Genomic DNA, 72,089 nt, shown 5'->3' with positions numbered 1-72,089 from the left:
AAAAGAAATCTTAAAAACTACTGGTAATTTATTACAGCCCATTATACTAATATTGCTGTTTGCTGCAAGCCTGCTTGACGGGGGGTCCCTTTTGATTCCACACATCACAACAGCACCGTTCTAACCCTCCTCTCTGCTCCTCCCACATGAAGCCCTTTTTCTCTGCCATTTGCTGTGTGCAGCAGAGATGACCTATGGTAATTGCTGAAGACATTTTCACCCATATTTTTTAGCAAATGTAATTTCCTTTTGATGCTGCCACGTTGTCCCCCCACCCTGCTGTGACAGCAAACTCCAATAATCATGCCACTAACATTCAGATAGAGATCAAGCAATGCAGCCAGCTGTATCACAACTTTTGACTTTCAACTTTGTACTTACTTGGGTGCACATATTACCATTTGAGGAAATGAAAAACATTTTTTTCTCTAATGAAAATAGCTTTTGGCCTTAGGTGAAGCTGGTGGAATTGTCCTGAGTTTAAAAAAAAAAAAAAAAAAAAAAAACTCTTATATAATTTGGCTCTAACAAAAGTCCTTTTTTTAAAAAAAAAAAGTGAATGCTTTTCTCTAACGCATTTTCAAAGGACCCCATGATTAAAATACTAATTAGTATGGTTTTGAAGAAATGGTCCTATTTTTAAGACTGCCCTCCAAATATTCCAAGTCTTTAAAATAATTTTTTTGAAGAAGAGGAGGCAGACAAAAGAGGGGGAAAAGGTTGAATAACAAATTATTTCAAAATTTAGGGGCATAAAACAACCATTCGTTATGTTCATGGATTCTGTGGCTCAGAAATCTGAACAGGGCACAGCAGGAATGGCTTGTCCCTGCTCCCTGCTGTCTGGAACCTCTGCTGGAAGACTTGAGAGCTGAAATCTGGAAGCATCAGAAGGCTCACTCATTCAGATGTCTGGCAGTCAATGCTGGCTTTGTACCAGACACCTTAGCTGAGGCTAGTGTCAGCTGGAATACATAGGCATGGACTCTCTGCTGGGCCTGGGTCTTCTCACACCCTGGCAGCTTGGGACCAATATAAAATCCCCCAAAAGATCAGGTGCAACATGCCATATCTTAGTATCACTTGCCAAGAACACCCAGTGAATTGATAAACTAACATTTCATTGGAGCCAGCCAGGAAATAGTAGGTAATTTGAACCAAGGTCACTCTCCGCATGATGTCATCACAGAAGAAAGAAGGAAAGCTGCCCAAGAAGAGAAAAATAAGCCTGACAAGTTGCCAAACTTTGAACTGAATATTTATCCAAAGAAGATTGTTTTTATACCTGAAGAGTTTGAATTAACTTTAAACATAAAGTTTAAATACTTTCTGTTGCCTGCTTAAATGAGAATCCAAGAACAAGATGAAGTCAGTTATAAAAAATCATAAAGATAGCTACTTGACTTTTATTTCTGAGTTGTAGAAAATACATCTTTGGTCACAGTAAACGAGGAATCTGTGCAAGTTTTCAATATGTTAAGAACAAGCTTTTCTTTGGAACATAAGCTCCTTGAGGTGATGAACTCTTGACATCTACTTAATTTTTGCTGAATGTCTACCATGAGCAAGGCATTTCTAGTAGGCACTAAAAATACAGAAACGAATGACATAGTACCTGCCCTCAAGGAGCTCTGCAGCTGTACTATAGGAAGAAAGCAAAAATCATTTTAACATGGGCACTCCAAACATTCATTTAAAAGGTAGAGACCCCTGTGCATGGTCTTAAGACCTCAGGAGAGAAGACAGGAATCTCCAAAGATGTCAAAAACTAGAAGAATGTGCCATATCCACAGATGTTTCATTATTTATTTAGTTTAGTTGGTTAGTGAATCAGGGTAGTATGTACATTTCCTTTGTGGCCCAGTTAGCTCTGCACATAAGCACATTATGTTCTGTGTAGGAAAAAAAATCTCAAACCACATTTTTCCCCTACTCTCACACCACCACAGCAACAATCATCAACACAGAAGACTCTGATCAAATGTGGGAGCCTCTTTCTCCCACATACCAAGCAGCAGACATCAGCTGGATGTCCTCCAATTTAATTCCGACACCATCTACCTGGAGAGAGTGTCAGATTCCACAGACTGGGGGCTTCGTGGGGAGACTGCCTCTCACACCCCCAGACACCAGTCACAAGTCCAGGCCTCCAGAACTTCTGACCAACTGTTTCAAGTTGAGGTTACCACAACTCCCTCTTCGGGTTGGGTTAATTTGCTGGAGTGGCTCATAGAACTCAGAGAAACACTTACGTTTACTGATTTAAGGATATTACAAAGGATACAGATGAAGAGATGTGTAGGGTGAAGTATGGGGAAAGGGCTGGAAGCTTCCATGTCTTCCCTGGGTACACCACCCTCCAGGAACCTCCACATGTTCAGCTACCCAGAAGCTCCCCAAACCTGGTCCTCTTGAGTTTTTACGGAGACTTCGTGATGTCAGCATTCCTTCCTCCTTCCCAGAGGTGGGACCCTCTCTGGGAAGAGTGTTAAAACCTGCAATCAGATAGGTACGGGGAAGATGGGAGTTCTGCCTTGGGGCAGGTGAAAGGAGGACAAGAGTGAGACTTTGTTCCCTGAGACCTAAACCACATAACATCTAAACAAGGACTATGGAAGTTTAATGGAGCCATGGACAAAAACATACATAAGCCAGGCGCAGTGGCTTACGCCTGTAATCCCAACACTTTGGGAAGCCGAGGCAGGCAGATCACGAGGTCAGGAGATCAAGACCGTCCTGGCCAACATGGTGAAACCCCATCTCCACTAAAAATACAAAAATCAGCCGGGCATGATGGCGTGCTCCTGTAGTCCCAGCTACTCAGGAGGCTGAGGCAAAATTGCTTGAACCCGGGAGGTAGAGGCTGCAGTGAGCTAAGATCACACTACTACACTCCAGTCTGGTCAACAGAGAGAAAGAAGAAAAGAAATGATATATATATAACATCACAGTCCCAGAGCTGTCATTACATTTCTGTTTCTCATCAGTATTATCTTGAAAATTCATAATTAGAAGCATGACTGATACCTGAGTCTAAATGATTGGGAGACATTGTAAGAAACTTCAGTGTTTACCAGTGTGGTTCTGTTCTACAAGGTCACCATGTAGCCAGAGAGATGTGAAAGATGTCAGTTGTGAACCATTTTGGAGTCCTGGACATACCATATTTCACCCAAATTAAGACATCATCAGTTATAAGATGCCCCATTATTTTCTTTACCACTAAGAAAGACAAGTGAGGTCAAACTATGGCACTATGCCAAGGCATTCTCAGCTGCAGCTCATATCCCAAATTTAGAGACATAAAAATGAAAAAAATATTTCATCTTTTATCATTTTATCTCAGAATCAGTGAGATATGGCATCATATGAGAAACCCTGATGGATCTCCAGGGAGAAAAGATGATGAGACAAATTCTGCTGACAACTTTGGAATAGAAATTCTTAAATAAGTGAGAATGTTCCTTAACAGATTTAAGATACAAACTGTTGGCCATGGCCTACAGAGTCCTGTACAGTCTGTTTGTGGCTAACACTCCAGACTCTTCTGGGCCACCATGACCTCCTCTCACTCAATTCAGCGTCCCTGGCCTCCAAGGCCGTGGTGTGAATACAGTAGGCTCATTTCTGGCTTAGTCTTATTCTTTGTTTCCTTCCTGAAACTCTCTTTACCTAGGGCTTTCATATGGAGTGATCCTTATTTCATACAAGTTCATGGTCAAATATCACCTCCTCTGATCATCCTATCTATTTCTCCTACTATTTTAAGCACCTCATTAGGGCTGGAAAGTTTTTTTTTTTTTTTCTCAATATGAAAAGAATGCTTGGCATATAATAGACATGAAATAAATATATGTGAATAAATCACAGTCATCCAAAAGTAGAAAAGGACTGAATATATTTAATTTAATTTAATCCTATCTCAAAACTGATTAGGTTAAATGGAAAAGGAATTTTAAAGATGAAATTGGATGATGCTATTTGAGGTACTCTCCAACACAGCCCCAAGAAGAATCATTCTTGACTTTTTCAAGGTTAGGGATAATTAAAAAATTAGAAAAGAAAATAAAAAGTTGCAACATAAAGGGTGCCCATTGAGGAGGCTAATTAAAAATTATTAATGCTTGTGAACAGAACACTCCTCTTATCCCCATTTCAGGGGACTCAACATCATTGGCTTTAGGAATAACCAAGTCACCACAGATAAAGACAGGAGAGATGACAACAAAGGGATAACTTTAGTTTCAGAGGAACGACAAGAATCATTTGAGGTTTAGGAAAAGAAACGAATAAGGCAACAAGCAGCCCCTGAAAGGTGCCAGGACCATCCAGCATGAAGAAAGCAATCATTTCCCAAATGCTTACAGGTACCAGGCGCTGCAGGTGTTGCACAATGGGTCAGGTGGGCTCACCGCAATCATTTCTCACTTCCATTAACTTTCCCTAGGTCACCCACACGACTTAAGCAAATTAAGCCGCTTCTAAGCTGGACACAAAAGAGAGGAGATCTCATTTATTTGGTGCATTAAAACAAAAAAGAAAACATAGTAATATCACCAATCTGCAGGTCTCCTTCACCTTCATATTCTTCCATTATCAGTTTCAATAATTGGGTATGTCATGCTTTGGGATGGATGTAGTTTGCCTTTGGCCTGATGTTATGATTTTTCTAGAAACATCTTCCCCATCCGGGGAGGAGCTAAGGACTTGAATAGGGTCTTGGAGTTTTGTCTTGATGTAGTGGATGTGACTGGAAAAAGGGTCTGGCTGCTGGCTGCTTGTAGAAAGAAGTTAAAATCACAGTGAGTTGTGATTTTAAAAAGAGCGAGATTTCTTTATCATTGGTGCTAGCAAAGGGAAGAGTAGAAAGCAGTTCCACTCTTCAGTTTGTGGAGGGAGTGTAGGGGTTTTTAAAGAAAGGGTTTGGAATGCAGAAGAGGTAAGGGGGAATAGGAGGTACCAGGTGGCATGACTTGCTCCAATGGCTCATATTCAACTATTGTTCCATTTGGTGAGGGGAGGATGTCATCATGGATCCCACCAGGTTATGAATTAATTGCAGTCAATCTTATAGCCACTGTTTAGCTGGGAGCGGGTTCCAGCCTTGAAGTAATCTTTTGTTGGAAAGAACTGTCTGGTCCTATCAGGATCCGACCTCTGAAGCTTCTAAGGAAATATATGACGGGAAAAGTGAGCATGGTGTGTGCTTAACAAGCATCTAGGTAAATAAATGTGCATAAGGCATAGGAGTACAGAATGGAAAAGGAAAGGGAGTGGAGGTTCACAGCACATTCTGAGGCTGCATTTCAAGATGAAAGATAACACATATGCAGTTTATCTCAAAGTTATATCTAGAGACTGGGCAGTGAGGAGGAGAAGGGGGAAAAGAAAAAAGGAGTTTTAAAATGTAGTTCAAGGCTAAGCCACTAAGCTGCTCAGTTATAGATTTAATAAAACTTTTACATCTCCAGATTCCAAACTAGAGCTCAGAGTTTAAAGGGTTTCTCCCAACTTCTGTCCACCTGAGCAGAACCAGCTTCTCCTTGGCGCCTCTCCTCTAAGGTTAACATGCCAGAAGGAAGGGTAGGAAAGATTTTTCAAGGGATTATTTTATCCTAAGACCCAAGAAAAAAAATAGAAGCTGATATAATTGGCTCAACTACTTTATCTTATTTAGAGAATCAGCAAACAAAGTTAATATGTGACAGTATTACTCTGGCAGTGTTCAGTAGGATGGCACAAAAACCTTTTTTAATTCATCGGCATACCTGCCAAGTCATCATCAAAAGTACTGGACCTCTAAGATTAGGAACAAGACAAGGATGCCTACACATACCATTTGTGTTTAACATAGTACTGGAAGTCCTAGCCAGAGCAATTAGACAAAAGAAAGAGATTAAAGACATCCAAATTGGAAAGAAAGATATTAAATTGTCCCTGTTTGCAGACAACATGATCTTCTATATAGAAAACCCTAAATACTCTACCAAAGCACCTGTAAGAACTAATAAAATAAGTCAACAAAGTTTCAGGATATAAAATCAGTATACAAAAATCAAAGGCATTTCTATACACTAGTAATAAGCAATCCAAAAAAATAAATCAAGAAAATAACCTCATTTAAAATAGCCACACACACAAAAAAAAATTCTTATGGACAAATTTAACCAAGGAGGTGAAAGCCCTGTACACTGAAAACTTTACACTAAAACCTGGTGGAATAAATCAAAGGAGATACAGATAAATGGAAAGATTTTTCATGGTCATGGTTTGAAAGAATTATATTGTTAAAATGTCACTATTACCCAAAGTGATCTACAGATTCAAAGCAATCCCTATCAAAATTCCAATGACATTCTTCACAGAAATAGAAAAACAATTCTAAAATTTGTATGAAATACAAAAAAACCCAAATAGTCAAAGCAATCTTGAGCAAAAAGAACAAAACTATAGGTATCACACTACCCAAGTTCAAAATATACTACACATCTATAATGATCAAGACAGCATGATACTGGCATAAAAAAGATACACTGATCAATGGAACAGAGAGCTCAGAAACAAAACCACACATTTATGACTGGTTGGTTTTTGACAAAAGTGCCAAGGACACATACACTGGACCTTTGGGAAAGGACAACATCTTTAATAAACGGTCTTGGAACAACTGAAAACCCCCATGTAGAAAAATGAAATATACACTTATCTCACGCCATATACAAAAGTCAACTCAATGTGGATTAAAGACTTAAATGTAATAAAAGAAACTGTAAAACAACGGAAAAAAAAAAACATAGAAGAAAAGATCCATGACACTGATCTGGACAAATACTTTTTTGGATAGGAACCTCAAAGCACAAACAAACAAACAAAAATAAACAAACAGGGTTACATCAAACTAAAATGCCCCTACACAGCCAAGGAAACAAACAACAGAGTAAGGAGACAACCTAAAGGATGGGAGAAAATAATTGCAAACAAGATATCTGATAAAGCGTTAATACCGAAAATACATAAGAAACCCATACAACTCCATAATAAGAAAACAAATAATCCAGCTAAAAAATGAACAGAGGGTCTAAATAGATATTTCTAAAAATAAAAAAGGACATGTAAATGATTAAAACTACAATGAAATATCATGTAACACCTGGTAGAATGGCTATTATCAAAAAGACAAAAGACGACAAGCATTAGGATGTGGAGAAAAGGAGAACAGGATGCGCACTGTTGGTGGGAATGTAAATTAGTACAGCCATTATGGAAAACAGTATGGTGGTTCCTCAAAAAACTAAAAATAGAACCACTATATGATCCAGCTATCCCACTACTGGGTAGACATCCAAAGGAAATGAAATTAGTATTTTGAATTGATGTCTGCACTCCCCTGTTTATGGAAGCATTATTCACAATAGGCACTTACCATACAAGATATGGAATTAACTATATCTTGGCTGTCAGCGGATGAATGGATAAAGGAAATGTGCTGTATACACACAATGGAATACTACTCAGACTTTAAAAAGAAGAAAATCCTGTCATTTGCAACAATATAGATGTACCTACAGGACATTATGTTAAGTGAAATAATCCAGGCACAGAAACACAAATACCGTATGATCGATCTTACACATGGAATGTAAAAAAGTTAAACTAATAGAAGTGGAGAGTAGAAAGTGATTACCAAAGGCTGAGATGGGGGCTAGCGGATAGGTGGTGAAATATTAGTCAAATGAAAGAAAATTTTAGTAAGATGCCAGAAATAAACTCAACGGATCTATTGTACAACATTCTGACTATAGATAATAGCAATATATTTATTGTAAATCTGAAAATTGCTATGAGAGTAGATTCTGTGTTCCCATCACAAAAAAAAAGGGGATAATTATGTGAGGTAACACATATACTAATTAGTTTGGCTGCAATTAGCCATTCTGCAATGTTTACATATTTCAAAACATGTTGTATACAATAAATATATGCAACTTTTGTCAATTTAATAATAAACAAAAATGTTTAAAAATATTTAAAAGCCCTGGGCCTAAAGTATGACTAATCCATTTCCTTATATCAGGAGAAAAAAAAAATGAAACTCTAAAAGATTAAAGTTCTCATAGCACAGAACATGAGGCCAATGGGAACCAAAACAGTATGGCTCTGGGTGAGGCACAGTTTACATGGAGTTGGGTGGTGCACCTTTCAATTGCCTGGCTTACCTACACCTCAGCGCTCTATTTCTTCCTGAAGGAGAAAGGGAACTAGTGCTTTGCAGGTGGGTCTCTCGTAATCACTTAATTATGATTATTCAGACACGAAAGGAAACTCAGGAATTAGCAACCACAGTAATCAGCATTCTTCCTGTTTTGAAGATGAGGACATGTAGTATGTAGCTCAGGTAGCACATAGCAAAGCCCAAACTCAACAGCTCTCTGTGATCTTAGCCCTGAGCTATCATGTCAAGGGAAGTCACATCAAGAAGAACTAAGGCCAAGGGCAAGAAACAAAGAAGCTAGGATCAACAGCTTGTGACATCAGAGAACACATGTAAAGGTAGTGTGGACCCAAAGAGTGAGCAGCAGCAAGATTTATTGCAAAGAGAGAAAGAACAAAGCTTCCACAGCGTGTAACACCTCATGTAACATCTCAGAGCTCCACTGTGGCAATGGAAGTGAGAGGTGAAGCTGGCTAAGCTTCTGGATCAGGTGAGGACTTGGAGAACTTTTCTGTGTAGCTAGAGGATTGTAAACACACCAATCAGTGCTCTGTGTCTAGCTAAAGGTTTGTAAACACTCCAATCAGTACTCTGGGAAAACACACCAATCAGCACTCTGTGTCTAGCTAAAGGTTTGTAAACGCACCAATCAGCACTCTGCAAAAACACACCAATCAGCGCTCTGTGTCTAGCTGAAGGTTTGTAAATATGCCAATCAGCGCTCTGTAAAAACGCACCAATCAGCGCTCTGTGTCTAGCTAAAGGTTTGTAAATGCACCAATCAACACTCTGTAAAAATGGACCAATCAGCACTCTGCAAAATGGACCAATCAGCAGGATGTGGGTGGGACCAATCAGGGAATAAAAGCTAGCCACCTGAGCGGCAACCCGCTAGGGTCCCCTTCCACACTGTGGAAGCTTTGTTCTTCCACTCTTTGCAATAAATCTTGCTGCTGCTCACTCTTTGGGTCCACACTACCTTTATGAGCTGTAACACTCACCGTGAAGGTCTGCAGCTTCACTCTTGAAGTCCGCAACACCATGAACCCACTGGGAGGAACAAACAACTCTGGACATGCCACCTTTAAGAGCTATAACACTCACTGCAAAGGTCTGCAGCTTCCCTCCTGAAGTCAGCAAGACCCCAAACCCACCAGAAGGAAGAAACTCCAGACACATCTGAACATCTGAAGAAACAAACTCTGGACACACCATCCTTAAGAACTGTAAACTCACCACAAGGGTCCGCAGCTTCATTCTTAAAGTCAGCGAGACCAAGAACCCACCAGAAGGAACCAATTCTGAACACAGAAGGACCTTAGAAGGAGGGATTTCAGTGACTTGACCAAATCAGATTTTAACATTTCAACCAATTATAAATCTACAATTGTGAACTCGCATGTTTGCCTAAGAGCCTCTGGATATGTCTTAGAGAAGGAATAGGAATGAATTTTAACAACTACCTACCAAACTTATTTTTTAATTGTTGAAGAGTAATGTTACCATCAAAAATTGACATTATATACATAGAAAAATCAGAAGGACTACCCACCAAAAAATAAAGATTAGCTTTTTTGCAGGGGAAGGAGAAAGATTATTATTAAGGCTATCTTTCACTGTCCATATTACATACGTCTATGTTTGAAGTTTTCACATTGAGCATATCTTCTATATTTGGGGAAAAACAAGGTCGTTTTGTTTATCTTTGCAAGAAAAAGAAAGAGCAACAAAAATATTCAGAATATAAAATTATTTAAACATAAATGATTTAAAAGCTTAAAAACAGAAGTGAAGACATTAAAGCCAAGGAAAAAGAACGGGTATTTTAATTACCGGTATTCTCTTATCTTTTGCTTTCAAAAAAATACATAAGGTGCAATGTGAAGGACATAAGAGGAAAGTGGCCACTGTCTTATTACTTGGAGGAGGAGGATTCAGAAAGAACAAAGGAGCTCATTGACAGGTGTGACTGTAGTGATGTTATTAGAATGAAAAAAAAAGGGATTCAGAATCATAAGCATTTGTTTTATCTGTCGCCCTTCCTTCTTCATGGAGACACAGTGAATTTGCAAGCCAGCTACTAAAGAAGAGTGGCCAGGTAAAACAGAGACAGGGAACAGGAGCAGTTATTCCCCCTAGGAGCTCAGTCAATTAAATGCAGCCTGGAAGGGATCTAATCTAATATCAAAGATGCTGTCAGGGGATCAGTTCCCCAGAGTTTAGGGTTAATGATGTAGAGCATGGTAGTGTGGCCAAGAGCAAAGAAACAGAAACCTTACCAAGATCAGGTGTAACTGGAAAAGACCAGGATAAAATAAAGTAAGCATTTCCCAGAGTAATGTAGGACCTTGGGCAGAACCTTCTGCAGACGTGTCACAATATTCTCTCCTTACAGCAGTCTTCAAGTGGTCGGTTCCTCCAACATTTAGCAAGTTTTACTATAAATTAAAATTATAATCAGCACTGAAGACTAGCTTCCTCTGAAATAATTCATAAGATCTGGGGTTTTAATCTAGTAAACCCCAAAGTAAGTCCTCTCTCAACCAGGATGGAACTAGATGAATCCTATTAATCTTGAAGTTTTTGTACAAAAGAGCTCTGAGATGATTGTCATTGGTAAAGTTTTATCTAGAAATCTAGGTGTGAGTTAATTGCCCATCAGGCAATTGTCCACTTATGTGAAAAACAGTGACCAACACACATGAAGCCAAGATGAAATGCTAAATGCTAAGCTTTCAATAGCTGCAATCTACAGAGCCCTCTTTCTAAGGGGCTGTGGATTTGTAGAAATAATCTTTTACTATTTCACAGGCGAAGTAAGAGGAAGTGAGAAAGAAATAATGATCACTCATTCTAACAAACAGGCAAACATACTATAGCTCATATTTGGTACTGAATCTTCAAAAGTTACTAATTCATAAGCAACTTTCCTTTTTGATTTCATAAATGTCATTTCCAGCAATATGGCAGAATGGATACCCTAAAAATTTGTTTCAACTGAAGAACAGTCCTCTTCCCTTTCTTTTTTTTTCCTTCCCAATTACAACCTAGGAGTTACTGTGATAATCAGTCCTTTTCTTTAGCTGTATACACTGACAGAAAAATAAATAAATAAGTAAATAAATAGGACCACAATGCCCTTTAAGCCTTTGACAGATGCTATGCTTTTCATTTTATTTCAGACTTTTATTTAACTTTTATTAAACTTTTTGATTAACTTTTTTCATAATCAGTAAATATTGAGTCAGATAACAGAAAGGCAACATGAGACAGAGAGAGAGGCCCTTTTTTAACCTTTACTGGAATTACTCTCTTTAATGGAAACCAAAGAACAAACAACTCAATGATATAGCCATAATAGGCCCTTTGGAGAAGAATTAAAAAACTAGTGTACTGCTCAAGCTGTCATGGAAGCCTTACCATTACTTAGAGCTTAATGGGTCTGAAAATACTAGTGAGAAGGGATTAAACTACTTTTCCCTCTTGGAAAACTGTTAACTCTTCTAGGATATCATTCAGGGAGCTCAGTGAGCCAGTTTACTCAATGATGCATTAGTGGCCTCTAAAAATTAATGAACCTTTCAGAGATTGCTACTTATTACCTGATGCTGAGGTCCAGGACTAGGCATTGTTCAGGGGGAAAAAAATTTTAAGGCAGGGGAACACAAATGCTCACATTGGCAAATTAAAATGAGTGCGAGTTTTGCTATAGCATATTACCTAATTCTGAGAGTACTAATGGCTTTAGTGGATGGCATTTACTTAGCACTTACTAAATGCCACACATCAGGCTCACTATCTTACACAAACTAGCACATTTAATCTTAACAACAATTCTATGAGGTAGGTACCAGTATTTCCTCCAATTTTTAGAAGGAAACTAAACCTTAGGGATTAAAAAAAAGAATCCAACAAATTCCCACAGAGAAAAGTTTATGACCACAAATTTTAAAATTATGTTATAAGATCAGTGAACATTTTTGTTCCTGGACTACTGCCCAGAGGCCAAATGGCCACTATGTCTCTCAAGATGGTGGACTGTAACTCAAGAATGTGTATTAGTATACACTTCAGAAACACAGTGAATTCCAACCACAGAATTTAGAGCAAATGACAAAGAGCAGTGGATAATATAACACCAAGGGAAGCCACAATTAATATTAATTACCTCACATAGACATTATAAAACCATATTTAAGAAACAAACCTGCTGGATCATGACCTGAGAAGGTTTTGTGATGGCAATAAAGCAGAATTTGATTAATATGAAACTAAACTATCATATTAATGCCCTCTTATTTGACAACCCATCATGTAAATGCAACAGAACTAACAGGAAGATTTGTCAATTTTTTTGGTGTTTGCCTTAGAACTTCTCTACAGACCCAATACTCGCAAGATCTGTTTCAAGTTTCTCACCACTGCTAAACTCTCAAGTTCTTAGCCTAAGCAAAATTCTGAACAAAAAAAGGTAGTCATTAGCGATGAGCCATTAAATTTTAACATTCGCTTGAGGAGCATTTAAGATAGTCATGAACTATCTTTACTTTGTGTACAGTATCTACACAAGAGATGAAGTTACTTTTCAGCAAATAACTTAAAAATAGCAACACGTGAAAACTGGAACAAGACAAGGATGCCCACTCTCACCACTCCTATTCAATATAGTACTGGAAGTCCTTGCCAGAGCAATCAGACAAGAGAAAGAAATAAAAGACATCCAAATAGGAAAAGAAGTCAAACTATCTGTCTTCACTGGTTATACGATCCTATACATAGAAAACCCTAAACACTGCCAAAAGTCTACTGGAACTGATAAATGACTTCAGTAAAATTCCAAGATAGAAAATCAATGTGCAAAAATCACTAGCATTTCTACACATTAATAACATTCAAGGTAAGAGGCAAGTCAAGAATGCAATCCCATTTACAATAGCCATTTGAAAATGCCTAGGAATACATGTAACCAAGGAGATGAAAGATCTCTAGAAGGAGAACTACAAAACACTGAAGAAAAAAATCATAGATGATACAAACAAGTGAAAAAGCATTCCATGCTTATGAATTGGAAGAACAATATCATTAAAATAGCCATGCTGCCCAAAGCAATCTACAGATTCAACACTATTCCTATCAAACCACCAAAGTCATTTCTCACGGAATTAGAAAAAAACTATTCTAAAATTCATATAGAACCAAAAAAAATCCCAAATAGCTAAAGCAATCTTAAGCAAAAAAAGAACAAAGCTAGAGGTAGTCACATTACTTGACTCCAAACTATACTATAAGGCTAAAGTAACTAAAACAGCATGGGACTGGTACAGAAACAAACAAAGACCAGCGGAACAGAATAAAGAACCCAAAAATAAAACTACACACCTACAACCATCTGATCTTCAACAAAGTCAACAAAATTAAGCAATGGGGGTAGGACTCACTTTTCAATAAATGATGCTGGAATAGCTGGCTACCTACATGCAAAAGAATAAAACTGGACCCTTACTTTTCACTATATAGAAAAATTAACTCAAAATGGATTAAAGACTTAAATGTAAGACCTCAAATTATAAGAATCCGAGAAGACAACCTAGGAAACACCATTCTGGACATTGGTCCTTAGAAATAATTTATGACTCAGTCTTCGAAAGCAATTGCTACAAAAACAAAAATTGACAAACGGGACATAATTAAACTAAACTTCTGCACAGCAAAAGAAACTATCAACAGAGTAATCAGACAGCCTACAGAATGGAAGAAAATATTTGCAAACTATACATCTGACAAAAGTCTAGTATCTAGAATGTATAAAGAACTTAAACAACACAACAAACAAAAAATAACAACCCTATCAAAAAGCAGGGAAAGGACATGAACAGACACTTTACAAAAGAAAATGTACAAGTGGCCAACGATCATATGAAAAAATGCTCAATCAACATCACCAATCATCAGAGAAATGCAAATCAAAACCACAATGAGATACCCTCTTACACCAGTCACAATGGCTATTACTAAAAAGTGAAAAAAACAGGAAAAAACAGGCGAGGCATGGTGGCTTTTGCCTGTAATCCCAAAACTTTCGGAGCCAAAGACAGAGGGATCACTTGAGGCCAGGAATTCAAGACAAGCTTAGTCAACATGGCAAAACCCCATCTCTACTAAAAATACAAAAATTAGTGGGGTGTAGTAGCACACACCTGTAATCCCAGCAACTTGGGAGGCTGAGACATGAGAATCGCTTGCACTCTGGAGACAGAGGTTACAGTGAGCTGAGATCGCACCACTGCACTCAAACCTGGGTGAGAGAGTGAGACTCTGTCAAAAAAGAAAAAAATCAAAAAACATCAGAAGATGCTGACAAGGTTGCAGAGAAAAGGCCACACTTACACACTGTTGGTGGGAATGTAAATAGTTCAGCCATGGTGGAGGGCAGTTTGGTGATTTCTCTAAGAACTCAGAACTACTGCTGAACCCAACAATTCCATTACTGTGTATATATCCAAAGGAAAATAGACCACTATACCAAAAAAACACATGTACTCGTATGTTCATCACAGCACTATTCATAATAGCAAAAACATGCAATCAACCTAGGTGCCCATCAATGGTGGACTGGATAAAGAAAATGTGGTACATACACATCATGAAATATGCAACCATATAAAAGAACAAAATCATATCCTTTGCTGCAACATGGATGCAGCTGGAAGCCATTATCCTAAGTGAATTAACACAGAAACAGAAAACCAAATGCCACATGTGCTCACTCATAAGTAGGAGGTAAGCACTGCGTACTCACAGACACAAAGATGGCATCAATACACCGGGCATGGTGGTGAAAACCTGTAATCCCAGCACTTTGGGAAGCCAAGGTGGGAGAACTGCTTGATCCCAGAAGGTTGAGGCAGTAATGAGGTTGAGACAGTAATGAGCTGTGATCATGCCACTGAACTCCCACCTGGGTAACAAAGCAAGACCCTGCCTCAAGGCCAAAAAAAAAAAAGATGGCATCAATAGACTGGAGACTGATAGAAGTGGGTAGAAGGGAACTGGAGAGGAGTTGAAAACCTCATGAGGACTACGTTCACTACCCAGGTGACAGGATCATTTGGATCCCAAACCCTAGCATCACGCAATATACCCAGGTAACAAACTTGTACATGTACCCTCTGAATCAACAATAAAAGATAAAATTATAAAAAAATGAGTAACAGGAAGAAATACACACATACATGTGTACACATATGTGCATATATATGTATACTTACATGTGCATAAATATCTAAGAGAAAATGACAAACTTTTACACGATAATACTTCCATGTGTTTATATAAGCAACAACAGCCAAATCATACAGGCTATCCACTTGAAGTGCTATCAGTAGAAAACAATCTGATCCTCAGCTTAATTATCCATATCATGATCATCTAGGCAGATGAAGAGATTGTCATGAGAGGACAGCCTGCAAAACTTGACTTGCTTTGGAAGGCAGTTAAGGTTCATTAACAAAATTTAGAAAATCAATGACATGTGCAAGGTAACAAATTCATTTAAATTCCAAAATGCTAAAGCAAAAAACGCTTTTGAAATACAAATGGGTTAAATATACATGACAAATGAAGCATTATTTCACATAAGATATAATAAAGTCATACCTACTTCCCAGTCTCAGCCTACAGCAAAAAAGACACAAATGTCTTAAACAAAAATAGGTCAATAAGTCTCTAAGGAAAATTGGTATATGCCTATTATTTAAGGTTGTTATCAGTCAAGATAGCTAAGTAGGTCCAGCAATATTCTCTGTGCTTTACAGGCAATAGCATTCTAGCCTGGGAGGATTACGATCTCATACATTCCGGCAATATCTATCTATACCTTTTTGCCATTCCATCTATCAGGAGGTGTTTTCCTGATAAATATTAACTCATTAAATCTAAGTCACATAGATGTAAATATACAAGAAGAGATCATAATTTAGTCCACAACAAAATTGAAAAGTTTTGTTTCATCTATTTAATATTAGGAATTATGTTTTGTTAACCACACTAGGGTGGTTTTGGAGTCCTTCAGAATTGGATCCAAATCCTGCCTCCTTTTCTTTCCTCCCATATCCATTCTTCCTGCAAACATTCATAAGCACCTGCCTCTCCTGAACATGCTGGATACTGGGGATAGAACCAGCAACTGGTCTGATAAAGAAACTGACAGTTTAGTTGTGTGACCAACCTGGGAGCTCTTAGCCTCAGTTTCATGACTGATGAAATGGGAATAACACCATATATCATGGAGCAGTTGTGAGTCTGATGTGAGAATGCCGAACATAATGCCTGGCATGTGCTCAACAAACCCTAGTTCCCTTTTACTTCCCTACCTGAATGTAGAACTAAGAGGGTGATAGTTGCTTATCCTCTTTCACACGTATGAGAACGCTTCTCCCCAGTCGTTTGGTAGGCTAGTGAATTCATATAGGAAGAAACTGAGATTCAAAAAAGTTAAGAAATTTATCTGTGGTCACCCTATAAGTAATGATGTCATTTGGACAAAAAACCTAGTTCTTTCAACCTCCACCCTCCGACATAGTTATCTTTCATTAGATTATATTTCAGACAGTCTATAGTGTATGTACTGTGAATGTGTTCAGAATAATTGGAAGAGTGTTTCTCCATAAAGGGCTGATCCACAGAATGTGAGTGTCGAGATGAAAAAGGGATAGTGCAGTCATCTGAATCTAAAAGCAGTGGAGCAGTTACCATCACTAGGTCAAAGAATGAAGAGAGGAAGCAACTGCCAGAATCTACAAGAAGAGAGGTTCATGTAAAGGAATCTGCCTTGAGAGGAAGAGTGATTTTGTTGGAGAGATACTTAGCTATAGGTGACCTTGCAACAAGAAAATTGGAAGAACTACTCTTCACGCTTCAATTTTCATCAGCTCCCCAGTCTCTTAGAGGGACACAACATTAGGCTAATCCAGCTAAAAGCCAGAAGGCAAGGGGTCACCAACGATATCACTTCTACAGGCCAGCTTCCTGGGCACTGAGAGGAGAGAAAGGTAGAAAGTGGATTGGAAGGAAGAAAGAAAACAATTTTTAAAAAAAAGGAAATACATTGGGAGGGGCAGGTGTAAGATGTCCAGCACAAGCTCCAGTGCTGCTAACTTAAATGTTTACCACTGTTGTTTAGGACTCTGAACACAAATATTTAGTCATGACTAGTTTTCCAAACTAAGCTATAAAAGTCTGTTAAAGTCATAACACACATCAAGAATAGAAATGCAGAACCCCACTTCTCCAAAGCAGATAGGATAAATGATTTATCACAGAAAAATCAATCAAAGTGAGAGAGCTTTTTTGTTGTTGCCTTTTGTTTTTTAGAAACGAGATCTCTCTATGTTGCCCATACTAGAGTGCAGTGGCAATTCATAGACATGATCCTGGCACACTAGAGACTGGAATGCCTGGGCTCAAGTGATCCTCCTTCCTCAGCTTCAGGCAGGTGCCAGTGCCCAGTTCAAAGTGGGAAGTTTTTTAACATTAATTTTTTGTTTGTTTTTGAGACAGTCTCGCTCTGTCACCCAGGCTGGAGTGCAGTGGCGTGATCTCGGCTCACTGCAACCTCCACCTCCCGGGTTCAAGTGATTGTCCTGCTTCAGCCTCCCAAGTAGCTGGGAATACAGGCATCCACCACCACATTCAGCTAATTTTTTCATATTTTCAATAGAAGCAGGATTTCACCATGTTGACCAGGCTGGTCTCAAACTCCTAACCTCAAATGATCCACCCACCTTGACCTCCCAAAGTGCTGGGATTACAGGTGTGAGCCACCAGGCCTGGTTGTTAATTTTTTTTTTTTTTTTTAAAGACAGAGTCTCACTCTGTAGCCCAGGCTGGAGTGCAGTGGCACAATCTCGGCTTACTGCAACCTCAGTCTCCTGGGTTCAAGCAATTCTCCTGCCTCGGCCTCCTGAGGAGCTCAGATTACAGGCTCTCACCACCATGCCCAGCTATTTTTGTATTTGTAGTAGAGACAGGGTTTCGCCATGCTGGCCAAGCTGGTCTCAAACCCCTGACCTCAGGTGATCCACCTACCTCGGCCTCCCAAAGTGCTAGGATTACAGGCGTGAGCCACCATGCCTGGCCTGGCTGTTAATTTTTAAATTATTTTTAAATGTACATTTCAAAAAATTTTTAATTTTTTAAATGTACATTTAAAAACATTTGAATGTACATGAATTGTGAGTCTTCAGTAAAAGTCCAAGGCGTTTTCTTTGATTTGAGTCTACCACCAATAAAAGTTGCACATTCTCTCTCCTTCATAAATGGCTTCCTTAGCACATTACCATAATTTTCCTTCACTTGCTTTTTTAAAGTTCTATGAGAACTTAAATACACTTGAGAAGCATTATTGGCAAACAACCTTTCTGAGTTAAAAAAAAAAACAATTTCAATTTTTTACAACTATCTTTCCCACCCCAAATCAACAGCCATCTTTACTCTGTTTTGAAAGTTTCCAAAGTATTCAACAGAGTTCTGAATTTTTACTGGTTAGCTTCATTAGTTTGTGTAATATTTAATTAAATCACAGAACTAAAATAAAATGAAAAAAATGTCAAACAGGTTTAGAAATAAATACAACTATCTCTCATTTTGTGCAAATCTCATGTGGTAGGAACAGATGAACATGAACGTGATAGAGTAGCTGGCTCACCGAAAGGCTTCAATCTGCCGAAAGTAACCAACAGTGCATTTTGCAAGGGGAATAGAAAAAACGGGTTAATGCGGCATATTGGTTAATAGAATTTAGTTAAGAGAGCCTGCTATAATAAATAGTATGAGTTCATCCACCAAAATCTACCATTGATAACCCTGTTCTAAAAGTCAATGAGCTCACTTAGCTCTAAAAATGTATATTCACTGGATAAATGGAAAAAGGGATGGATAGATATATGGACAGACAGACAGATGGAAAGAAGGAAGGAAAGAAGGGAGGCAGGCATTTGGAGATTCAACTCAGACCATTGTCAAATGCAAGGCTTCTAGATCAGAAAACAGGAGGGAAAGAACAGCAGGGATGACTGTGAAACCACTCTGTATGTATATTGGAATTGAACAATTAAGTAAATGGACAGCAGATGGTGGGAGCCAGGTTTCTCACTGTTGGAGTGAGAGGTTTCAAACATGGAAGAGAGACTAGAATGATTATGGGGTAATGGAATTGAGTTGGAGGCATCAGTATTAACCATGTTTAGCTTGATGTTGATGCAGATGGACACATGTAGGAACATTTACAGATGTGCGTCTATAGCTACCACACACACATGTATTTCCTTAATCCATCAGCTGAGAAGGCCTAGAAGCAATGACAGCCCCATAGCAATGAGCAAATCTAAAATCCTGATCTTTGTTTCTAACATCATTTTTCATGAAGAGAAACCAGAGCTCCTCTTAGAAATTACAGATTCTAGGGCTGGGGTAGGGAAGATACAAGATGAGCCTGAAGTATTCTACAATGCGAGGAGGTAAAGAAGTGCTAAAAACAAACAAAAAATATTAAAATAAATGCACACACAATGGTAACATCAAGGGGAAATGGAAGCCACCTGAAAGAGCTCCCAATGGCCAAAGCAATCTGAGCAAGAAAATAAAGTTGAAAAAGAAAATAAAAGGAGAGAAGAGGCAAATTTTCTATGCAAAGAATTACAAATAATTTAATTAGACACTTTGCCCTCAAAATGGATCATAACTCCCACTTCTTAAATGTAGGCTGTTCATAAGGACTTCATTCCAAAGGGTATAGTTTGGAAAGGGACCAAAAAAAGAGGAGCTTCACAGTAATCTAACAAACACAATTTCAGCCAGATGTTCAGTTAATATCAACACAGATGAGTCCTATTGATAGGATGTGCCCTTGATTTAGTGTGATGAGAATGGCAGTTTACCTCTGTACTACTCTTCCTCCCCAAAACTCATAACCCTAATCCAATCACGAGACAAACATCACACAAATCCCAACTGAGGGGCAATCTATAACATACCTGATCAGTACTCCTCAAAACTCTCAAAGTCATCAAAAGCAAGGAGACTGCCAGAACGGACAAAAGCATAAAGAGACACAGCAACCAAACGCAATGTGCCATCCTGATGGGATCCTGGAACAGAAAAAAAAAAAAAAAAAAAAGACATTCAGGTAAAAACTAAGACAATCTAAACAAAGTATGGATTTAATTAACAATAATATATTAATATTGGTTCATTAATTGTGAAAAATGAACCATTCTAAGGTAGTATGTTAATAGTAGGGGAACCTGGGTGTGGGGCAGAACTCTCTACTATCTTACAACTTTCCTGTAAATCTAAAAGTATTTTAAAATGTGCAAGTTGGCCGGGTGCAGTGGCTCATGCCTGTAATCCCAGCACTTTGGGAAGCCAAGGTGGGTGGATCACCTGAGGTCAGGAGTCGGAGACCAACCTAACCAATATGGTGAAACCCCATCTCTACTATAAATACAAAAATTAATCGGGTGTGGTGGGCATACGCCTGTACTCCCAGCTACTCAGGAGTTGAGACAGGAAAATTGCTTGAACTCGGGCAGTGGAGGTTGCAGTGAGCCGAGATGATATCACTGCACTCCAGCCTGGGCAACACTGCAAGACTCCATCTCAAAAAAAAAAAAAAGGAGGGGGGGACAAGTTTACTTTTAAAAATCCAACAGGGATGATATTTTTTTGACAACCACAAATTCATAATCTCTACGCAGTCTAACGAAAAAATAAAGCTTATCCTTCTTATTTCCCCAGGCTCATCTGAAACAACTCTTTCTCCTTGCTAACCATTTTGGACATCTCTCCAATCTTGAAGGATGATATTTCCTAAGAATTTTAAACATGCTGTTCTGCCAGTAAAACGCTCCCCTCTTTTCACCTGCCTGACACTTTCTTTTCTGTCTGACGTAATCCACAAGACCTATTTCAAGTGCTTAGCCATACACACACAAAAGCCATCCTGAAGGACCACAGAGGTATAGCCTATTTTTCTTTGACCTTGGTAGGAATCAGCAGAAAAACATCTGGTTCATAATGCAGAGACATAGTAGGTAATTTTCTCAACAAAATACAAGGGGTCTTTAGTGTTAGGAAATGTTAACTTTCTGTTCTCTCCTCTGCCTTTCTTACAAGTACACCCAGGCTTTCCCTGCCATCTGGAGCCTAAAAGCTGCCCTAATAAACTCCTTTGCTCCAGCTTGCAAACAGAGAAGGAATGGGAATAACCAGTAAATGAGAAACCAGGGTCTATTTGAGGTAGGAGCTTCCTGGTCTGCAGGAACTATAAACCTGATCCCAATAACAAATAAGGAGAATTGCAGACAGCAGGTGTTACAAATGTGCATACCCTTTTCTTGTCTAAGTGCCAGGAGATAGCAATACTTTCGTTTTCCACAAGCCCATAGAGGAAATATAATCTAAGCCTCTCTAAAGGGATAAAAACACACAAACAAAAAATTACTAAGATTGTATCCAATCACTTAGCAAATGGACTCACTTAGCAAATGGACTGATTAGAAAAAGCAAGGCAGGTGTTGGGGAGGTGGGCCTCATTTTACATGGCCCTTTCTCCTGTGAGGACCTAGAATGGACAGCAAGGCCGTGTTAAAGATTTTGTCAGTTCCCTTTTCTTCTTTGCAGCACTTATGACACTTGTAATTATGTGTGTAATATACACATCCCCTAATATAATGCCATAGAGATTTTTCCATTTTGTTAACCAAACCCTCACCCTCTATTGTAGCATTGTTACATAGTAGATGTTCAGTAAACAAACTTCCTGAATGATACACTATTTGTGTCTCTTATTTAGTTTTTGGCATGTTTTAATGCAACTGCATGTGTGTGTGTGTCTGTGTGTGTGCATGCGTTATGTATACATTCGACTCTGCTTTTACTCTGCTTTCTAGTCCTAATAAATTGCTTAAAATAAATAGATTCTCCTTTAGGGGCATATTTGTCTTATCAATGAAATAAAAGAAAACGGTTTTAATTATAATTTCCCAGTCTACATTATGGCCAATGACAGAAGATTTTAAGTAGAAGTTTATTTATGATTGTCTTTTTTTAAAGCATAGAACATGTCTGTTCATAACCTTTGAAAGACCTGGACCTGGCTAAATAGCTCCTTAAATATTCTGGTTAATCCAGCCATAGGGAGTATTAAATATTCAGGAATGTAGTGCAAACTACTTTGTCAGAATAGTTCCATTTAAATTACACTCCCCTGTTACCAATTGTAGCTGATGATTTAATTAGGTGGATGGAGTTAGTTACAATGATCATTAATAAACTCTGTTAATGTCATCAAAATTCCTATTCTCCAGAGTGGTGGGAACCACACACACACACACACACACACACACACACACACACACACACCCCTGCCTATTGAGGAAGATGGCCTATTTCTTACAAAATTCATTCTGTGTCTTCTCCTCCAGTGATTAGCCTTGTTTTGTTTGGTGTCTTCACAGTAATTACAGCAACAGCTCTATTTTGCTTTGTATGAAAAATTGCTTCACTTGATTACATTTGCAGAGAGAATAGGCACTTTGTGGCTATAACAAAGTACCCAAAAGGACAATTTCATGTTCTTTCTTCAAGGTATTCATAAGAGATGTTCTTACAGTTAAAACAGAGTCAAATAAATAAAGAGTATCAGAAAATTAATATGTGAATAAAACTAAGACTTTATAGACTATCTATGACAATGACCTTTTTAAAACACTGTTTTGGAGACCAGATGTAGACTCCAAAAAACTGTTTCTCATCTTCTCCATGAAACTAGAGATGGAAGAATGAGGAAAGCATCATGTAGAACTCTGAATTTTCTCAAAAGTGGAGAGCTCCAAGAGAAGTTTCCTAAATCTCGCTCAGAAGGAAGACAGACAGGGATACAAAGTGGAAAGAGATAATTCTGTATATAGTTGTGGCAGAACCCATTGTGACCTACTGATTGCAGCCACTTTACATGGTACTCACAAACGCAAGAGGTTTTCACTTCTCATCTGTTAAGTTGAAAGTAATCTCAGTAATGATGAATTCTATTCTCAACTCTCCAGTTATCCAAACAACAAACTCTATGCCATTTGCTTATAAGAACAAGAATGAAAATGGAAATAGTGTAAGTTATATGCACGAGGCAAATAACCCTCTTAAAGGGTCCTTTACAAAAGCCAGTACAATGTATCCAAATTAAATTCCTTTAAACCTGACAGAGAACTCCCACAAATGATACATTATAGGAGTCTCTACATCGAAATGGATTAAGACTTACTTGCCCTCAGAGAAAGAATCATTAGACAACTAATTTAAGAGAAAGGATTAGTTCATCTTTTGAACCAATTAGAGCCACTATCACCTAGAAACAGTAAGGTAGCCTTAAAAATGTGCCACAAGGTTGGTAACTTTTATTTGAGCGGAGGAGCAAACATCAGGACAATCCCATGCAAAAACTGCAGTAGCAGAACACACGGAGTTTGTCAACGAGAGACTCAATGGAGATTCATTCACTCTTACAATTTGTTTACTCCCTACCCAATATAAACAAGGGCCTGCTGCTTGAACTAAGTGGGACTGGAACAAAAGGTAGCACTGAGTACACACCACTTACTTGCCATCAGATTTACCTGCATTACCTTGTTGCTCTCTCATTACAGCCCTGTGAGGTAGCTCAGCCTCTTCATTTCATAGGCGAGGAAATGAGACAGCCAAATGAGTGGAGGTCCCTGGAGAAACTCCAACCAACCTGCCCACTGAGGTGGAGCCTCAGGAAGTTCGGGACCTTTGCAGCACCTTTTCCTGTATGGAGCCAGGGAAGTTCATGCCCTGGCCCCGCCTCTTCCTGTGTGGAACCTGGGATTCAAACTGCCTGGTGGGAAGCCTCTCATGAAGGGACTCTGGCCTTGCTAGAGTCCTTGTTTCCCCCTTTTTTCCCTTTTCTCTCAATAAAACCCTGCTTTACTCACCCTTTAAGGCATCTGCAAGCCTAAATTTTTGTGGCCGTGGGACAGACAAGAACCCGATCTTTACCTGAACTAAGAAAGAGTCCTGCAACAAAAAGAAACTTGGACAGCATTCCGAGCAGCTTTCTCAAAATGATCCACCTACAAAGTGGCAAAAACAGCGTCTAGACTTCTTTCTGCTGATTCAGATTCCCAGTGATATGGTTTGACTCTGTGTCCCCACCCAAATCTCTTCTGGAATTGTAATCCCCACATGTGGAGGGAGTGCCTGCTGGGAGGTGATTGGATCATAGGGGCGCTTTCCACTACACTGTTTTCGTGATAGTGAGAGAGTTCTCATGAGATGTGATCATTTAAAAGTGGCAGTTTTTCCTGCACCCTCTATCTCTCGTGCTGCCTTTTGAAGACGTTGCCTGCTTCCCTTTGCCATATGCTGTAATTGTAAGTTTCCTGAGGCCTCCCCAGCCATGCAGAACTGTGAGTTAATTAAACTCCTTTCTTTATAAATTACCCAGTCTCAGGTAGTATCTTTATAGCGGTACGAAAATGGAGTAATACATCATGCTAGCTGCTGAAAGACAACTAAAATTATCATCTACCTTCGAAACACTGATCCCTAAACTACAACCAGGGAGGAAAGGCACATGCAAAGATAACTGAAATAAATGTTTCTGTGACAAGGAGAGGCACGTGTAGTATTTTAAGAGTTAAAAAATGAGGGAAGATTTGCAAGAAATAAAATTTAAACTGGGTGTGTGTTAGGTTTTGTCATGTGACTCATGACGCATGGCAAAAATAAAATATAAGCAAAAAAAAAAAGTACAATGTAAGTTTGGGACACAATGAATGATTCCTTTTGGTTTTAGAATAGGGTAATAGGATGTAAGTAACAATGTTCAGTGGGTAATTTATAGCATCAGCTCTGGAGTGAGACTGTCTGAATTCAAATCTCATCTTGAGCACTTATTAGCTGTGTAAACTTGTGCACATTTTCTAAGCTCTCTAAGCCTTAGGGTCCTCATGTGTGAAACAACGATAATTGTACATATCTCTAGATTTGTTGCAAATATTAAATGACATGATACATACCAAGCTCCCAAGATGGTGCCACACACAGGGAAAGTGCATAATAAGTGTTAGCTGTTGTCATTATGTAGGGAGTAGGAAGAATTAAGTTTGAAATAGAAAATCGGAACTATACTAAAGACTGGTATGAATGTCAATGGCAATAATTTAGACATTGTAATATAAGCAATAGAGAGATAATACTGAAAGTTTTTGAGTCAAGGAGCTTTACAATAAAAGCTACAGTTTAGAGAGAATAATGCAGCAGTAGTGAGAGGTGACAACCTGCTAGCAGCCCTCGCTCTCGGCGCCTCCTCGCCCTCAGCATCCACTCTGGTGGCGCTTGAGGAGCCCTTCAGCCCACCAAGGCACTGTAGGAGCCCCTCTCTGGGCTGACGGAGGCCAGAGCCACCTCCCTGTGATTGTGGGGGGGTGTGGAGGAAGAGGCACCGGCGGGAACCGGGGTTGCACGCGGCACTCACATGCCAGCATGAGTTACGGAGGGCAAGGGCGAGAGCTTGGCAGGACCCTCACAGGGAGTGGCCGGCTGGCACCACTGACCCAGGGCAGTGAGGGGCTTAGCACCCAGGCCAGCAGCTGCAGAGGGTGCACCAGGTCCCCCAGCAGTGCTGGATGCACTCGAGTTCTCTGGGGCCTCAGCTGCCTCCCTGCAGGGCAGGGCTGCGTACCTGCAGCCTGCCATGCCTGAACAGCACCCCCCCTCCCGCGGTGGGCTCCCGCCTGGACCGAACCTCCCCTAGGAGCCCCGACCCCTGCTCTGCAGTGTCGGGTCCCATGAACTGCCCAGGGGCTGAGGAGTGCGGGTGCAAGGCATGGGACTGGCAGGTAACTCCACCCGCAACCCCCATGCAGCATCCACTAGGTGAAGCCAGCTAGGCCCCTGAGTCTAGCGGGGACTTGGAGAACTTTTCCGTCTAGTACTCTGTGTCTAGCTCAAGGATTGTAAACGCACCAATCAGCACTCTGTCAAAACGGACCAATCAGCTCTTTGTAAAATAGACCTATCAGCTCTCTGTAAAATGGACCAATCAGCAGGATGTGGGTGAGGTCAGATAAGGGGATAAAAGCAGGCCTCAGGGGCAGTGGTGGCAACCCGCTGAGGTCTCCTTCCACACTGTAGAAGCTTTGTTCTTTCGCTCTTTACAATAAATCTTGCTGCTGCTCACTCGTTGAGTCCACACCGCCTTGATGAGCTGTAACACTCACTGCGAAGGTTTGGAGCTTCACTCCTGAAGCCAGCGAGACCACGAACCCACCGGGAAGAAAGAACAATTCCAGACGCGCTGCCTTTAAGAGCCGTAACACGGCGAAGGTCTGCAGCTTCACTCCTGTCGGCAAGACCACGAACCCACCAGAAGGAAGAAAGTGCAGACACATCTGAACATCTGAAATAACAAACTCCAGACGCACCATCTTTAAGAACTGTAACACTCACCATGAAGGTCCCTGGCTTCATTCTTGAAGTCAGCCAGACCAAGAACCCACCAATTCCGAACACAGTAGCGTCCAAGATGGACTGGTTAAAAAAGAGAGATTAACATTAGTGAATGAACTACCACAGAAGCCCAAATAAGGAAAGGTACAGAAAGACCCAACAAACACCACCACCTAAAAGCAGTAGGATGGAACTAAATATAAATGAAGATACCAAGGATATTCCATAATTGTCCATAAGATTATCCCTCACATCCTACTACAGAGGCAGTCTGGGGTTAATGAGCCAAATATTAACTGATCCTATAAATGTACTAAATCTGCTGTAATAGAAGATCGTAACAAGATCCTATGACAATGATCGGCCATGTAACCTTGTAAATATTAAGTGTCTCCAGTTTTCTATGCTTTTTAATAAATGCATGGGATATAGTATTAAATACAGCCTTATTCCCACACTCAACACACTCAGAATCTAGTATGAGATCTACTGGTACATGTATTAGCTGCTCAGTCGATAGTGACTGGAAGACTCAAGTATGATCACACCAACAGTATTTCTGAGGTCAAGCAAATCAGAGCTAAAATACTTGCCCAGACATTTATTAAATTTTTGACATGGGTAAATTATTTAGCATTCCTAGCTTTAGTTTTCCTGATCTAGAAATAGAAATAGTACGCTACATACTGACATAATTACATGAATTTTAAATGAAAGTCTGTATTTTGGCCGGGCGCGGTGGCTCACGCCTGTAAACCCAGCACTTTGGGAGGCCAAGACGGGCGGATCACGAGGTCAGGAGATCGAGACCATCCTGGCCAACATGGTGAAACACCATCTCTACTAAAAATACAAAAAAAATTAGCTGGGCATAGCGGTGGGCGCCTGCAGTCCCAGCTACCCGGGAGGCTGAGGCAGGAGAATGGCGTGAACCCAGGAGGCAGAGCTTGCAGTGAGCCGAGATCGTGCCACTGCACTCCAGCCTGGGTGACTGACTGAGACTCTGTCTCAAAAAAAAAAGAAAGTCTATATCTGAAGGATGCAAACACTAGAATTAAAAGATTTAGAATACAAATTAAGAAAAAATACCTAACGTGTTTAAGGAATTGAAAAAAGAAGTTGAAAACATGAAAGGGTAGGGGAAGCGACTATTAGAAATTGCCAGCAACATTTGGAAAAGACAGAAGTTTTAGAACTAGAAAATACAACAGATAAAATTAAATGTATATTGGATGGGTTAAGCAGAAAATTAGGCACCTCTGAAGAGATGATTAATGAACTAAAAGGTAGATCTAAAGAAATAACTCAGAATTCAGTACAGGAGTCGAAAAGAAACACAATAAGAAAAAAAGAAGAAGGGAGTTAAAGTATAAAAAGATTTAACACACTGTAATTGGAGTTCCAGAAATATTGGGGAAAAAATAGAGGAAAAAAATACTTAGGTAAGAACATTTAAACATTTAATATTACTTTAGGACACTAACACTTTGGCTTGGGAAACAGTAAATCTGCAGTATGAATAAAAATAAACATCAAAAAGACACATAGTAATCACAACTTAAGTGTAACAAAGACAAAAAACTCTTAAAAGCAGCCAAAGGGAAAAGACAAAGCTGTAGCCAACTTTACTCCAGTAACAAGGAAGGCCAGAAATCAGAGTAATAAAATCTTCACAAAGTGTTTAGAAAAAAAAAAAAAAGTTAATCCATAATTGTAAATTTAACAAAACTAACTTTCAAGAAGAAAAGGCAAATAAACTTTTGTTTATTTGTTTGTTTGTGACAGAGTCTCGCTCTGTCACCAGGCTGGAGTGCAGTGGTGCAATCTCAGCTGACTGCAACGTCTGCCTCCTGGGTTCAAGCAATTCTCCTGCCTCAGCCTCCCGAGTAGCTGGGACTACATGTGCACACCAAATTGCCCAGCTAATTTTTGTATTTTTAGTAGAGCGGGATTTCACCATGTTGGCCAGGATGGTCTCTATCTCTTGACCTCATGATCCACCCATCTCAGCCTCCCAAAGTGCTGGGATTACAGGTGTTAGCCACCACACCCAGCCCAAATAAACATATTTTAGACAAAAACTTCACAACCAACATATACTCATTAAAGTTATTTGAAAAACTGTACATCAGGAAGTTGGGGAACAATTGCTGAAGATATGTCTAAAATGCAATAAGTAATACTGAACAAAAATAAATGATAAATGTGGACAAAAATTTACTCTAGGATATAGTGATGATTATGAAGTCATCTAATTTGCATGGTTAGAAAAACAAAACAGAAGTAAAATACTTGATAACAAGAATATATTAGTTGGGAGTGAGCAGTATATGCTGAAGTGTCTTAATGTTTGAACAGATGACAGATTTCATTGTCAAATGAAGTTGTAGAAATAAATCCAAACTTATTGAAAGTCATAGCAAATGTAAATGAATTCTTATAAAAAGAAAATAAAGTATAAGGGAGAAAAGAAGATCTCTTTGTTCACCCATCACTAGGAGCATGACTGAAACCCTTATAACAAAAGACACAAGGGAAAAGCACACAAGCAAAAGCATACAAATTTATTTAATATAAGTTTTACATGACACAGAAGCTTTCGGGAATAATACCCAAAGGAATGGGGAAAACTTTGTATTTTTATGGACATGATGCAGAAATATGATTGAAGAACAAAAGAGTATGGTCCGATATTAGTAAACTGGGGTATCTGGCAAGTCCTGTTTGTTCAGATTCTTCTTGGCATCTCTGTGTCTTTAAAGATAAAGATGTTCTTTGGACATAGGGAGGGTACGTCTGGAATGAAGGTTTCCTTCAGAGAAACGTCAGATTCTTCTTTATGGTCTACTTCACGAGAAAAAGGTCAGAGGAAAATAAGAGTAATCTTCCTGCTTCTGTTGTTTCCACACAGGCAAAAGTGCCATATTTTGGGGTAGTGGTCATGAAGCCTGTCAAAAGGAATAAATCAGATATACCAAGTAACTATAATGCTAAATAAAGTCAGGGAAACATTGGTACAGATAACACAAACTTCAGGGAGAAAAACATCATAAAGAACAAAAACGGGTATTATAAACAGTTTAAAGGAGCAAAAATTAAAACAAGAAAAAAATGTAATGAAAATGAAAGAAAAGAAGGAAAATAAAGATAAGGACAGAAATCAGTAAAATAGAGATGATTAAACCAAAAGTATTTTAATACAACAGCAAACTTTTGGCAAGACATATCAAGAAAAAGAATTTAAAATGTATATATTGTAATTAAAGTATTAAAAATATAAAAATGTTGTGGAAAACTATATGTCAGCCAATTTGAAACCTAGATAAAAAGGATACATGTTTGGAAACATGTAAAATGTCCAAATAGTAAAGCTGATGAGGGCAATAACCAGCAAATAAATTAAAAACACTAATAATGGCAGTTTGTTTTCCATGAAGCCAAAAATAACTTGTTAAACCAGAAATAAGGTTCCTAGAACCCTCTTCTGAGTTAGAGCTGGCCAAAAAAGGAATGTGCTAAAGACAAGGAAGTTGAAAGTGAAGAAGCTGCCATTCCACTCTAGAGGTTGTCATGTCTCTATGTTGACAGAGCCAGTCTGTGCCAGGTCACAGGAGCTGACTATGCATATCTCTGCAACTTCACATTCAGCGACTTCACATTGATAGCTTGAAATAGGGCGTAGTAGTAGCAATATTTACACTACAAAACAGGAGAACACTTAAATCAGGAATTTTCCTCTACTCCCCACCTCCAACACACACCCTGGAAAGGTGGTTGTTAAGTATTTACTACTGTGTGTGTCTATCACATTGTGATAGATATAAAGCTATCAATAACTTCCCTGTGAATCAACCCTAGGCTCATTATCAGATACTATGAAGGCAGTGATTATCTCTATCTTATTCAAAAAATTCTAGAAAGTAGAAAAAGAATGTAAGCTTCCTGATTATATCACAAAGCTGATTATTAACCTCAAACCAAGTCTGGATATAAGAAAATGACATTATAGGATCATTTCAATATGTGAACATAGATTCCAAAATCCTCAATAAGATATACACTTACTGTTCTAATGCTATATTAAAATGTCTGTATCACAGTCAAACAGATTTTATCCCAGGAATGTAGCAACTATAACATCAGAAAATCTAGTCATCATAATGCCCCATATTAATGGTCCAAAGCAGAAAAAATGTGTGATCATTCCAATGGATGCAAGGAGGCATCTGAAAAATCTCAGTACCTTACAGGATTATTTAAAGGAAAACAAATAAAAAAACAAAGCAACAAAAAACTGAGAAAACCTGAAACAACAGAAGGCTTCCCTAACTTGATAAATATCCACCCAAAATTCTACAGCAAATACGTAATTGATAACACAATATCAGAAATACTGCCACTATTTAATGTAGTACTAGAAGACTTGGTTAATGCCACAAAACGAATAAAATAGGTTACAAGTATGAAGATTTTGAAGAAGGTGAAATTGTAATTTTTAGGATATACTATTTCTTACATAGAACACTGAAGAAAGTTGATACTTTTACTAATAAGTTTATGAAAGCTTGTAAGTAAGCTATTAACAAAAATATCCATAGATATATCTTTACCAATACAACTAATTAAATTATATGATAGAAAACAAAATACTAATCACTGCCACAGCAAAGTATCAAATAAATATCTAGGAATCACCCTCAATAAAATGTTTTCTTCAGTGTAGTGATTCCTCAAAGACTTAAAAACAGAGCTACCATTTGACCTAGCAATCCCATTACTGGGTATATACCCAACAGAATATAAATTATTCTATTATAAAGACACAGGCATGCATATGTTCATTGCAGCACTATTCACAATAGCAAAGATATGGAATCAACCTAAATGCCCATCAGTGGTAGACAGTAAAGAAATGTGGTACACATACACCATGGAATATTATGCAGCCATAAAAAACTAATGAGATCATGTCCTTGCATGGACATGGATGGAACCATTATCCTCAGCAAACTAATGCAGGAACAGAAAACCAAATGCCACATGTTCTCACTTATAAATGGGGACTTAATGATGAGAAAACATGGACATATAGAGGGGAACAACACACACCAGGGCCTATAGGAGGGTGGAGGGAGGGAAGAGGGAGAGCTAATTGATGGGTACTAGGCTTACCACCTGGGTGATGAAATAATTTATACAACGAATCCCCATAATACAAGTGTACCTATATAACAAACCTGCACATATGCCCCTGAATTGAAAAGTTAACAAACAAATAAATAAAATGTCCTCCTAACAAGTGCAGGAAAAAATAATAACTCTATTAAAGATTTTTAAAACTGAGTAGAAAGTTATACTATATTCCAGGATGAAACCATTAAACAGTTAAAGCACATCAATTGTCACTCCACTACTCTATTAATATCATGTCATTCCAAAAAAAAATTGAGTAAAATTTGCAATTTGATAGGTGCTTCCCACAATTACATGTGAGAACACAGAATCAGTCAGCAGGACAGTTTAGAAAAAGAAAATGAATAACTTGCTTTAGCAGATATTATGAAGCCAAACAGTTAAAGATAGTTGATGGAATGGACAGACAGATAGATAGATAGAGATGGATCAATAAATAGGTAGTAATTAGTGCAAGAATAGACTATTAAGCCAGTGGGAAAAAATATAGTAGCTTTGTAATAAAGAGGCATCATAAATCAGTAGGAATAAGATGCATTATGGAGTAAATTCTCTATAGAAAGGGAAAAACACAGTATGTACAAAACTATAGAGCTAAAGAAAAAATATAAAAGAATATATTTGAGACCTTGGGGGTAGATTAGGAAATCAGTTTTTTAAATAGTCAAAATAGATACTATAAAGGGAAAAATTAATTTTAATGCAATCAAATTTCATGAAAGATTCATGTTCAGTGAAGCATGTCATAAACAAAATATGAATGACAGACCGATGGAAGACATTCACAATATTTAAGACAGTCAAGGGAATAAGTACAAAAATATAAAAGTAATTCTCATAAATCGTCAAGAAAAAAATGGAAATCTATAAGTAAAATGAGCAAGGCTATGAATAGGCAATTTACAAAAATGAAAACCTTAAATGGTTTATAAGAATATGATGTTTAGCCTTATTAGTAATCAGAGAAATCCAAATTTAAAGGAGATGCCACTTTACATACATTAGAATGGCAAAATTTAAAAGGTCAGATAGCATCAACTGTTGAAAGCCTCGTGAACTACTGGTGGAAGAACACTGAGGGCGAGAACATCCCGGCACCCAACAATCGTCCTTCAAGAGTGAGCCACATACGAAGATGATAATTAAAGCATTTTTTCTCATATCAAGATGCTGGAGGCCTACAAGATTTTGATCACTAAATGAATGGGTAAGTAAAATGTAATAAATACTTATAATGGAAACGTAAAATAACAAACAATAGTTAATAATAAATAAAATATTTTTAATGTTGAGAGAAAATATTAGGAGTGTATTTTGTAGCATAATGTCATCTACATAAACTGAAGACACCCCAGAATAAAGCAGCATGTTTGTTACAGACATATACCTAAATGAACATATGAACAACATATAACATGGTATGTTATATGTTAAATTCAATGAAGACTATGCTTATATATAGGGTAGAATCAGGGTAGAAGATCAAAGAAAAAAAAAAAATACCATAGAAGATAAAAGGTAAAGCAGTGATAAGTGTCTTGATTCAGTTTGTGTTGCTATGAAGAAATACCTGAGACTGGGTAATTTATAAACAAAAACGGTCTATTTTGGCTCATAATTTTGCTGGCTGGAAGACTGGGCATCTAGTGAAAGCTTCAGGCTTTTCCACTCAGGGAAAATGAAAGGGAGCAGGTCTGTGCAGAAATCACACGGCAAGAGAGGAAGAGAGAGGAGGAGGGAGGTGCCAGGCTCTTTTAACAACCAGCTCTCTGGGAACTAATAGAGCAAGAACTCACTACAGGGAAGATGGCACCAAGGCTTTCATGAGGGATCTGCACTCATGGCCCAATCACCGCCAATTAGGCCCTACATCTGACATTGGCAATTAAATTTCAACATGAGATTTGGAGGGTCAAACACCAAAATATAACAATGAGAATACTATGAATTGAGTAAGAACAACTCAACTCTTGTACCTGAAGTTCACACTAAAAAACAAAAGGGTCTTTGGATTTCATTCACAGGCACACATTGACATGTTAGGAGAGAAATGACCACCTGTGTCACATAACTAAATGTCAGTTCACAGATTCCATTTCACCCAACTGATTATTCTAGATAGATGACACATTCTTAAGTGCAAATGATAAACTTGCACACCCAAGTGGAAGGACAGAATGCTATTTTGACCTTTCCCCTACCCCACCCACACACATACAGAAACAATAAAACACTGAATTGGTATAGGAAGAACCTGCCATCCCTGAACAGTATGCAACTTATCAAATCGTGATTTTATTATCTCCACACTTCTGCAAACTCCCAAATCTCCAAATAAGAGTAACTCATAGATCTAAGATTGAGTCAGGGGATTAGCTTAAAATAGAAGTAAAATGAGGCATAGTTTGCCAGAGATTTTTCCTTGGAAAACATAAACTACTCTATGCAATTATGTTGAGAATTGAAAACTGCTACAGATGGCTTACCAAGACTATTAATACCATAAGACCATTATATGCAATTTTGTCATTAATTGCAAAAATCCCATTGATTTTAATCTACAAAGTAATAAATCCAACACACACAATAATTGCTTGTATTTTTAAACCCTAAGAGATTAGACATTTTAAATCTTCCTGTCTCCACTCTTAACTAGGGAATTTAAATATTAGAAAATAAATTTGAAGCGTCTACTTTGAAGATGAAAGTATAAATTTTGTCATGGAAACATAAAAACAAATTAATTCAATTTACACTATTTACTGCACAATGGGTTTCTACAAAAAATGTGATATAAAACTAAACATTAGCACAATTTAACATCCTTGACTCAGAAATAGACCAAACATAGTTCTTAACTCAAATAATATTGCAAACTTGATGTATTTTACAACACATTTTCTCAATTGTGACTATAGCTACATATATTTATTATTGGCCTTATGTCTTAAAATACTTTTATTTATATTAAAATTTCCAAATATACAGTCACAATTCTGTAAATACTTTTTATTAGGTTTTAATTTTACAATTTAACAGTAGTCAAACACAAAAGTCTTAATAATGCTTCTAGAACAAACCACATACTTAAAGAATGTTAAAGTACACACTAAAGAATAGTGTGTACTTTAATAGAGGACGAGGTGGGTGGATCACGAGGTCAGGAGCTCAAGACCATCCTGACTAACATGGTGAAACCCCATCTCTACCAAAAAAATACAAAAAATTAGCCAGGCTTGGTGGCAGGTGCCTGTAGTCCCAGCTACTCGGGAGGCTGAGGCAGGAGAATGGCGTGAAGCCGGGAGGCAGAGCTTACAGTGAGCCGAGATCACGCCACTGCACTCCAGCCTGGGGGACAGAGTCAGACTCTGTCTCAAAAAAAAAAAAGAAGAATAGAATTGAGAAGGAGAAAGAGAAAGTGCTAAAGACTAACTTTCAACACTAAGTGATTCCAAATTACTTTTTCTTTAACATTTGTATGTATAATTTTGATAAACAAATGGAAACAAAAAATGCAGATTATGATTATGTCTGCAAGGAAAGATTATAGGTGATTTTTAATTTTCACCTTCATACTTTCATATTTTTCATATTCTCTCTCTGGGATACCTACTTCTCTTTTACTCAGAGGAAGAATAAATCTTAAAACGAAGAGGACTTTCACGGCCAGCAATATTGTTAACCACATATCTGGAGTACAGATCAAGTATAGACCACTGAAAATTATAGAACAAATATAGGATTTTTAAAAAACACATCTAAAGCTTCAAGGCTAAGAATGTTTTGAAAGAGAAAAAATAGATAAGACACTGAGCAAGAAGAGAATAAGTTAGGGTTGAATAAGTGGTGACTTTACTAACAAGCATTCTAATTTCTAAAGGAAGCTTATTAAAATATTGATTAACTTAAAGCATGAAATTAAATATGCCTGTTAAACTTTTACATTTTACTCCAAGCTCTAAAAAAAGGAGAGTGCCCATTTTCATAGCGGGTTTTACATAGTTTTAGTATCGTCTCAGGATATGATAGAACTATCATTGCATATTGATGAGGAAATTATGTATTATACACTAAATGGTACTGAGACAATTGGTTGATCAGATGAAAAAAAAAGAATGAAATTGAATATCTCCCATACATCACAAAAACCAATTTCATGCAAACAGAAGCCACAATGAGATATTACTAAACACACATTCAAATTCCTAAAATTAATGACTATCAATACCAAGTGTGGGAGAGAATGTGAAGAAACTAGAATTCTCATACATGGCTTGTGGGAATACAAAATAGGACTACTTTTGAAACATTTTGGTAGTTTTGTATGAAGTTAAATATTAACTTATCATTCCTAGCTATTTTTCCAAGATATATAAACATATGTCCATACAACAACTTGAATACAAATATTCATGGCAACTTTTTCCAAAATAATTTTTACAAAACTGGAAACAATTTATTAACAGGTAAATAAATGCACAAATTGTGGACTATCCCACAATAGAATGGAATGAGACTTGGCAAATAGAAAGTAAGAAGAAAATAACTACTGCTACATACAACAACACGGATAAATCTCAATTACGTTATGCTGAGTGAAAGAAGCCAGATGCAAAATAATACGTACTGTAAGGTTCCGTTTATACGAAATTCTTAGAAAAGACAAAACAAATCTCTGATTATTCAACAGATAAGTTGTTGGCCGAGGCCAGTGACTTGGGAGCAACAGACTGTAAAGGGAGCTTTTTGAGGTGATGCAAATATTCGACCTCTTGCTTGTGGTAGTGGTTACGAGTGTATGCATTTGTCAAAACCCAAAGTATACACTTTAAATGAGTATATTTTTTATTATATGTGAATCAAACCTCAGTAAAATGTGTGTATACATATATAATTTTATATATAGGTACATGTATGATACTTATGTATAATAAAAACTTAAATGTTAAAGCCTTAAACATCTTCTAGAAAAAAAAAATCAGAGAATAGTTCTCTGTTTTCTGCATAAAGGGTAAGTTTTTAAACAAATCATAGGAGCGAAAATTATAAATTAAGTCAAATAGATCTTACTACATTAAAATTGTGAACTTCTTCCGTGATACATCAGGAAAAGTGATAGTAAAAATCATAACCAGGGAAAAGATATGAAACACAAAATGACAAAGGATTAGTATCCAGAATATTTTTAAAACTCCTATGAATCAAAAAAGAAAACCCAATTGAGAAATGATAAGGTAAAAGTAAACAATTTACTTAAGTGTAAATAAATGTAACTGACCAACAAACATATAAATACATGAAAAGATGCTAAAGGTCATTAAAAATAGTCAAATTCAAACCATAACTTGATACCATTTCACACCCACCAGATCTATAAAAATTAAAATGTCTGACAAAGTTAGGGATAACACAGTCAGACTTTTATTTACTACTGGTAGAACTCTAAATTGGAACAGGTACTTATAAAACTACTTAGCATTACCTGCTATAGTTGAATATATTCATATCCTGTGACTTAGCAATTCTACCCAAGACTAAAATATTGCAAATAATTAATAGCAACATAGTTAATTTGGTTGTATGAAGTTCCTTTAGAAAAGTAGTTCTCAGAGTTTTGCATGCATCATCATCCCCTGGAAGGATTTATTGAAACACAGATCCCTGGGCCCATCCCGGTTTCTGATCCAACAGCTCTGGGATGGTCCCCTAGGACTGGCATTTCTAACAAGATCCTTGGTGATGCTAATGCTACTGAAAGATGAAAGAAGAGCCACACTTTAAGATCTACAGCTCTAGAGGAATGAGTAATGTGCTGTCCCAAACATAAAAGTGTAGTTAAAAAAAATAAAATAAAATCTTCTTTTGCTTAAGAGATCTGCTGTGAAATTTCAAGGAGACATATTGTTGCTGAGAAACAAACACAAAACAGAAAAAAACAATAAAATAAGTTTACGCCAAAAAGGAGCATGCCTCAAAGTAATTGACAGCCACTTGGATTTTAAGTCACAATAGATGATACAGGTTGAGTTATTTGCTTTCCAGTCCTAGAATCTGAAAATAGACACTAATATTTTATCAACTGCAACAAATTAATCAATCATTTTCTAATTGAGAGACTTTTCTGCCATTATTTCTAGTTTCTCAATAATCTGTACACTGCTTTTTATAGAATAGTGAGTAAATTATGCAAGAGATCTAATTATACCTATTTTTCAGGAGGCAAGATGGGTAAACCATGGACTTAAATAGCAAGAAATGAACATCTAATTTTAATTTACTTTCTCTCAATCTCAAGAAAAAGAAGAAAATTCCAGTTACAATTTGCATTTGAAAATCCAGTATAGACTAACAAACTCTAAACAATTCATTTCAAACATAATTGTTTTTGCAATTCCCAAAGATATTTCTCCTGGGACTTTCCATGATAGCTTTAAAATCATAAAATTATATAAAAATTGTTCCAGGCATATAATGTTTGACCAGATTTTTCATTTTATATTATGGCATCATCAAGCGATTGCATTAGAACCTAATACCATCTATTATAATAAAAGCAAGAATAATTTTATCAAAAATAGGAAACTTAATAGATATGAGCTTTTCGTGTGTCTCAATGCAAACAAATTTATATGAAATGCTAGTAACTAGTCAATTTAAAATTACTGTAATAATTATCAGCTATAGCTAATTTCCACTAAAAAGATAAAATTATATGAGGTTCTATGAACAAATAGTAATTGCAATAATAGTTAATAGTGTCGTAACTGAGAAAATGATTTCATGCTATTAAATCAATGAGGAAAGAGATAAGCCTGAATAAATATATGAGAGTTGGTAAATACTGAATAAGAAGGAGGCAAAATCTTACAAAGAAATTCAAGGAATTGTTTAGCCAAGGACATTTCTGCATGGACTTAACAATGATACCGGTGAGTAAAATCCCATCATCGAAAGTCAAGATATGCCCCATACTGCATAACCCAGAATGGGCTGATTCACTGCTCTAAAGATGAAGTTTTTGTACTGTAAAATAGGAACAGTCGAGTAGGCTTTTTCATCCAAAATTTTATGTACTCCACAAAGATGTCTAGGAGGAAAGAGAAAGCCAAACTCCATCCCTGGTCTACTTAGACGGCCTTGTCTCCTACATCCAAGCAGAAGGGCTACCTTTTGCTATTTCACACAAAGGCACCATATATACTAGTGACAGCCCTGTTAATAAAACCTATCCCACTCTGTTGTTTTAAAAATTTTAAAAAGAGTGGATTGATGGTTACCAAAGCCTGGGAAGGAAAGGAGGAGTGGGGAATGAAGAGAAGTTGGTTAATGGATACAAAAATACTATTAGATAGAAGGAATAAGTTCTAATATTTGATATTAGGGAGATTATAATTAATAATAATTTATTGTATATTTCAAAATAGCTAGAAGAAAAGAATGAATGTTCCCAGCACAAATAAAAGATACAGGTTTCAGGTGATGAATATCTCCATTACCCTGATATGATCACTACACATTATAAACATGTATCGAAATATCACATGTACCTTGAATATATGTGCAACTATTATATATTGATAAATATCAAGTCCGAACATGATCAAACTTCAAAAATACTAAAGGAGGTAAAGTACGGCAAACATTTAGTGTAGTGACTAGCACACAGAAAGCACTTAATAAAGGTTAGCTATTATTGAAATGTCAGCTTTCATTAAGATCTAAGGATCAGCTCTATAAAAATATCATTATGGACAGAAGAATTTTTAAGATAGTCAGTTGAAGAAATGTCAATCTATCTGGGAACATCTTGACTTTCTGAATTATTGTGGTATGGGTTGCATGACTGCATACATTGGTGAAAGCTTAACTTGCATCCTTAACCTTGGTGAATGTTACCATAAATTATACCTCAATGAAACTGATTTTTTTAAATAAAACAAATCTGTTGGAGTTTTCCTGGGATTTTTTGTGCCTTACAAAAAGATAAAAGAACCTAAAATCTATCCCTTTTGTAACTCTGACAGATCTTCTGTTTCCTACCTTGATCATGTTCACTCACATTAGGATTTAGCTTATGGATAATTGGCAGCCATTTTGTGATCAGGAGGTAAGAAACCTAGAGAGGGAACAGCGGGATTATAGAGAGAAGGGAGAAGGGAAAAAGATATAAAGTACCTGGGTTGTACTGCAATAGTGAGCTGTCAAAGCAACCTTCCTGTACTTTCGTTAATCCAACAGGCAATGCTGTTAGATTTGAGCATTCTGTGACTCAATTCTGAAAGCAAAATATTTTTACAAGTACCAAACTCAGGGAAATTTTCCACTTACAGTATTACTTAGGGAATATCAGATACTACAATGGACACAGACTTCAACTATATAAGGGCGGATGTTTGCTGCGCTATGTTCCTAGTGTCCCTCCCTCTTCTGGAAACAACACACTTTGAGGAAATTTGTTTCTCTCCCACTGGATTCATGCCCTGGCCCTTAACACTTATGCCTAGTGTTCCAGTATTGGAACACTAAGAATGTGGGAGTTATTTACATCCTACTGTTTAAGGTCATCACCAAGGTCTGATTGCAAAAAATTCAAAAACTTGCCACCTCAGGCATAAATGGGTTAATACTGTGTGTAAATTTAACATTCTAATAAAGTTTTTTTTATTATTCAGGAGCTTTGTCCAATCGATTGATCATTTGTTTGTTTTAACTGAAAATAAGTAAATAGTTCATTGTAGCCCCTCAGTGATAAATAAGAGTTTTTCACTATTTGAAGAAATAAAAGGAACTTTCCTGCATCATTTCCCCAAAACTATGGCAGAAGTTGGCTCCCTATTATGTCTAACAAGAGTTGTCTCCCCCCGAACTTTCCAGCACTTTACCAGCTATGAACTTGTCTGTGTGCAGAGTCCTGTGTTTGAGTGCTGATGCTGCTGTGACACCTAATGATTAAAATTTAAGATGTTTGAGATTTTTATACTCATGTCTGAATATACAGACAAAAATTGCTATAAACAACTGCCTATTCACCTTTCCACTTACCTCAGATTCTTCCTATCATCAGAATCTATCTCGAGCCTCCTTTGTAATGGAGTTGTCTCAAACTACGACAATGCATAATGATTTTCGCTGTTTTTCAACCATACAGTATAGATATAAGCTGTAAACATTTGCATTTTGGCAATTTTATATATAACTTTTTAACATTTATTGTAGGTTCAGTGGTACACGTGCAGGTTTGTTATATGGGTAAATTGTATGTCACGGTGTTTTGGTGTACAGATTATTGTATCACCCAGGTAATAATTATAGTACCCAGTACCCAGTAGGTAGGTTTTTGATCCTCACTCTCCTTCCACCCTCCACCTCCAAGTAGACTATGGTGTCTGTTGTTCCTTTCTTTGGGTCCATGTGGATTCAAGGTTTAGCTGCCACTTATAACTGAGAATATGCAGTATTTGGTTTTCCGTTCCTATGTTTGTTCACTTAGGATAATGGCCACCAGCTCCATCCATGTTGCTGAAAAAAAAAAAATGATCTTTTTTCTTTTTTATGGCTACATAGTATTCCACAGTGTATATGTACCACACTTTCTTTATCCAGTCTACTACTGATGGACATTTAGGTTGATTCCATATCTTTGCTATTGTAAATAGTGTTGTGATGAACATACATAGGCATGTGTCTTTATGGTAGAACGATTAATATTCCTTTGGGTACATACCCAATAGTGGGATTGCTGGGTCAAGTGGTAATTCTGTTTTGAGTTCTTTGAAAAATCATTAAACTGCTTGCCACAGTGACTGAAGCAGTGTATAAGCATTACTTTCTCTCTACAACATCAACAGTATCTGTTACTTTTCGACTTTGTAATAAGAACCATTCTGACTGTTATGAGATATTATAGTATATTGTGGTTTCCATTTGCATTTTTCTAATAATTAGTGATGTTGATCATTCTTCCATATGCTTGTTGGGTGCATGTATGTCTTCCTTCTAAAATTGTCTGTTCATGTCCTTTGACCACTTTTTAAGGGAGTTGGTTTTTCTGCTTGTTAATTTAAGTTCCTTATAGATTCCAGATATTGTATAGTATGCAAATATTTTCTCCTATTCTGTAGCTCGTCTGTTTACTCTGTTGATAGTGTCTTTCGCTATGAAGAATCGCTTTCATTTAATTAGGTCCCATTTGTCAAGTTTTCTTTTTCTTGCAATGGTTTTTGGCAGCTTCTTCATGAAATCTTTGCCAGGTCCTATGTCCAGAATGTTATTTCCTAGGTAACCTTGAAGGGTTTTTATAATTTTAGGTTTTGAATTCAAGTCTTTAATCCATCTTGAGTTTATTTTTGCATATGGTATAGGGAAGCGTGTGTGTCAGTGGGGCCTACTCTACTGGAGCTCTTTGATGGTCAGGCACAGTCTACCAGCAAAGGAGTTATGATGTGGCCCAACTGGGCATCTGGGGCTGCACCACAAACAAGCTCAGCCAGGCTGGGGCCCTGAGAGAGGCCAGCAGAGTTTGGAATAGCCTGATCTCACAGGCAAGATCACCCTGCTCTGTTCCGGTCTAACAGCTCCCTTAAGGCTAATGTCTCCTAGGAAAGCATGATGAGTCTGAGGAATGGGCGTTCCTGGCCATGCTCCATTGCAGAAATTCCTGTATCAAACCCTCAGGGCTCCACAGAGGCTGGAGTCCTGCCCTTACTACCTCTAAGAAGCTCTCCCTTCCAGCTCAAGTGTCCATGGGAGTGTTGGGGTCTCTGGCTGCCAGGATTCCAGAGATCCATGGTGAGAGCATGTCACTGCTTGCCTGTTCAACTTACCCTTTCCCCAAGAGCCACTGGGCCTGGAATGAGTCCCTGTGCGTGGCATAGTAGCCCTGTGCAGGGTTCCCAGCTTCCTCCCTCTTCAGCCAAGCATCTGTGTCCTCCCTTTATCCACTCTCAGTGCCTTCCCTCCAATGATCTTCTTGGAGTATGCCAGTCTTCCTGATGCCCTGCTCCCTCAGTGGCAGATGCTTCTCCTGGCTACATCTAGTTGGCCATCTTTATTCAGTCTTAAAAAGGACAATTTTATATTTAATTTTATTCTCAAATAAGATTCCACACCACCAAACACTGCATAAAATGCTAGGCATATAGTAGGTATTTGTAAACACTTGTCTTTGAATCTAACACTTTTTATCATCTATCTTGGAAGTGGGTAACATGGTAAACATAGAATGTTAAACTTATGTTGAGTGCTTAAATAAAAACATTGGATACTAAATAAAACTAAAATCTTTTTTGTTGTTTGTTTTTTGGTTTTTGTTTGGTTTTTGGTGCAGTTTTTTGGGGGATTTTTTTGTTTGTTTGTTTGTTTGAGATGAAGTCTCACTCTGTCGCCCAGGCTGGAATACAGTGGCATGATCTCGGCTCATTGCAACCTCTGCCTCCTGGGTTCAAGCCATTCTCCTACCTCAGCCTCCCCAGTAGCTGGGATTACAGGCACATGCCACCATGCCAGGCTAATTTTTGTATTTTTTAGTAAAGACAGGGTTTCGCCATGTTGGCCAGGCTGGCCTCAAACTCCTGACCTCAAGTGATCTGCCCTTCTCAGCCTCCCAAAGTGCTGGGACTACAAGCATGAGCCACCATGCCCAGCCTAAAATTTTTATTTTTAAATTAATATATCACATCTTATAATTAACAGAATTCACAACTTGTAAAACAGTTATCATCGAAGTAAGCCAATGGGTTTCTCCAAGGCCTGTAACTAACATTAAATATGAATCTTTGTACATTTTAACTATTCAAAGGATTTAAAAAGTGTAATTTCTCATATTTGCTTCAAGAACTGCATGAGACAGATATTAGCGTACCCTGTGACATGAGAATATACTGAAGCCACATGAATAATAACTGGGTTGTCCAAAATCTCAGCTCCCTACCTGTCTCTCTAGAGACAGAGCTGTGGAAATGGGATTATTCCATCACTCTAAGGAAGGTCATGTCTTCAGTAAAACACAAGCGACACAAAACTATTGGCTGCTAATAAGTTGAAATTAATCTATGGCTTAGACTGTATGATCCCTTAGATAATTTCAATTCTTAAAACCTACACCATTCTTTATCATAAAATATGATTAAAATGAATGTGTGAATAGAAATAGAAAATAGAAGAGCAATTCTATATACTCAAGGTGACAATAATGAAAAATTCAAAAGTAAAGTCACAAATTTCTACATTGATAATCCTGTTATTAATTAAACTGGCGAAAGTTTAATGTTAAAGCACATATATGCCTACAAGCATTACTGATGAAAACTGTGAAACGGGTGATGTGTTACAATATAAATATCTACTATCCTTCTCATCTGGAATGATTATTGTTCAAAAATAAAACTAACTGAAATAACTATAAAGATAACAGAATGCCTATATTAAGTTTTAACTCTCTCCTTAAATTCTATCCTTACTTCATCCTCCTCAATAGATTATCCTATATCTAATCTATTTTCTTTCCACTAGTCCTAAAACAAAGAACTACCACTCTTTTTTTTTTTTGACAGAATCTCACTCTTTCACCCAATGTGGAGTGCAGTGGCACAACCTCAGCTCACTGCAACCTCCGCCTCCCGGGTTCAAGCGATTCTCCTGTCTCAGTCTCCCAGGTAGCTGACACTACAGGTGTGTGCCACCACGCCTGACTAATTTTTGTATTTTTAGTAGAGATGGTGTTTCACCATGTTGGTCAGGCTGGTCTCAGACTCCTGACCTCAGGTGATCCACCTGCCACGGCCTCCCAAAGTACTGGGATTACAGGTGTGAGCCACCATGCCCAACCCCCACTCTTCTTCTCTAAGAAGAGACTTAAGATTGTATTTACTCTCTGTCTCTCTACTGGAAACTTTTCCTACGCCTAAACTTGTCTCCTACTCCTAATCTACCTACCCTGAGGTCCCATCACTCTCAAGTCTTCTTTGACTTTCTGTCTCTCTGCCTCCCTCCCTCTCTCCGACATTCAAGATCTTGAAAGAGTAGCTCATACTTAGCTCCTTCCCTTAGATTACTCACTCACTCTTATTCCACAGTAATCTGTTCAAACTACCATGCCCATGTCTTTCTTTGATGATTCCTAATGGCCACTTCACCAAAAAATTCTAGAGCTATTTTTCAGTTCTCATTCTTCTAATTCCCTATGTAACCATTCACAATCTTGTCAGTTTATCTTCCAGAACTCCCTTTTCCCATAGGACCATTATTTTCCTAGGTGTCTGATCTAACTCAGGTCCTCTTGCTGCTCCTTCACTAAATGTGAGTTTCCCCGCAGCAGTACCTTGACCTTCCTCTCTACTCTTTGTATTTCTCTACCTACCCCCTTGGTGTTCCTGGTATGTTAATCCAGTCTCATTACATTAAATATCATCATTATGTAGAAGGCTCCCTGATACATACCTCATCTCTCTCCTCAGCCCAGATCTTCCCTCCAAATTCTAGTTTCTTTCACGGCCTATCACCCTTTCACTCACACATTAGAGGTGTTCATGGTTCTGGTTAACGGTGCTGTTGTGAAACAGCTTCCTCTCCTTTGCTTCCCATTTATACTTAGATTTAGAATCCACTCCTCTACTTTATTCCCAAGACAGCCTAATTCAGATCATCACTATTTCAGGGAGGCAGTGCAGCACAGACATTAATAATGTAGGAACTGCACTCAGAATGCCCAGGCTCCGTATCTTCAGACGAACAGAGCAGGGGAAAGCAGTGATAAGGAACCCACAGGAACAGAAAGAACAATATTCATGGCCAATTTCTTGAAGCTTAGGACAGACCAAGGGCAAGATGATCAGTAGAGTCAATTCTTACTAAAATAGGAGATGACAAAAGACACTAAGAAAAGTGTTTTAGTGATTACTGTTCTCATCAATGCAAAGGAAAAAAAATGGAGAAGAGATGGAAGAGGGGACCCCCTATTCCTCTATTGTTTGAGGCTCAGAATGAAGACCATTTTTATTGCCTTTTTCATTAGCACTCATGGTATTTGCATTGCACCATAATTTCTCTCCCTAGAACCTAGCCCATACATAACAAGAATTCAAACATCTGTTGAATGAACATTAACCAACAACAACTATTTATTAAGCGCCTATCAAGTAACTATGCACAGAGAAGCTCAATTCACATACATTAGAAATTATTGAATCCTAGTTAGATTAGGAAAATGAGACTCCAATGGTTTTAATATTCTTTCCAGTGCCCCACAATGTGTAAAGGATTGGGTCAGAAGTAAAACTCAATTCTATCCAACCTGAAAGTTCCTACGCTTTTTCCCTGTGTCATTCTTCGCCTATACTAAAAAGGCATTTTGAGAAGTCCTCCCAAGACTTGCCCAGGCTCTAATGCTTGCATGAAATTTCTTCATGAAAAGTAAATCTATAAAATCTGTAAAAGTAAAGTTATTGACTGGGGAGAGAGTGAAATTTAAGCTCTTTTTATTCATTTCATTAGTACAAAGGAACTGAAAAGGTGTTGTAAAGTCAATGAGTAAAAACAGGGTGGGAAAATGGTGAGAAACTGGGAGAATCTAAGATTCCTAACTCAACATACTTTACCATTTTGCTCATGGCCAGCTCTGAGTTATCATTTCCAACTATCCTAGACATAAGACTTATCTGAAAGAGCCAGCAGTCTTCATTAAATATAGATGAACAGGAAAGAGAAGATGTGAGAATGGAATACCCAAGTTCTACTTGCTCTAGGCAAAAACTTGGAGAAAAACAATGTAAGACCAATTTTTTCCTTTGACCTGTGACATAATTCTCCACGCATGCATTTTGGCTCCTAAGAATTTATGATCAATATGTTGAAATTTATCATTTTAAGTAGCTAAGGTGAATTCTTCAAACCAATCATCTCCTTCAACTACAATACTTCATGCAGAAAATAAAACTAAACTAAAGCATAGTGGTTATCTTTGGTCTAAAGCCCCATAATGTATTAACTATGCATTTGAGCAAGTAATTTATTCTCTCTATATCTCAGTTTTCTTCTCTGTAAAATATTGGTAATGATAGGACTCTTGTTGTAATCAAATGATTTGTTAAATGTAGTGATAGAAAGTGTCTGGCATATGCTAAGTACTGAAATGTTAATTATCATTATTCCCCCTCTAGAAATTTCCATGAGGACAGAGATGTTAGTCTTTTTTATATATTGCTGTCTGCCTTTGAGCCTATAAAGTGTCTATCATATAGGAGGTATCAACAAATCAGTCAATGAGTGAATTTTAATAAATAAAACATCTTTTGCCTGAGATCTCTAACACTGTAAGCAAAAATGAAGTTGCCTTTGTAGTTAGCTAGTCAGCCAAATGCTTCTACTCTCACTCTACCAGATTACTAAGTACTGCTTTAAAGTCCTCTGGGGTAACGATTCTCTGTTTTCATAATGAGAAGTATTGAAGGCACTTTGGGCCCACCTCCTCATTCATCCTGTTGGTGCTTAATATCTCCCATCTGTTCAAGTTGATCGCATCAGTTAGTCTCTAGGGAAAGAAAACACCATTTTCATTTGGGGTTCTGACTTTTACGAGGGAATGCTGGAGGTACTAAAATAATATTAATTAATGAAGATGAAGCCATCATCATTACTTGCTTATTGATCCCTCTATCCCTAACTGGCCAGGTGTTTGATGGGCATTCGCTTCACGGCTCAAACCCCCACTGTCAGGAAACTCTTACAATGAATGCAAATGGGACTTTACCTGCCTCGTGGGGTAATGCGGCAAGCAATTAACAAATGTTCATAAAGTACTTGGAAAGAGATAATGGCACTATATAAATGTTATAGATTATTGCATCATGAAGCTTAAAATTATAATCAACTCTAAGATGGATGAATTGGAAAGGTAACAAAAACTTTCTCAAAGAGAGCCTCCTTTCAGAGGAGTATCAAAAGGGGCTGAATTTGCTGTGGCTTATAAATCAATAGCAGACCCTTTACCCACACCCCTCAAGAAATAGGAATAATAAGTAGCTGCATGGTTGTGACTGAACAGACGGGAAAATGAATATTGACAAAATATAAATAAAATCACCCCCAATCCAGAATTAAACCAGAAATACCATTTGAGATACCTGGCTTGGAACTGGGTTACAATTTGAGTGTGCCACAAAGACTGTTTTTATGCAAGTCACAGACAGAACAACATAGAAGCCAGTGTGCGCATCAGTGCAGAGTATGCACACTAGTGCTGACTGCTCCCAAATGTATACCTCTAATCTCAACCACTCATTCCCAGCATCCTGCTTATCGTCTCCATTTTGTTAATAATGAGCACCTCAAAATCAGTATGTCCAAAATCAAGCTCCTGATCTTTCCCCTAAAAGACCCCCCAATCCTCTTTTTCTCTGTAAATAGCAACTCTATCCTTCCATTTGCTCCAGCCTACAACCTTGGACTCATTGTTAACCCTTCTGTATATCTTACATCCTTCATCCAAACTGGCAGTAAAACGTGTTGGCTTTATTTTCAAAATGTATCCAAAATCAGACTTCCCACCACCTTTACTGCTACTACTCTGATCCAACCCACCATCTCCTCTTGCCTGGATTATTGAAATAGTCTCTAATTGGTCTCTCTACTTCTTCCTTTCCTCTCTTTTAGTGTATTTGTAGAAAATCAAATCGTGACATTCTAAGGTTCACAATCCTGAAATGGTTTTCCACTTCACTCTGACCAAAACCCAAAGAATCTTTCTAAGGGCTGATAAGAACCTACATGATCTCACCCTTCATCTCTGAGCCCATCACCTACAATTCCTCCTTCCTCTTCCCATCCTCTGCCCACACTGGCCTCCCTACTGGCCCTAGACGGAATCAGGCATGCATTTGCCTCAGGGCCTTTGCACTTGCTGTTCCTAACTTCCCTAGACATTCACATTGGCTTGCTGTCTGGCCCCCTTCCCATCTATCCTTACAAGTGGCCAACTCAGGAAGAACTTCCCAAGCTTATCTTTTTCCTCTGTAAAATTGCAGGCCTCACTTCCACCCTGATTGTCCTCTTATCCCTTCTCTGCAATCTTTTTTCTGAGTACTTATCACCATGAGACATTACTTGTTTATACATTTACTTTATCCCCCCCGTTATTTGCATATACTCTACAAGCGGGCAATCATTTTTGCCAGTTTCTTTTTGTTGTTGTTCACTGCTATTTCTCCACACCCTAGACCAGTGTGTGACATATAACAAACACGGAATAAATATTTGTTTTGTTTTGTTTTGTTTTGTTTTGCCATTGTACTGGTCCTTGAAATCCCAAGTGCCAGAATTATTGCATTAATCATCTGTGCGAAAGAACCTCACAGCACCATCAAGTAAAGATACTGGAGGCCAGGAGTGGTGGCTCACGCCTGTAATCCCAGCACTTTGGGAGGCCGAGGCGCGCAGATCACGAGGTCAGGAGATCGAGACCATCCTGGCTAACACGGCGAAACTCCATCTCTATGAAAAATACAAAGAATAAGCCAGGTGTGGTGGGGGGGCTGCAGTCCCAGCTACTCGGGAGGCTGAGGCAGAAGAATGGCATGAACTCAGGAGGTGGAACTTGCAGTAAGCTGAGATGGTGCCACTACACTCCAGCCTGGGCAACAGAGCAAGACCCTGTCTCGGGGAAAAAAAAAAAAATACCAGAAATGTGGTCGACCCACTCTCAGACACCTGAATATAAAACTTCTGGGCATGAAGATACTAAAGAGTAAAATTGGAATCTGGTTTTTTCCCATAGTTATTAATATTGAATACTGCCCCTCCAGTCATAAAATGCAAGGCTGGCTTTTACTCGTGGATCAGGCTAGAGGGGAAGAAATCAAACCAAGCTGCACATTTCATACTCTGGCACTATCCCTTGGATATAAGAGACAGTTTTGTTGAACAGCTAAAACAATGTTTTTAATGTGTAAATTCCAAAAGAAAATTAAAACTGGCAGCTACTTGATGTTTAGGAAAGAAAAAAACCTCCTGTTCAGCAATCATTAAGATCTAGAGCTGTGGTAATTCCCTCTAATAAAATAATTTATGATTTTCTTGGAGTTGAAAAAAGGATGGTGCACCTGAGCCTCCAATTTATAAAAAATGCATTTCAGGCTCTCTTTTTTTTAACTGCATCTTTATTTCAGTTTTACGGTTCCTCTGTCAAAGTAAATAATAATAGAAAGTCCTTTGCAAGAAGGCAAAGGCCACAGAAGGAGGAAAGACAGATACGCTAAATTGAAAAGAGAAAGGGGTGAACTTCTGGAATCATCCTGGAGAGCTCTCCAGTGCGACACAGTGGCCTTCCCTGACCACCCAACCTGAAGTGTTCCCCCAGCATCTCCCAATCATTCCGTTTTAATTGTTGACAGATAACTTGCCTGTTTCTTCCTATGCAAATTTGCTGAATGAATAAATGCATTTAATATTTGAAGTTTTTTTCTCTTGTACTATACATACCCAAGTAGGAGGTATGATTTCAACTCCTGCCAATTAATGAATTAATCTGAACAGCTAAGAAGATTTGAGAGAAACACATGTTTTTGTAAGGTCTAAGTTCTCCACCTAAAAATTAGTGCCATATAAAAGAGAGTCCTGTTAAGTATAAGCTCATCCCTGCTGCCCTCCCCAGCTCCCAGCACAATAAATGAAATGTACATTTCTGTTGGCTCCTATTTGCTGGTGACATTTAGTTTTAATTCAAACCAGTCTTCATAAATTCTGGTACTCTGCACAACATCTTAAATGGCTCTATTCTTTATTCACAATCATCCCTCTCGCTCCCAGAATTGTAGTAAATAGATCTTCTAAAGGGGAAATAAAACTATTTCAACAACAGGCCTATTTCAGCAGTTTTTCAAAAGGTATTTTTTTCATTCCCTTGGTGAGAGTTTTCGTTTTATGCTTGGAAAGTTGTGTTATATATACATGTATTTTAGTCCAAATGGATGTGGCGTTTTTGTGGTTGTTATTGTTGATTTCAGCTTTTCTATTTTCCACTTCAGTATGTTTGCAAAAGCAAAACTTCATATTTCTCTTATTCCTCCATTTGTGAGTCTCCGTTATTGAACCCATGTTGTCTTTTAAAGAAAGAATACTCAAGATACTCTGATTTATATTTTCCCCAAAGGAAAAAAATCGAACTTATAGATCAGAATATTTATAGCACATAATAATCTCAAATAAGCTTTCATTTTTCTACACAACTTTTTAGGAGTGACTTACATGCATAAAACCCTTTTCTAACTTTTTCTTCTTATACACTGTAAAAATCAACCCGGAGTCCTCAGAATTATAATCTAGCCAGAGACAATTCCATGCTATCTCTACAACACCAGGAGGGATTACTATAAGTGGGGGTGAAGGGAATACTTCAGGAGCAGGGTTCTTTTTCTCCTGTAATCAACAGCTTCAGTACCACCAATCCCTCTCTCTAGCCCAAAGCCCCACAGTAACTCTAAGCCTTCAGAGTATTAAAACTTAGGGTTTAAACTGATCCTAAGGAAATAGTCAGAACTGCACACAAAATGTGTATACAAAAAGGCTTATCACATTAATCTATTATACTAGCAAAAATATATACAAACATGTACCCATATTAAAGGAAAAATAAAAAAGACTGGAATGAATGAAATAAACCATTTAACACGATGATGAATCTGAATGGAGGAATTAGCAATTTTCCTTGTTTTCTTCTTTTTACTTTGTATTTCTAACTTTGTGCAATGACCTTGTATCACATTAAAAATCAATTTTAAAATATTTAAGAAAAAATTTTAACAACGCAAAACAGTCATCTAATTAAAATTATTTTCTTTTTAAAACGTTGTGTCTGATCAGATTAGAAAGAATAAGGTGTCAGCCTGAGAGATATTGAGAGTTCCCGTATCATGTGGTGAAAAACACGTCCCCAAAAGGCCAACTACCAACAAGTCTGTGGATTAAAAAAAAAAAAAGGAGGAGGAAAAAGAGGAAGAATGCTTCTCCAAGGCTGGAGAACTTACCTTTTTTTTTTTTTTTTTTGAGACGGAGTCTCGCGCTGTGTCACCCAGGCTGGAGTGCAGTGGCGATCTCGGCTCACTGCAAGCTCCGCCTCCCAGGTTCACGCCATTCTCCTGCCTCAGCCTCCGAGTAGCTGGGACTACAGGCGCCCGCCACCACGCCCGGCTAGTTTTTTGTATTTTTAGTAGAGACGGGGTTTCACCATGTTAGCCAGGATTGTCTCGATCTCCTGACCTCGTGATCCACCCGCCTCGGCCTCCCAAAGTGCTGGGATTACAGGCTTGAGCCACCGCGCCCGGCCTGAACTTACCTTTTTATAACCTTCACCCATTGTTTTGTTTTGTTTGTTTTTCCTTTCTTCTTAGAAGTCTATGGAGTATGTGTGATTTCTGACCGATTACGTTAATGGTCAGCATGATGAATGACTATTTTTAAAGCCAAATCTTTCTACAGATGAGCATCAACTCAAAGTTTTTTTACAAGCACTAAAACAATCTCGGTCCCAGGCCGGGCGCAGTGGCTCACTCATGCCTGTAACCTCAGCATTTTCGAAGGCAGAGGCAGGCGGATCACAAAGTCAGGAGATCGAGACCATTCTGGCCAACACGGTGAAATCCCGTCTCTACTAAAAATCCAAAAATTAGCCAGGCGTGGTGGCGGGCACCTGTAGTCCCAGATACTCCGGAGTCTGAGGCAGGAGAATCGCTTGAACCCGGGAGGCGGAGGTTGCAGTGAGCCGAGATCGCGCCACTGCACTCCAGCCTGGGTGACAGAGAGAGACTCCGTCTCAAAAAAATAAATAAATAAAAAATAAAAAAATAAAATAAATCTCAGTCCAGATCGGATAAAAATAAATCTCGCCTGCCACCCGTGCGCCGAGTCCACGCAGCCAGCCCGATGCACCCAGTCCTCACCGCCTGCCCGCCGGCCAGGGACGCCATCAGGAAGATGCAGATGCTAAAGCTGGACAAGAAGAACGCCATCGACCACCCGGAGCGGGCCGAAGCCAACAAGCAGCAAGCCGAGGACCACTGCAAGCAGCTGGAGGGGCAGCGGAAAAAGCTGAAGAGGACAGAGGCGAAAAGTATTCTCAAGCCGTGAAGGAGGCCCAGGAGAAACTGGAGCGGGCCGAGAAGTCCACCGACGCTGAGGCGGATATGGCCTCCCTTAGCCGCCACATTCAACAGGAAGAGGAGGAGCCGGACGGGCTCAGGAGCGCTGTCTACAGCCCTGCAAAAGCTAGAGGAGACCGAGGAGAAGGCAGCCGATGAGAGTGAGAGAGGAATGAAGGTCATAAAAACCCGGCCATGAAAGGCAAGGAGCAGATGGAGTCGGAGGAGGTGCAGCTGAAGGAGGCCAAGCTCATCGCTGAGGATTCAGACGGCAAATACAAGGAAGTGGCCGGGAAACCGCTGATCCTGGAGGGAGACCTGGAGCGCTCAGAAGAGAGAGCTGAGGTGGCCGAGAGCCGAGCCAGACAGTTGGAGGAGAAACTTGAAACCATGGACCAGACCCTCAAGTCCCTGATGGCCTCAGAGGAGGAGTATTCCACCAAAGAAGATAAATATGAAGAGGAGATGAAACTGCTGGAGGAGAAGCTGAAGGAGGCTGAGACCAGAGCAGAGTTTGTCGAAAGGTCTGTGGCAAAGTTGGAGAAAACTACCGATGACCTAGAAGAGACGTTGGCCAGTGCCAAGGAGGAGAACGTGGAGATTCATCAGATCTTGGACCAGACCCTGCTGGAACTCAGCAACCTGTGAGGGCCGGTGTCCTGCCCGCAGCCAAGCTATAGTTGCGGCCCCAACCGAATAAAACTGTCAAAACTGACGTTACCAGCCAAACAACTCACCTCATGCTCTTTTTCCCTTATGTTTACTTATTCTTTACTAAAAACATGGATCAATTCTACTACCTAACACATTAACTGCGTTCAGTTTTGTTTCTTTTCAATCCTTATCCACAGACATGTCTATCTGATGTAGTTGTAAAGATGTTAAAAGATTTTGCATTTTACTCTCTATTTAATTTTATAGATGAGACTCTTATTTTAAACAATTGTGTTTTAATTCAAAGAAAAAAGTAATTCTATGAGGTTTTGACTAGAGATAGCTTTCCACCAAAATATAAACCCTAAAAGCAAATACAGCTATAAAAATTAATTACACCAAATTGCTTGAGCAAGGTAAACAGCAAACCCAGGGCCAAGTGTTAAAACTTGAGAGAGTCAATTATCAAGCTATCTAGTAAAAGCCTCCAAAAAATCGATAATCCTCCAGCCTGACTTTTATGATGACATTAGAAATAGCATTTAACTTTTTTATATAAAGAACAATCTCATGGAAAGCTGGTCTATGCTAATCTTTTAAACCTATTACCAACATTTTATGCATCATAATCCTAGCTAAACCAGAATACATACATATATATGTGTGTATATATATATATATTTAGGTTCACGCAACAACAGCACTTTCTAAAAGGGTCCCTGCCAGGCAATAACACCATTCGTTTACTAAATATTGCCTGGGGACCCAGCCATGCATGACTCATTAACACAGATGGAAGTTTCACATTATATCCCAGGTCCATGGAACAAATGGAGTGACCCCGTTATTACTTCTTCTCCTTTCATATCTATTTAATGTGGTTTGTAAAGAGAATTTGATCTGCTCTGCTTTACTCCACTGCCAGATGCCATTAGATTCATGTTTTTAGTTTGTTTCTCCTTTGAACCCAAGTATCATTTATCCTCATGAGTATACAGGTAGAGAAAAAATCCCACCTTAAGCCATTATCTTAAAAATAGTTCGTGAACAACCTCCTGTTATTTCTTAATAATTTTTTGGTGAAATTGCAAGTAAAGAAAATTGGATACTCAGAAAAGTTGTTACATAGCCTATAAATTTGTACCCTGATAATACCAAACATTGCATATTCTCACAAAACAGAGGACAGTTATTTTATAACAGAGTAGTCTATCAATTTTCTTTTTCTAGTGTTACTATTTTCTAGTATTACTATTACTCATTCAAATAATAAAGTCAACTTAAGGCTATGTAAACAATTGAGTAAGAGACACTTGTTTCTAAACCTCTTACAACATGATTAAATAAATTACAGCCTATCCAACCAAGAGATTATATCAAAGCCGTTGACTATGATGACATAGGTCTCTATTTATTGTCCAGGATGGATACCTACAACATATGACCAATTAAAAAATAAACAACAGGTCAATATGATATGTAATCCAATTTTGTGCCTCTCTGTGTGTGTTAGAATGCAGCACCAAGGAACAAAGAATACACACCAAAGCTTATCAGTGGTTAGCTATAGGTGGGAAGACTGCAAGTGACACATTACCTTCTTTTCACCTGTTCATGTTTTCTGCAACCACCAAGATAAGTCCTGCTAAAAAACTTGGGGAAAATGTTATAAAGAGAGAGGGAGAATGATTGAAAACTTCAGAGACAGGTAAGCCAGCTTACCCTTCGCTTTGATATTAGACATGTAAGTGCTACTTTACATAAATGATAAATTCATTGTTTTGGGTTAAGAGTCAAGAATCTAACAATCATTTTGCAACTACCAGGATACAGACAGTTAAACCTTAGAAAACCAGAGTGTCTTTGCCATTCTTTGTCCTGTGGTGCAGACTAGTTCAATTTCCTTACCCACATGTCCTCCATTAATTGCCTTTTCAATGGATTACTAATAAGTTTTTGATGTTAAGCAAACATCAATGCTCCTATTAAAGTGAGACCAAACACTGTGACTATTTGTTTAATAACACAGTCTGAATGAAGGACGAAGTTCAATTAGCACTGGAGCTGATACAGGCTTCATTAGGAAGGAGAGGCAATTAACAAGTGGAAGGCTGCAGGAGGCACCGATGTGCACATCATGCAGCAAGCGGAAAAGGACAAGCAGCACAGAGTTTCTTTGAAAAAACTGTAACCTGAAAACTTCAGACAGAAAGAAGGATCATTAGCACAAAATTAAGCACCCTAATAGGGTGATCCTTATCCAACTAGCTCCAGAAGAAATATGAGGCCAAATCACATAATCTAACTAAACTGCAGGGTGTCAGGACAATTGGAAGGAACAGGAATTATCTAGCAGGTAGAACTTCACTTAGCACAAGGTTTGGTTCACAGACACTGTTCCATGGATGCTACTGAGCACTATTTTTGGAGTCAGAGGACCCACCTGTACCATTAACTAGCTGTGTGAGCTTGAATGAGTCAACCAACCTCTACAGTAGTCTGTTTCCTTTTTTGTAGAAAATTAGGGGAATAAACAAATAAGCTCTCCTAGTTCCAAAGGTCCATAATTTTTTTACTCTAATTACTCATTCTTATCCTAGTTATCCAGGAAATCATGAAAATCATAAATCGCTTTATCATCAATAGTAATCATATGATTTTCTCAAATGGAATGTGGTAAGGGTGAACAAAAATGCCATAATATTTTAAAGATACATATGGACAAAAGTTTTATTTCATGACTAAAACTCCAGGATTTCTCTGACTTGTTCTAATTTCAATATACATCCTCTATATTTTAAACCAATATGATAAGACAGATTTCTTTTTTAAATCTTTTCTTTACAATACTGAGTGTTTACAACATATTTGGAAAAAATAAGTGTGGCTGAAGTATGAAGAGGGGATTCTTTCATCTATTAAATTGTTTAATGACAACTCAGTGACACCCCAAGGTCACTCTTGAAATCACAGCCTTGCAAAGTGGCCCACGAGAATCAGACCAGCTGCCTAGTGTCTCCTTTTCTTCCAGAGCTCCCAGGAGAGAGAGAAAGCCAGCCAGCCTTCCACAGTAGAAACAGCAGACAGGAACACAGAAGCATTTTGAAGAGGAGCATGAGAATACTACAATAAAATAGGCAAGGATATAAGACGGAGGACTGGAATAATGAAGGATTTGAAATAAGTAAGCAGTTTCACTTCTAGAAATTTATTCTCCAGAAATATTTATTCAGTTGGGTAAAGATATATTCATTCACTAAACACTCATTCAACAAATAAGATGTGATCGCACTTGAACAGAGACCTAAAAGAGAAATGAAGAAGTCAGTCAAGCAAATATGGGGGAAGAATGGGTCAAAGGATTGTAGGCAGTGGGAACAAATTCAAATATCTTAAGGAGAAATTGTGCTTATTATATTTAAGAAATAGCAGATATTTTAATGTGACTGGTGTAATGTCAATACACGGAAATGCAGTAGAAGTCAAGGTTGGAAAAGTAGTAGGATGCTGGCTCAGGGAGGGTCTTAAAGATCATGGCATGTACTTTGACTGTTAGTGACTTAGATGGAGAGTCTTTGAGTAGAGCAATTTTTATCTGATTGAGTTTTTAAAAGATCACTTTTGGCTGCTATTGGCAAGTAGAAAAACAAGTTACAAGGTAATGACAATAGTTCAGATAAGAAGTAATGGATTTGATGATAGTGAGAAGAGGTGATTAGAAATGACCAAAATGACCAATGTCTCTGCATATATTTAAAAATAGAATCAGTAGGATATGCTGATGGATTTTATGTGGATATTAGAGAAAAAGAGGCATCAAGAGCAATATCAAGATTAAGCCTGAACTGGAGAAAAATGGAATTGACATTCACAGAGATGATAAAGTCTAGGATATTCATTTCCATAGTTTCCTATATTCCCATGAATATACTCTAAATGGCCATGAATAGTGGAATGACTACAGAAATGATGCTACATCCATACTATGGAACCAATAAAATTAAGGCAGAATCACACATCTTTTCATAGAAAGACATGCATGACATATAAATGAATCAGTCATGACTTACAGAAGAATATGTTTACTGTGATGTCATTAATATATATTTTATATCTATGTCTACATAATTAGAAATAATATTCAACAAACTTTTTTAAAAATTAAGACAGAATCTCTCTATGTTGCCCAGACTGGTTTCAAACTCCTGAGCTCAAGTGATCTTCCTGAGCCTCCTGAGTAGCTGGGACTGTAGGTGCATACCATCACCCCTGGCTAAACACAAACTTTTAATAATAGTCATCTCTATGGAAATTGGTAGGGGGAAGAGGGACCTTCATTCTCAACTTGTATTTTACCATTGTTTGAGGTTTTAAAAATTTAGGAATTTTACTATTGCTTTTTAACATTTAGCATGTGCTATTTTTGTAATTTAAAAGTTGTTTTATTACTAAATAAACATAAACAAGACTCCCTAGCCAGTGGAGGGGTATAGCATTGTGGTTAGGCCTGAGATTTTGAAGTCAGACTCTAAATTCAAATACTGGCTCTCCTGCTTATTGGCTATATGACCTAGAGAAAATTGCTTTACTTCTTTGTGCCTCAATTACTCTTGTTTCAAATGGGATAACAGTAGTGTCTATCTGAGAAAGTGGTTGTGAGGATTAAACAGGATGGTCATAAGGTTCTTAAAACAGTGACTGGTCCATAGAATACACTAAACAGGAATTTATGAATAATACTCTATCATGAAATAAACCAACATAGAAGTTATAGAGTGATTTATTTTTATAGCATGAAAAAATATGTGTGTGTGTTTAGGGAGTATGTGCAAAGTCGGTGGGCTGAGATAGGAGAAAGATGGTAATTGAGGAAGCAAAATTTAATAGCTTCAAAGATCAATAGAATGAGATAATGTTGAATTTTAAAAAAAAGGAATCCCCATGATGAAAGATATGCATATTCCAGTTCAAAATATCAGACTGATTACTTTTTAAAGGGACTTGATCTTTTTTGAAATGTTACTGCCATGATTGGGGCTAATCTTTTAATACTCTTTACTACATATGCTAGAACAGACAGTGGCCCAGAATATGAGTCCTCCATTTTCTCAACAAGAAGATTCCCAAAATGTTTTTTAGCCAACTTCAGTATATTAACTTCGACTTAGAGACAAAAAGTTAAATATTTGCCTCTAAGGTTTATTTTTTGTACATTTCTATATGCGAGTGTATTTAAAATCACATATGGTATGAAGTACATGAATTTAGACATAGTTCAGATATATTATTCTTTACTACCCTCATGATACTTGGAATAACTTACTTGGAGTTCTTCACATGCATCTTCATCATCATGTCATTATCATCTCTGGATGCATATTTTGAGATGTCGAACAGTCTTCTAGCACTCATTATATTCTCTTCCATCTAAGTTATTTGAAATTGTGCGTGATGCAACTGGTAGCAATATTACCTCCTGCCCCAAGTATTCATCAGCATTACATTGGGGCATGTACTCTTCTCTTCGTCCTATAGAAGTAGATACCTAACCTCCACAACCCAAACACACAGAATTTTCCTCTTTAAAGACTCTTTATAGATTGTGTTCACAGTGACATGCAATACTTGATGTCATAAGGTGAAATCTCCAGGAACATTTACTAATTATTTCTTAATTTGGGGGGCTTCTTTTCTGAACCTATGATGGCAGATGATCACTTTAGGTATGGAAAACTTGCATTCACTGAGGTCATTAGGGTTTATGTGCTTTTATGTGCTATTTTACAGCACATCTTTTATAAGAGATTCCATAATAACTTTTTAGTAAAAGCCACCCCATGTTCTGGATGATGACATTTTGGGAAAAAGACAGCTCTTTTTATGTTGAGGCACCAATCAGGCAGTATGCTAAGCCTCTTATCATATAATGTCTTTTATAACCATCAGAATATTCATGTGAGGTAGTTAATATTATTGTTGCAATTGTCCATATGTGAAAACTGAGGCAGTTAAGTAACTCACCCAGGATCACAGTGCTAAAGAGTGAAGTAGGACTTGAAAGTCCAAAATCTTAGGCTCTCCGCCATTACTTTTTATAGTACTACCAGTAAAGCTATTGGCAAAACATCCCACTTTGAAGAAAGGGTGAGAAAAAAAAAGAAAGAAGGATCCAGGAAAAAGCATGCATCTCTTCATCATAAAATATTAAGAATTCAACAGGAGAGGGAAATGTGGTCCAAGCTGGAGGGTTTTTTTTAAAATCAACATAATTATAAACCTTCATGGACCAAGGAAAGAGCAATCTTTCAGACACAAAGAGGCACAGCTGTTTCAAGAATTTTTCTATAGATGACATTACAGAACCACGGGGAGTTAAGTTGAGTAAGATTTTTCTAAAAATGCAACTTGTTAGGGCCTGGAAGTTTTACTTAAGAAAACATTAGAACATAGCCTTTCTGGTTTCTTAAAACAAAAAGTAAAGTGTTGGCTAAGGAAAGTGTGATTTTTCCTATGACTAGAATTTCTACATAACAACAGTCTCTGACATCATTGGGTAGAAGTCATATTGGACAGTCGGCTGTGTGAAAAGAAAAGAAGGAGCGAAAGTCAACAATCAAGTCAAGAAAATATGATTCAGCTCCCTCGTAAGCTTAATCAATTATGTTTAATCAACTATGTTTTGTGGAACATACTGGATTATTCAATATATGTATCTTGAGAACAAAATAATGTCTTTTCAGCAACTTAGATGGAGCTGGAGGCCATTATACTAAGTGAAGTAAATCAAGAATGGAAAACCAAAAACTATGTATTCTCACCTATAAGTTAGAACTAAGCTATGAGTATGCAAAAGCATAGAGTGGTAAAATGGACTTTAGAGACTCAGAAGGCTGAAGGAAGGAGGAGGGTAGAGATTAAAAAAAAAAAACACACACACATTAGGTACAATATACACTACTTGGGTGATGGGTGCCCTAAAATCTCAGAATTACTACATCCATGTAGTAATTCATCCATGTAACAAAAAAAACCACTGTACCCCAAAACTATTGAAATAAAATTTTTTAATGTACGCTGAGTATTACTTATGTGATTAGAACCTTGTTAAACATTTCAGGTTTGTAAAAAATGGTCTCTGTCCTCAATCTATTTAAAATTTAAGACTAGTTATCTTTGGATGCTGTTTATGTTGATTTTTATTTTTCCTTTTGGACTACATTTTCCCACTATATCAGCACAAATTCATATGAGGAATAGATGAAATGATACACTGGTTTTTAAATGAAAATTAGTTATTATTTCATTAATATGATTATTTTAAGTGTTGTCTGTTTTTATGGAACCTTTACAATACAATTGTGTTTGGAAAACAATACGCTACTTACTCAATATTAAATGGTTCTTATTCAGCTAATTTATTAGTACCGAAAGGCAATATGTAATTGAGTGCCAAAAGAATGTCAAAGAGAGTCACAAATGCAGAGGAAAGATCACTTCTGCCTAGACTGGTCAGGCATACATTGACAGAAGCTTCAAGTTTCCAGGAATGAATGGGAAGCAGGAGAGAGCACAGACAACCAGTGTCAAAGGCCCGCAAAAAAGTAAGTTCAAATCATAGAACTTGGATTAGGTACAACCAAGGGTGGTGAGTAAACAGTCAAGAGGATGGAGAGCATTCCTTGACCCAAATCCAAGGTCGCCAAAACCTTTCCCTTTTAAGTTTTCTCCGTTCTGATGTTTGAACATCCACTTCTTAGGCAAAAAGAAAGGCCATCCTCTCTCTTCCTATGGCTCATGATCTGGCTATTTTCACTCCATTCCTTTTCACCTGCAAGTCTCCTAAGAGTTGGAAAGCCCATCTGCCCTTCCTAAGTATGGGAGTAATAGGTAACCACATCTAGCCAAAAAGCAATGAAGATGTTTCTCTGTTCCAGGTGCTATAGTGAAAAGAGCATGAGATGAAATGCTCTCATGGAGTGGATGGGAAATCGGACCTAAGTCCCAGTCCTGTTTTGCTTACATTACTTATATTTCAGAGTCACAGTCTTTCCATCTGTAAAACAGAGTGGTTATAGTATGGTTGGTAAAAAATTAATTTAGAAAAAAGTAAAGCCTATAGGGTGTTTAACATCACTGGCATATACTTGGAACCCAAACAAGAAAAAAAAAAAAATGGTTAGGAAAATGAAGACAAAGAAGTAAAGGAGGAAGGGAATGAAGTAAAGTAAAGGCAGAAATTCATTGGAAACTTTTTTTCTTGACAACCTTTATTTGTTGAGGGTCAAAAACAAATGATTCATAAGGAAACCAAAGGAGAAAAAATGTGTTTGCAAAGCTGATCTACCCTAAATTTCAGTCTATCTAAATATTTTCAGCGATAGATCTCTGCAGTATTTCATAACTTGAAATTTTGAAAATTTTCGTGTAATCACACAGAATCAGTAATACTCATACTAATTTAATTTCACCATTATCTTTTAGTGCAAGTATATTCCCTTATACTTAATGATATGGAAGTACTGGTATGTCCCTTGAATTTTTTAATATGGGTTAAAACTGCCATATTTTAACCAAGTAAAAATTAAAAGTAAACTTTTCATCATACATATACTGTATCAGCCAATATATCCAAAGAAAACTGGCATAGTCATTCATCCATTTACTTTTTTTATTCATTCATTCATTTGTTCATACAACCAATATTTATTGAACAATGTCTGGGTCAGGAACTGTCTTCGCTCTTACGGCTGTAACAATGAGCAAAAGAGATGCAGGCCTTGCCCCTCCTTGGGCTTGTAGTCCAGTGGAATCTCACATCACTCAGTGAGGGTACACAAGGAACCATTCACCCAACACCTGGCACACTAGACTGCATGAGGCACTTTATTGCATCCTCATTTAACCCCACAGCAGCCAAGTGAAGTAGGACTCCTATTATTCCCCCAAATTTACAAGCGAGAACCACAAAACTCAGAGCTTAAATAACTTATCTAATATAAGCATATGGTCAGCCCTAGCCAAAACAATTAAGGTAACTGTGATGTAGCTGATCCAAGATACTGTCTTACTTTCCTCTTACCACACACAGCCCCTGAATGGCCTTTATCTGTTCTCCTTAAATTCTGCTGTATGAAGGATTATCCATTCAGCCAAATTGGTGTTCATTAAAATTTTATTCCAATGAGGAACATTCCCCTAAAGTTCAGTCATTCTCAAACGAGAGCAGCATTAGAATAGTCTGGATGGTTTTATTACAACACAGCTTGCTGGGCTCCACACCAACATTTTATCAGTAGGTCTGGGGTGGGGTCTCAGAATGTACATTTCTAACAAGTTCCCCAGGGATTCTGACATTACTAGCTCAGGAACCACATTTTGAGAATCACTGCTCTAAACTGTTAAAAATAAAAGAAGAAATTGGACTTCTAACCCATCTAATATTAAGAATTCAAAGTCAACCATAACAAAAATCTACAAAACTCTTCTTGTAACCCATCTAAAATATGGGCACAGCGATAGCCAGAGCACATGAGAGAAGTTTGCTTCCTTAAACCATTTTACAGGTGAAACAAATGAGATTCAAAAAGTTATGTGGTTCTTGGTTATAGAACCAGGCTGGGCACAGTGGCTCACTCCTGCAATCCCAGCATTTTGGAAGGCCAAGGTAGGCGGATCACCAGAGGTCAGGAGTTTGAGCCCAGCCTGGCCAACATGGTGAAACCCCATCTGGACTAAAAATACAAAAATTTAAAAAAAAAAAAAAAAGCCCTGATATGGTGGCGGGCACCTGTATTCCCAGCTGCTTGGGAGGCTGAGGCAGGAGAATGGCTTAAACCCGGGAGATGGAGGTTCAAGTGAGCCAAGATTGTACCACTGCACTCCAGACTGGGCAACAGAGTGAGACTCCATCTCAAAAAAACAAAACAAAACAAAAACAAAAACAAAAAAACAGTGACAAGGCTGAAGCCTGGAGTCAAATGTATATAGACCAAGTATACTCCTAACTCCTACGCTAGAACTTCCCATGTAGAGAGCAGTGAATAAATTACACATGTCAGATATTGCTCCCTTGAGTGCCCCTGAGGGGAAGAGAGTGGGAGACTTGGGATGATCTGGACCCCATGAAAAGCATCTTCCAGACTAAGTCCAATTACTCTTGGGTTTCTCTTCTGCTTTCCTCCAGGCCTATGGTTTGAAATATATGGGTTTGATCTGGAATAGGGCCCCCAGGAATCTGCACTTCCGCTATGTACATTGAATTCTGAGAAGAATTAGATAGTTGTTACTGCCTCAGGGAAATACTAACCATGTTCAAAACAATCCTCACTATTGTTACTCCTTAAAATCTTCTCACTAGGCACTAAGTGTCTGGGTCAACATCAAAGCCCGGCAGGGAGTAAATTGCTCCATTGCTCACTTTTCCAAATGGTCAATATGCCCTGCAAATCAGACTGGTATTAGGTTAGTGGATCTTTAATCTCCTAGATGATCTGAACTAGAAAGATGGCCCAGGCACAAGCCAATACTGAATTAATTTCCCTCAAAATTTGCCTTCCATAAATCCAGCCATCCCTGATTTTCAATACACGCAACCTAGCTTCATCCAGAGCATCAACCTCCCCTGAAACAGTTCTATTACTCACTGAATCTGAATCTGCTCAGGCCTTGAATATATACACAAAGGTGAACAGAACGAGGAAAAGGGCAGATTGATTCGTACGTGTTAGAGGTTAAGAAAATTTGTCTACCCACCTCAGGTATTCATTGACCAGACACCTACCACACATGCTTGTGCTGTGCTAGAACCTAAAATCCCAAAGGAGCACAAAATCATGGTCTCCACCCTCGTGGAGCTTACAGTCCAGCAAAAGAGTCTACTGATCAGCAAAGGTGGGAGGAATGATCTCTGCCTTGTTTGTGTACGTATGAATACAGAAAACAACTTTTAAAAAGCTGGAAAAAAATGACACTGAAGTAATAAAATCCGTGTATTTAGCATCTCCACTTTAGAAAGGAGGTACTGTGTACTTGGCCTAAACAATATACTGAATCAAATGCCCAACTTTTCCTCTCTAGATGGGATTCGGGACAGCAAAATGATCAAATCACACCCTGTTTTGCCCAAAAATCTCTCCCCTACAAAAAAATAAAAATAAAAATAAAAATTTAAAAACTATGATATCTAACTACCCCCCTCCATGACTCATCCCCTCCTTTCAGTGATGCTATTTTTCCTGATCCTTTTATAAAAACAGCTACCCCTTGGAAGATTTATTTCTTAAGCCAGGAGTTCTCAGACTTAGGTAAGAGTTAAGAATTTCTTAGAGCACTTTTGAAAGTATAGATTCCTGAGTCTTTCCCTTAAAATTCTGAGTCAGTTGTCTACAATAAGATTTAGAAAATTTCATTTTAACAAGCACTTTGTGTGTTCCACTCTTCTGATGCCAGACACCAAGCTTCACATACCGTGTTTCCCTGATTATTCAAAATGGGAAAATTAAATCATTTCCCTAAACTTACACAGCAAGAAAATGGCAGAGTCAGGGTCCTCCCAGAGCTTGCTGACCCCCGAACCCAAGGACAGCCCACGGTTCGTAAGTGGAATGCCAGAGGCAACTGAACTCAAAACCAAGGTTTAAGGGGAAATTAAAAATAAGGTTTACATTCAGAGAAGGGAAAGGTGAGCAACAAAATCAGAAGGGGCTCAGAAACAGATTTTGCCAGCGTCTCAGTTTTGCCCAGGGCCAGTTCCACTCATGCTAAGGCCAGCAGAAGCGTTATCAGCATAAATAAGGTAAAGCAGTTTCTATAAATGTGTCAGAAAAAACTTGATTTTACATGCAATTAATTGCAAAGACATTTCTTAAAGGCAGCCTCCTCTTGCCTTTCCAAATTAACGAGTCAGAAAAGCACAGCTCTCACTAGCATCTTTAAAAGTGGGCAAACCTCACTCCTGGGCTCCCATTAATACAGAACACAGAACCTTCAGCTAAATACTGAAATGTCCTCCATTTTAGAAAGTCATCTTGATGCTGGAGAAAAAGAAAAAAAAAGGTACAAATTTCTTCCTCGAATCCCTTTTGGTCCCAGAAGAAAAAGGGAGGTAGAAAACAAGATGAAGCCTGTAATCCCAGCACTTTGGGAGGCCGAGATGGGCGGATCACAAAGTCAGGAGATCGAGACCATCCTGGCTAACATGGTGAAACCCCGTCTCTACTAAAAAAAAAAAAAATACAAAAAAAAAAAAAAAAAAAAGACCTAGCCGGGCGCGGTGGCCGGCGCCTGTAGTCCCAGCTACTTGGGAGGCTGAGGCAGGAGAATGGCGTAAACCCGGGAGGCGGAGCTTGCAGTGAGCCAAGATCCGGTCACTGTACTCCAGCCTGGGCGACAGAGTGAGACTCCACCTCAAAACAAAACAAAACAAAACAAAACAAAAAGATGAAGATGAAGATGTCTCATTTTGGGTGATGTGTTTTGCAACCTGTGGGTAGTTAACTCATTTGATAGATGGTTCTTTCTGTGAAGAAAAATGTCATTTTTGCTAACGAATAAAAAGCTATGCAAGTAAAGAGGATGAGGATAGGAAAAAAACCTGAACTATCACATGCAGGGAACCATATTTAGCAACAACATTTTCAAGTTCTTGCTGACTGTTTTTACTCTAGGGGTAAGTGTGTGTGTGAAGCATATATTGGAGAGGAAATAATATTGAAATAATTTTCTTTTTATAACATCCAGTCTATGAATAGATGAGGTCTGGTGTGCTCCAGCTACCCCTAAATTAAACTCCAAATTAAAGGCCGGGGTGGCTACCTGGAGGTCTGCATGCTGCAGAGCCTTGCCTTTTAAATGAACCAACAAGGGCCCACCTGTGTTTGTTACATGTCCCTTGGATAATTAATGCTGGTAATAACACCTAAGTGTTAGCACACAAAGCACCTGGAATGTGACTTGCTGTACACATTCTAATCACATCAGCCACCGAACTCTCCAAATGACCTTCTTCAAAACAATGACTGTCTTTGAAACCACAGAAGCCAGCCTAGAAGGAAGCTGTATCCCAGGGTTTCGTTTTATCTGAGCAGTTTCTAAAGCTAGAGTGGCACCAAGTGGTCAGGAATGGAAATAAGCTGCCGGTTTGTATTCGCATCCTCTGGTCAGCCCCAGCTCTGCCCCTAGGCAGCCAGAGAATACAGTCCATCTCCTGCGAGCAGGGCACCAAAACTGCTGGGGAGAAAACAGTGTCCCAGACGCCCCTTGCACCTTAAATGTGATTCTGAAATGCACACAAGTCCTAAATCTTTCTACATTTTAAGAAGGCCTGTATGTTAACAAATATGAGAGAGAAAGAGAGAGAGAGGCTGCAATGAAGACCAACCTATTCTACATCATTGTTTATAATATTGACATCGACTTTTCTATTTTTAGTAGTCTGTCTGTGTCATTGTGTCCCACAAAAGATGGTGAGAAATATTGTCTCCATATTACAGGTTACAAAGGAGGGTGGAATGATAAGGATGACAGGGAGATGCCAGTCAGCTAACAGGATGAGGGCTCTGGCTTTGCATAGTCTCTTGTTTAACTGCTAAACCAACATCTCTTTCTGTCTGTTACCTTTTCATGTCCCCAACCGTTTTGTTTCTGTCTCACACAGCCTCTCCCTAGACCAGTGTCACTACTACATATTCTGATTTGTTTATAGTTTTCTTGCTTTTTTCTTCCTGTTTTTCCCCCTAATGGCTTAGACTCAAATAACTTGGGTGGCTTCAAAGACCACGTTCAGAAAGGGTTTCTTCCTCCTGTGGCTTCGTATAATTATAGACATACCATTTTCCCACAATGCTGCACCATCGTTAATCACTTCAAATACAGAGAAAGCCAGGCAAGCTTTTCTGTGAACAGAGAGCTCAGGGTCCCATTTCAATTTGTGATTATATCAATAATCTCCAGACTGTCTTCTGTGAACTAACCCATTATTTCTAGAGAAATTAGAAGGAAACGGCTAAAATCATATAGGCGTACCCTTGCTGACACAGGGAATATGTGTTTGTATGATATAAAATTCCAGATGACATTTGTCAGCTGCTTTGTCCTGCATTTCTAAGTGGCAAAAAGGCAATTTTGTCTTCCCTGTCAGGACATTCATGTAGAGAATTGTGAGAACCTCTATCATTAAAGGCACAAATTATCTATGGATCTCTCCCACACACAGCAGAGGCCAGTATGAATTTAAACTGCTTATAGATGAGAAGAAAAACAACAACAAATTAATTCTGATGTACTTTTTCAAAATACTGTAGTGTAATTTTCATGCTGCAGCCCCTATACCCTGACACCACTGGCAAATCTTGTAGCAATTTCACAGATAATCTTCGGGCAGATTGGAAAGATTAGAGGCAGCAAAATTTCTAAAGAATAATTTCATAGAAAAAAAAAAGAGCTTAACATAAATATTATCATTTGTACTGATTATTTCTCACGAATACATCCTTAACCAAGGGATCTTCAAGCATAAAATAAACATGACACTCAATCTCCAAAGAGGAAGACTTTTATTTTTCAAATGGGGATAATAAATAAGGAGGGATAACATATACTCCCATGGTCAAATAGTAGAGCCACAGGACTGCAGGAGGCAATACTGAGATACAATTTGCTTTTAAAGAAAATGTTTTCATTTGCTAAAAAAAAGTTTGAGTACTTGCTATACACCAGGTATTAATGCAATTCTCCAGGCAGGAAACAAGACCTCTCTGCCCTCATGGAGGTTATATTCCAGCAGGAGAACTGTAGAAATTTTACTGTGTGAAACCAATATACTAATATAATATTATGTGAGGTAAGGATAAATGTTATGAAACAAAATAAATCAATTTCAGAAGTACATTCTGATGAGAGGTACAGCTGTGGATAGGGTGGACTGGGGGAGACCTCTCCAAATAGATCATGAATAAAAACTAAAAACATAAATCTCCAGTGTCTGGTACATCATCATCCAAAAACTGGGAACATTTTTTTTTTTTACTTTTATTTTAAGCTCAGGGATACATGTACAGGTTTGTCACATACACAAACTTGTGTCATGGGGTTTGTGGTACAGATTATTTCATCACTCAAGCATTAAGCCTAGTATCCGTTTGTTATTTTTCCTGATCCTCTCCCTCCTCTCACTCTACCCTTTGATAGGCCCAGTGTTTGCATTGTTCCCCTCTATGTGTCTATGTGTTCTCATCATTTAGCTCCCACTTATATATGAGAATATGCGGTATTTGGTTTTCTGTTCCTGTATTAGTTTGCTAAGGATAACAGCCTCCAGCTCCATCCATGTCCCAGCAAAGGACATTATCTCGTTCTTTTTTATGGTGTGTGTGTGTGTGTATATATATGTGTGTATATATATATAAATATATATACTTATATATAGACATACATACACACACACACACATATCACATTTCCTTTTTTTCTTTTTTTTCTTTTTTTGAGACGGAGTCTTGCTCTGTCGTCCAGGCTGGAGTGCAGTGGCACGATCTTAGCTCACTGCAAGCTCTACCTCCTGGGTCCATGCCATTCTCCTGCCTCAGCCTCCCACGTAGCTGGGACTACAGGCACCCACCAACACGCCCAGCTAATTTTTTGTATTTTTAGTAGTGACGGGGTTTCACCGTTTTAACCAGGATGGTCTCGATCTCCTGACCTCGTGATCTGCCCGCCTCGGCTTCCCAAAGTGCTGGGATTACAGGTGTGAGCCACCATGCCCAGCCCCCACATTTTCTTTATCCAGTCTATCACTGATGGGCATTTAGACTGATTCCATGTCTTTGCAATTGTTAATAGTGCTGCAGTAAACATATGTGTGCATGTTTCTTTGTAACAGAATGATTTATATTCCTTTGGGTATATACCAGGTAATGGGATTGCTGGGTCGAATGGCATTTCTGTCCTGAGGTCTTTGAGGAATTGCCACACTGCCTTTCACAATGGTTGAACTAATTTACACTCCCACCAACAGTGTAAAAAGCATTTCTTTCCCTCTACAACCTCGCCAGCATCTGTTGTTTTTTTGACTTTTTAATAATAACCATTCTGACTGATGGGAGATGGTATCTCATTGTGGTTTTGATTTGCATTTCTCTAATGATCAATGATGTTGAGCTTTTCTTCATATAACTGTTGGCTGCATGTAGTCTTCTTTAGAAAAGTGTTCGTTCATGTGGGAACACTTTAAGTTATAGGACATTTTGTTTTGTCTTGTTTTCAGCTATTTATTTATCGTTGTGGATATATTACTAATTTAGTTACTCAATTTATGACAATATTTCTTTAAATACTCAGGATTATACCTTTCAAAGATCAATTGCCTTTTAGAAGCATCTTGGGCTTTGGAGAAAACAGCTCTATTCATTTATTCAGCCAACCATCTATTTTTGGAACAAATAGTTATAAAGTCTCTTGTTTCTGCAAGGTGCTAAGTGCCCTCTATACTGGGAATATTGAGGTGAACAAGACATTGATATTCCTTAAAGCTTACCACAAGAAAAAAACTTTGAAAGCCCATTGGACTCATTCAACCATTCCACAAATATTTATTAAGCACCTATTAGGTGTGGAAACACTGTACTAGACACTGGGGGATATCATAGTGAACAAAATAAACAAAATTCCTGCTCACTTAATCCCTCACACTCTAGTGTCCCAGTGAGCATCAATTTAAAAGAATAATGCATGTACAGCAACTAATCTGAGGTTGTCCTTACAACATAGAAAAGTCAAGTGTCATAAAAATATGAAGGAAAGAATAATTCCAACTTGGATAATGAGATTAGAGGTGAATATTAAAGAACATAGAATTTCAAGGTACCATCTAGGAAAGACACCTGAAAGGTTTGAGAGCATTGGAAGTCCGTTATTAGATGTCTATTTTAAGATTTAACTCTAGTAGCAGCCAATAGAAAGTGTCAAAGGGAATAAAGAGTGGGGCCACCCAATAGCTGTGGATGCCTTTGATTCAATTTGGGGGAGAAGGAGATTAATCAGTCATCAGGGGTATCAGGTGCCTGTTCCTCAACTTCCTAGGATCTAGGTGCTTATCCAGTGGCTTCTGCTTTGGCAAGGGAAAAGAATGAGAGTCACTATAAACAGGTCACCCTTGACATTTCACAGTGGTTGAAATTAACTGCCATGGGATAATAGCATCGAGACTTAAGCTTATAACAAATGTTACTTTCAAATCAGTTATGCAAATACAGCTTTAAGAAGGCTAATATATGTAGATTTATGACTACTTCCTTAAAGATAATGATTTTTTTAAATCTGCACTAAATTCTGGGAGGAATTTATAATCTAAAATAAAAATAGGAGAAAAGCAAACAATGGACCTCTAAAGCTTTTTATAAACAAAGTAATGCAGTTTGTTCTACTAGAAATAATAATATAAACTCACTCACTTCTTTTCTCACATAGCACATTTTACTGAGCTTTCGCATATATCAGAAGGCAAAGGCAGCCAGCAATCTGGAGCACTGGCACATAGTAGATTTCATCTCATTTTGCATATATAGGGCCTCATGCTGTGGAATTAACAACTTTTAGATTGTTCTAGTGCAACCATTGAGCTATTGCATTTGGATATGATGTATATTTTTTAATTTAAATAAAATGCATTTAATATTGATTTTTTTCATCCATATTTAGTATGCCATCCAAACTACAAAATACACTGATGATTTTTTTTAAAGCCCTTCTAGAGCTTCTATGATTTTATGTGATGTTTCATTTATGCTTAGTACAAATTTACCCCTCTAGAATTTCACAGCTTTCTCAAGTCCAATCAATAATTATTGGTAGTTTATAATATAAAAAGTTATCCTGCAGATACTAAGCAAGCACTTTACATGGTGTGCTTTTTGAGATTCAATAAACATACAGAATTAATTTATTAGATATGTGGTTACTGAATTAGCAAAGCATTGGTATACAACCAAAATAACAAATTTTATAAGGAGACATAATGAACTTCTTGTTAATAAACATATTAAGCATAATCAAAGGTGAATGTGTTCAAGAGAGCCTTTCTCTGGTAGTAAAACTCTGAGTGGCAACTCCCTGGAAATACTTTAAGGACCTACTGCGGTGGAAAGAACTTTTCAAAACAACTCCTCAATGACATGGGGAAATCAACTTAAGAATTTATTAGGAATTTTTTTAAATGTTTGTAATTGATGTTTACGAAATTTTACATAATCTCATCCAGATTACAGATGAGAAAACTAGCAGACAGATATATGAACACAACCACCGTGTCTTGTAGGTCATTAGTAAGTTTTGTTTGCTTGAGGTGGTGATACAACAGCTGAGAGAGGAAAGATAAATGACTT

The 72,089-nt window shown here is 38.1% G+C and overlaps 2 long non-coding RNA genes and 1 pseudogene across 3 annotated transcripts; 2 read left to right on the top strand and 1 right to left on the bottom strand.

Moving 5' to 3' along the window:
* Window positions 1-29,283: 29,283 nt before the first annotated feature.
* On the bottom strand, window positions 29,284-52,547 carry LOC108586516. Its single transcript, XR_001903927.3, has 2 exons — window positions 52,257-52,547; window positions 29,284-29,688 (listed from the first exon to the last, which is right to left on the bottom strand). It is a non-coding gene; the product is annotated as an uncharacterized LOC108586516 (long non-coding RNA).
* A 296-nt stretch (window positions 52,548-52,843) lies between these two features.
* On the top strand, window positions 52,844-54,378 carry LOC101009305 (annotated as a pseudogene). Its single transcript, XR_161118.4, has one exon. The product of XR_161118.4 is annotated as a tropomyosin beta chain pseudogene (transcript).
* A 1,048-nt stretch (window positions 54,379-55,426) lies between these two features.
* LOC116274985 lies at window positions 55,427-61,897 on the top strand. The gene is made up of 2 exons (XR_004183888.1): window positions 55,427-56,896; window positions 60,231-61,897. It is a non-coding gene; the product is annotated as an uncharacterized LOC116274985 (long non-coding RNA).
* Window positions 61,898-72,089: the final 10,192 nt, after the last annotated feature.

The sequence above is a fragment of the Papio anubis genome, chromosome 5 (genome assembly GCF_008728515.1).
Source record: "Papio anubis isolate 15944 chromosome 5, Panubis1.0, whole genome shotgun sequence".
NCBI lineage: Eukaryota > Metazoa > Chordata > Mammalia > Primates > Cercopithecidae > Papio > Papio anubis.
The sequence above is the reverse complement of the archived record's forward strand: the minus strand, read 5'-3'. Positions and strand labels throughout refer to the sequence as shown.